General features: G+C 50.5%; 3 long non-coding RNA genes across 15 annotated transcripts; all 3 read right to left on the bottom strand.

Moving 5' to 3' along the window:
- Positions 1-19,811: 19,811 nt before the first annotated feature.
- LOC134525187 (uncharacterized) lies at positions 19,812-33,916 on the bottom strand. 7 transcript variants are annotated; one of them, XR_010073716.1, is made up of 5 exons: positions 33,264-33,916; positions 33,106-33,167; positions 29,927-30,121; positions 26,218-26,304; positions 19,812-25,213 (listed from the first exon to the last, which is right to left on the bottom strand). It is a non-coding gene; the product is annotated as an uncharacterized LOC134525187 (long non-coding RNA). The 7 variants fall into 7 exon arrangements; XR_010073717.1 differs by having other exon boundaries at positions 33,347-33,916; XR_010073718.1 differs by lacking the exon at positions 26,218-26,304 and having other exon boundaries at positions 20,345-25,213; positions 33,264-33,914.
- Positions 33,917-40,963: 7,047 nt separating this feature from the next.
- Positions 40,964-49,820, bottom strand: LOC134525333 (uncharacterized). Of its 6 annotated transcripts, none has more exons than XR_010073752.1 (4): positions 49,652-49,820; positions 46,553-49,033; positions 42,287-44,244; positions 40,964-41,939 (listed from the first exon to the last, which is right to left on the bottom strand). It is a non-coding gene; the product is annotated as an uncharacterized LOC134525333 (long non-coding RNA). The 6 variants fall into 6 exon arrangements; XR_010073750.1 differs by having other exon boundaries at positions 40,965-42,376; positions 42,719-44,244; XR_010073751.1 differs by having other exon boundaries at positions 40,967-42,928; positions 44,026-44,244.
- Positions 49,821-51,276: 1,456 nt separating this feature from the next.
- On the bottom strand, positions 51,277-57,830 carry LOC134525325 (uncharacterized). 2 transcript variants are annotated; one of them, XR_010073747.1, is made up of 4 exons: positions 57,650-57,830; positions 51,915-52,277; positions 51,675-51,811; positions 51,277-51,584 (listed from the first exon to the last, which is right to left on the bottom strand). It is a non-coding gene; the product is annotated as an uncharacterized LOC134525325 (long non-coding RNA). The 2 variants fall into 2 exon arrangements; XR_010073746.1 differs by having other exon boundaries at positions 51,675-52,277.
- Positions 57,831-70,139: the final 12,309 nt, after the last annotated feature.

Raw genomic sequence — 70,139 nt, 5'->3', positions numbered from 1 at the left:
GCTTTCACCCTCTGGGTATCCCCAACCTCTGGGTTCCATTTGCCCACCCCTGACGCTGGCTTTGTGTCTTGGCCAGGCTGAGCGATGCGGCCGATGTGGGACCGTGCAGCTGCGGCTCTGCGGGCTCAGGCTTCCCGAGACAGGGTCCACAAATGTGGCTAATTATTGCGTAATGAATAATACATCTTTGCGGAAATCTCATTTATAAAAATGCTGCATTATATATTTTTTTTTTTTCCCCTCTCTCCTAAGCGGAATGGGTGATGTTCCTCCAACGATGATGTGCAGAGCTCGTGTTTGCTTGTTCTGGCATCTGAGCCTCGCACAGCACAGGGAGGACGGGTTGCTTTGGGGTCCTTCTACGATTCTGTCTCTCCACGATGCCGTGAGTCTGCTCCCTCTCGGGCAGCGCAAAGATGCAGCTCCCAAAGTGGGGGGCTGCCTTTGCAGCCCACCCCTCTACAACAGGGCAAGCAAGAGCCATGTGGTTGCCCTCGGGTTTGATATTGGATTATGGACGTAACGGAGCCCTGACATTTCAACCAAGAGCTGAGACATTTTAAGCCGTGTGCTGGGAAAATTAAGGTCTCTGCACTTTCCAGCATTGGTATGGCACCGAGTAGGAAGCCAGGTGAGATTCATTATGGCCCAAAAGCTGTGTGCAAAACTTCACACTGCCATTTGCAGTTTCCATTTTTAGCCATCTGTCATTCCGAGATGCTTGAATGAGATGAGGGGGGAGAGCAAGAAACGGGAGAGCTAGAGGAATAAACCGTGTGAACGTACACACCTCTCGGGCCTTCTCTATTCCTTTGCAACTCCACCAACTTCACTGAGGACGCATCCGAATGACACGTGTCTGGGTGAGAGCATGGGGCACCAGTCCTTACAGCCCAACCCACGTTCTTGTAGGATAACAAAGAAAACGCTCAAACGAGCCATAGAAGCTCATGTAAGGCCAAAAACGAAGCTAGGCTGGGTATAAAACCAGGATATTTTTGCTTGTGCTTGTTTCTATTCACATTATTACTGTAAAATCCACTTAATTACCGGAGGGAATCTTGCAATAGGCCTTTTGGTGGAATGCAACGTTGTACACAGGGAGTTGCGTTATGAGCAATCTGAAACCTATTACAGAAAAGTTCTTCTTTGCAACAAATAGAGATGGAGGTGGGAACAGCCAGGGCTTTGTGTGACTGTCCTTCTGCTATTCGATGGTCTAATGCTGTCAGAAACTTTGGTGCTACTGTTGAGGAAGCATTAACGTGATTTTTTTTTATTATTTACTTTTTTTATGTTTGCTTCACGGTCTAAATTCTGATGGGTCCTTTGGTCCTGCTGGTGTTCTCCACTCCAGCTTGCTCTTCTGCTGGTTCAGCTTAACTTCATTGTGCCCGTTGCTCTGGCTTTGGCTCTGTGCCTCTCTGGGAAGGTGCGTGATCAGGGGAGGTACCTCCCCAAGGACTAGGAGGTCAACCAAGGTCTTAGGAAGAGGTTTCTCTCTCAAAACGGCTGTCTTGTAGCTGCCAACTCCAAGCATTTCGTGTGGTACTTATTTGGTAACCCTGGAGACCTCTACTTGGGGGATGGAGGCAAAGCAAAGCAATCCTGGTCTTTCCAGAGGTTTTACCACTGTCTCATGAGTTACCTTAGCAAGGAGCGGAGCAGAAAGGTGAGAAATACCTTCCCAGAGCCCCTGCGGGAGCTCTCAGCTGGGCTACGGAGCCTGGATCCCATCCCTTCCCCTTTCCCAGGAGGTCCTCCCGCTGGCCTGGAGCCTGAGCAGCCTTGTGGGTCTGCACAAGACATGAGCCATTTTGTGTCACGCGGTTTTTTTCAGCTGCTGTAACTTGTGTCAGGCTTTTGTCTTGGATGACAAAGGCGGAATGACCCTCCGGAGTCCTCACCTGCTGCTTTCAGAGCGCTTTTCCGTACCTCTGACTTTGGAGTCTCAGCGGCGAGCTGATCTCTTTACCTCTGCGGAGGGATGGGATTTGTGTGGGACAGGGCAAAGTCTAAGAGAAGACACCCTTGGAAAAAATCAGAGCGAAGCCCGGCAGAGCACCCACAGCATCGTGCGAAAGTCAGGCCGGGAGCCTGGTCCAGCCAGGAGGCGAGAGGAGCCCAGATATGAATTGCAAAGCGAATGAAACTTTGATTTTTCTGTCAGCCGGTGTGCTCTGCGCTCCTGGCACCCTGCTGATAAGCTTGTCTTAATGGCGGTGGGATACAAAGCTATATTGACCGCGTTTCCAGGCTGCCTGTCTCAAAGGCAAAAGCGCTGCGTTCCCCAAGTTTTATGCCTTGAAGCTGTCAGGCACCGAGGGGGGAGAGGGGGAAAGCCGTGATGGATTCATTCTTCTCCCTTATCCAGTGGCTACACTGCACCTTCCGCAAATATCAGCATCTTGAAACACTGCGGAGACGGACGGAGGAGAAAGAGCGAGCCCCAGATAAATTGCCAGGGTTCGCAAGGCTTTATGGCAAATGACAACGGCATCTGAAAGGGTCGTTATTTTTCTCCCCCTGCTTGACTCTGCTGTTACGCTTTCTCCTCACCTTCCCTCTGTCCCGTTCCCACTCTTAGTTGTTTGTTATTGCCATTAACAAGTGCTAATTAGTGTCGGAATTCACTTAAGCTTGGTGCTGCAGAAAATCAGCGCGTTTCCTCTGTGTGTTTCCTCCTTCCCTCGGTATCGCTGCCTCCCTCCCCCAAAGCATCTCTCGGGGTCCTGCCCCACCTCGAGGTGCCTTCTCCTGACCCCAGGCGTCTCTGCCATCCGTGGGAGATGCTGTCGGTCAGGGCACAGGCACAAACTGGGAACGGGGCTGTTCGAGGCTGGATCTGGGCAGCAGGAGACAACCGAGAGTTTTCCGAGTGGCAAATCAGGCCGGCTCAGCCACTCGCTTTCAGAAAACAGTCTGCATGGGCTTAAGTACACCCTGTTCGTTCTTTTTGAGTCTTAAAAATTTCAAATAGTCACAGGGCTGAAGGAGAAAATGCTATTACAAAAATAGGTATAAAAGCGGTGATGTCGGGAGCCTTTCAGCGCTGCTGTGAACTGGGGCAGTGACACCGGGAGCGACGGTGGTGAGGGACGCTCTGGGATGAAGCACGCTGTCCCCCGAGGGACTGACGAGGACAGGAGACCAATGCAGTGTTTTGCAGAGCCCCAACAGGAGCTAAAACCCCAGTACAAGCAGGACTGCTGGAGAAGGGACAGCAAAGGGCTACCAAGATACTGAGGGGACTGGAACATCTCTCTGATGAAGAAAGGCTGAGGGATTTGGGTCTCTTCAGTCTGGAATAAAGACGGCTGAGGGGGGATCTTATCAACGCTTCTAAATACTGAAAGGGGGGGTGTCAGGAGGATGGGGCCAGGCTCTTCTCAGTGGTGCCCAGCGACAGGACAAGGGGTAACGGGCACAAACTTGAGCATGGGAAGTTCCACCTAAACATGAGGAGGAACTTCTTTGCTGTGAGGGTGGCAGAGCCCTGGCACAGGCTGCCCAGAGAGGTGGGGGAGTCTCCGTCTCTGGAGACATTCCAACCCCACCTGGAAGTGTTCCTGTGCCACCTGCTGTGGGTGACCCTGCTCTGGCAGGGGGTTGGACGGGATGATCTCCAGAGGGCCCTTCCCACCCCTGCCAGTCTGGGATTCTGTGACCTCCCGTCTCTGCGCCCTGGGAGGGATGGGGAAGGGAAATGCAGAGCTATAAATGCCTCTAAAGCTGCTGCTGGTGCAAACACTGAAGTGCCTTTGCAGGCCTCTCAGGTGAGTTACACAACTGGGGCTGGGTTTGTGTTTTCCAGGGCTGGATCCAGACTTGAAATCCTAAAAGAAATTATTTATTTTGAAGCTTTTGTTTCGCTTGGGGAGATGCGTGCGATGTGTGGTGCTGCGTTTCGGGGAGGGACGCAAGGGCTTGGCGGCTTCTGTACCGCAGCACGCAAACTGCCTAAAGCTTTCGCGTTGCTTTGTTGCTGGAGGAGGAGGGAGATCTGATGGATTAGGGTTTGGGATATCAAATACCCGGGGGGAGAAAAAAAATAACGACAGCAAAACAAAACCAACCCCATGCAACCAAAAAAAAACCCATAACGGGAACGTGAAAAGGACCCAACTCTGCAAAATGCAAAGCCCCTCCCTCTCCTTCAAGCTGCAGCAGGGGAGGTTTAGGCTGGACATTAGGAGAAAATTCTTCCCAGAAAGAGTGGTCAGACACTGGAACAGGCTGCCCAGGGAGGTGGTGGAGTCACCATCCCTGGACGTGTTTAAGAGTTGTTTAGATGTGGGGTTGGGGGATATGGTGTAGGGGAGAACTTTGTAGAGTGGGGTTGATGGTTGGACTTGATGATCCCAAGGGTCTTTTCCAACCTAAGTGATTGTATGATTCTATTCTTTGCTGCATTTCCAGGGCACCAAGCTCTTCTTGTCACTGGGGTTTGTGTTACAGGCAAAAACCCTGCTGAAACCTCGCTTGGGTTTGTTGAAATGCTATCGCTGTCGGAAGGGAGAGGTCGATGGCTTTTCCCGGAGCCCAACTCCACAAAGTCACCAGTGGAAATGGAGAAAACCCAGAAACGTACGGATTATTTTTCCCCCCTCCCAAAAGCAGCTGGCGTACAACAGCCCTGCGGCTGGAGCCGGGAGGAGCTTTGAGGCTTTTGGTTCCTCGGAAATCTTATGGGGCGGTTTGGCATCGCCCAGGGCCATGGAAGGAGCCGGTCCCGGACCCAGATTTGTTGGTGGCTGGTCTGGGTCCATCTTCCCAGCTGCCTGAATCCATCCTTTAAAAACCCAGGAGGCTCTGCAGCAGTTTTTAGATTTTGTGGGCAGGATTTGTGAGTGGGAAGTGTTTTTAATGTGGACTGATTAGTGTGAACTGTGAGTTTTCTCATTGGCTGTGTCCCGTAAATCCCTCTCATGCCTCTTGCTCCTTTTATTTTTTATTTTTTTTAATGGGGGAAAAAAAAAAAAGTGGACTGTAACCCCAGCAAATCTACTTTAACATATGTAAATCCATCTCTGCCGCCTAATTCAGCAAAAAGCTTAAGCTCAAGTTAGAGTGGCTTCAAAATCGGACTTTTTTCTTACTCCCCTCTTACGCTCAGAATTTCCTGACGGGTTTTATTATTAATCGGCACCGAGGACGTGCTGCTCCTTCTAATGCAAATAGCCATAAATACAGCCTGGGAGTGCAGGGGTGCCCCGGGCCGGGCTCGCCCCCGTTGCAGCCAGGGCTGAGCCTTGTGCTTTCGCGCAGAGCAGCGATTCTTCCCCGGCAGCGCCGCGTTCCAGCAGCTCCCGTAAAAACAGGGTACACGAGACCTCCGAGAGGAGCTCCTGGGCCAGCCTGGGCCGGGGCGGGGGGGGGATGTAAAGCCACCAGAACGCATTGGAGTCAATGGAGCTATCCTGATTTACACTAACAGAGCATACAGCCCTTGGCGCATGATGCCAGATGGTAGTTTATAAGCGCAGGAATTGTTTAGGAGCGTGGCTATTACGCCGGTACTAATGAATTACAAATAACTCCTTCAGGAAAGACCCTTTGCTGACTAAGAAACGTGTCCCTGCGATAAACTAACTGTTGAGGTTTAAAGGGTCAGCAATTTTTTAAAAATATATTTTATTCCTAGTAAGTTAAAGGGGCTCGAAAATATCCCACTTGCCTCATTAGCAAATATTACCCAATTTTTCTTTCATAGTGTAGCAAGGGGAAAGAAAAGCGTATAAAATAAACACCTGGCAGGAGTGCATAATCTGCATAAATTCAAGTGGTTATGCTCTTGACAGAAAACCAAACCAAAATGAGACTTTCGAAGCCGGCAAGTTGAGACCTCAGCGACGATTTATTGTCGTGCAGAGAGTGCACGGCTGGGATTTTAAAGAGTAGCCTTGCAGATCCTGCTGCTCCGTTCCCTCTGCACGGACGGGTCGGCTGATGCAACTCCTCCAGCTTTTCTAGGCACAAGTCACAGGCGAAACGGGACCCGGCCCACCTCCACAGGCTGATGCTGAGGAGCAGCATCACGTTGTAGTTGTAGGTCTTCTCCGGGTCGGTGGTCAACAAGGTGGGAGGTTTGGTGCTTGTTGGTCACAGGCGTGCCCCTGGGGTGGAGCAGTCGTGCTACTTCATGTTGGAGGTGAAGTTCATTGTTCTGGGCCCTGCTGATGGGCTGCAATGTGTCTTTTGCTTGTAGAGCCTTGGTATTCTCTTTCCTTGGGTCTTTTGGGGATGACCATCCCCAACTTGTGCCATTTCTCCATCATCATCCAGTACCACAGTGACCAAGCGAGCACATCCATGTGCTGCCTTGGTTTGCTGTGCCAGGCAGGTGTTATGGTAGGACCAACTCTGGAGGGACAGGGCACGTTGTGACATTTTCTCTGCTCTCCCCTGCATCGTAGCCCTGACAGAAGGTTTCTACGATTCCATTCACCCTCTGGCACAAGAACCCTCTAGTTTCCCAAGGAAAATGATTTGCCAAGCTGTTTATGCAAATTGGCATCAAACAACCTCTTGACACAATCTAGCGTGTCTCTGCCTCATTTCAAGCTTTCTTTTGCCTGGCAGGTGGGTGTTGCGGGTTAGGAGAGAACTCGTGCCATCTCACCCCATCCTGTTCTTTAAACTGAGCGATATTTAGCGTCTTCCTACGTCAGTGCCGTACTTTGGATGCCCCATCCCCGGAGGGGTTCAAGGCCAGGTTGTCTTGGAGCAACCTGGGCTGGTGGGAGGTGTCCCTGGCCGTGGCGGGGGGTGGCACTGGATGAGCTTTAAGGTCCTTTTTAACCCGAACCATGCTATGAGACCGTGTCGCATCAGCCCTTACGGTTCCCTGACGGCTTCAGTTTCCCATATTCCCTTACTCTTCCAGTTGGAGGAGGAGGGGAAAAAAAAGGAGAGGGAGAGATGGAGAAAGGTATACAATCGGTGGGAGGTGACAGGAGGCGGGGGAAAAAGAAGAGCTCCTGGAGGAGATGAGCCTGGGGGTAGGTGCCCTGCGCTGGCAGCCCATTCGGAGCACATCCAGATGAGCGACAGCTGGAAGCTGTGCTGGGCCGGTGTGTGAGATAAAATGCTTTTTGCAGGCAAATGGCCAGGCAGGTTGGGACAGAGCTGGGAAACGGTGTCCCCGTTGCAGCTGCTGAGGATCCCCAGGTGCTGCAGGAACCTGCAGGCAAGAGCTTTGCTGCCTCCCTGCACCGGGGCAACTCGACTGAGTTCCCCCCCGAAGGAAATGGAGATCTTTGTTTTTAATATGTGCCTGTCCCTTAGGAAAGGGAAGAGCTGAGGGGGACAACCCTAGGGCAGGCGGGAGAGGAGCCCTCACCATGCGCTCGTGGCTTTCTCCGGGTTGTCTTTCCTGCACAATTACCTGAAAATTAAGCCCGCTCTGAGGCGTTTCGATAGGACGAGGGGAAGAAAAAAGGCAGGGGGTTTGTCGCTAAAAGGAAAGGGCCGGGGGGGGGGGAAGTTTAGTAAATTCTTAACGCTCGATTAAGTTTAGGTGCAAAACAACGTATTTACAACAGAGCTGGTCTCGTCAGAATAATAGAAAATCCATGTTCGCAGGCATAAATTATTGATAAGGGTTAACAGGGCCATATCCATTCAGGATGACGTGCCGTGTTCCTTCTTCCCGTTGTACATCTATTTTTCTGTTTCTTACATTCCCTTTTTCTCACCTTTTAACCCCGGTGTTTTAAACCACCCCCAGCCGTGCCTTTCCTGCTGACAGTTTTGCCCTAGGAATGACTGGTTCATTTTCTCCCCCAAGAAAAGGTACCATTCGAGGCGTCAGAGTGCAAACCCACACGTTAACAACCCAAAACATAACAAATCCGGCAGCCTGATGTATTTCAGACGAAGTCTGGAGACTGCATCTAAGATTACGCATCGAGGTGGAGGTATCTACACCTTCGAAACCGAAGGCAAATAGACTGAGGTTTTTTTAATCTTTCGTCTCCAACCACGTAAGCTGGAAACCAGCATGAAAAGAAAAAGGAGTGCTGAGTTTCTGTCGAAACTGCAGGCTCGGAATTGAATTCTAAAAACCTTCATGGAAAAACTGCAATAACTTTTGGTTTGGGGGTTTTTTTTCAGCAAAAATTAGGAATGATAACATTGAGATCAAGCCCCAGAGGAGCTTATCACTCACTGGGCTTTGGAAATCACCAGAGAGGAAACAACCCTGGAGGATCCTATCCCTGGTTTTATATATTCCCCTACAAATGCCCCATATGATGGAGTCCTTTGGGACTGCAGCCACCTCTGGGCCAACCTTCAGCCACACTGAACGTAACGACACTGTTAGGTCTTTGATTTAGCAGCTTTAGCCCTCATGTTTTCATTCAGCTTCGGTCCATCCTCTAGTTTCCCGGCTACCAATATGAGGATTAGGGCAGGGCAAGATCATGGCATCATAGACTGTGTTAGGTTGGAAGGGACCTCTAAAGGCCACCCAGTCCAACCCCCTGCAGCCAGCAGGGACATCTGTAACTAGAGCAGGTTGCTCAGAGCCTCATCCAGCCTGGCCTTGAATGTCTCCAGGGATGGGGCCTCCACCCCCTCTCTGGGCAACCTGGGCCAGTGTCTCACCAGCCTCAGTGGAAAGAACTTCTTCCTAATGTCTCGTCTAAACCTGCCCTGCTCTGGTTTTAAACTGTTGCCCCTCGTCCTGTCGCTACATCCCTTTGCATGTAGATGACGAGTAAATGGCAACTTCTGGCAAGGATTTCTACTCGGTGATGTGCTTCAGCAGGGGGAAACCAATTCCTCCTTTGCAGCAGACTTCAAAGGACCACGACAAGGTTGGACCCGGGGCATGGAGAGCAGCTGAGCTTGCTGGTCTCTTGAAGACCTAGAGCTGGTCTTTTGGAGACCTAGGTGAGGAAGACGATGTAGACGCACTCACCAGCTCCAGGGTTATTTCCGGGCTCACCCCAGATGGGATGATACGATGAATAGGTCCCAAGACAGCATGACAAACCAAAAGTGATGAGCCGCAGTGCTTATGCGTTAATCCAGGAGTCAGGAGCCATCTGCCTGTGACAACCAGCACGAACCTCTCCTCGCCCAGCACCATTTTGCCGCGATTGTTTTATGTTTCTTTATCTTTCTTCTTCCAGGCAGCAAAAAAAACCCTCATGCTTGCGGCTTCTTCAAGGCAGGGGAGGGAATGAAGGTTGATTTCTTCTCCCCACATCTAAAAAAAATCCATATTTGAACAAAGACTTGGAAAAATTCATATACAGAAGCATCGTCTTGCAATTAATCATAAAAACTAGCATAATGTAGCAATGATTACTTAGCAAGAACAAACACCCACTCTGTTCTATCTTCTTTTTGTCGTGGTTTGGACAATTTTCAAGAGTTAATAGGTAAAGCCTAGTTTTCAATAGCTCAGACTTCCTTTTTTTGTTGGGTTTTTTTTTTTTTCCCTTCTTTTTTTGTAAAAACCGTTCTTTTCTTGATTATTGTATGTCCCAGCAGGTATTAGGCGTTAATGGTTGTTTTCACATCATTTGCTGGGTCCTTATTTGAAAAGAAAAGTAGTTGGGAGCAAATTTGAATGCTCCTGGCCCCAGCGTTAGATGCAAACTCTGAAAGTTCACGGTGCTGTCGAGTGATCGGGTGTGCGGATCAACACCAGCTGCCCCCAGAGAGATGCGTGTAGCTTGTTTGAGTTTGGTGAGGATGGGAGAAGAAAGAAGTGGGGAAACAACGCGGATTTTGGGGGGGGTTTTTTGCCCAACCTGTGAAATTCGGTGCCGCGAGGTGTTACGGTGGGCCCTCGGAGTGTTTCCCCTCTCCCTGAGCTGCTCTGTGGCACGCCGCAAGCTGGCCTTCCTGGATTTTATTCAAAAAAAAAAAAAACCAGACCAACCCACCATTATTCTAGTCAGCAAGCGCTTTGGCTGAAAGGCTGCGCTTTGTTATTATTATTTCGTGTCTGTTGCAGTCCACAAATAATAAATAAAACCTTGGGTAATTTAGCTTTAATTATGCTCCCTGGTTTCATTGCCTTGCCGTGTCCCAGGTGTGCCAGGTCCGTCCCCCTATTTAGCTTCTCTATCATTTCCACCGAAAGGCGCCTCTGATTATTCACCCTTTGTGCTTCGGTGATGTCCAACAGCCCTTTTCTTGTCTCTGCTGCCGGGCTTTGGCTGTGCCTGGCTGCGGTGGCCTTATCCCGGGCTGGAGTGGCCGAGGGGGCTGGAAGCGGGGGGAACAGAGCAGGATTTGGGAGAAATCAAGCAGGGATGCTCAGGGAGTTTGGAACTGACCCTTCCCTTCCCTCCCTGCAGAAGTTGCCGGGTTTTCAGCATCAGAAACGTTCACAGCAAAGACTTGATCTCGGCATCTCTTCCCCTTCAAAAACGGGGAAACATTGAAACGTTTGAAATAACCCTTTTGGACCTTTTTGAAGTGAAAGATATTCTCTCGGGGGGTCAACGTTAATTTCCCTTTAGACGTTTAGCTAGAGAAGAGAAAGCGAGCGGGACGGCCGACATCCAAAGAGCCGCCTCTCGGGCGGTGATACGGGCGCCCCGCGCGCACCCAGCTGCGAGGGAGGGGTTTGGGCTGTTCCATTTTTCGGTTTCTCTATTGATGGTGCCTCTCCCTCCGCAGCGACGATCTTTGCCGATGCGGGGGAGCTAATCTAGCGGGCAAAGCTCCGTGTCGAACCAGAGACGGTGCAAACACCCCCTGTCTCTAGGGGAATCCCTGGAGCAATCGGCGATTGCTCCTTCGGGCCCACATTTGTGAATATTTTGTGCTATTTTAATTTTTTTTCTTAATTATTTTTAACACCTGGGATATATCAGCTGAAGTGAGGACTGCTGCTCGCGGGCATCACTCTTGCTTTTTTTTCGAAGAGAAAGGCTTTGCAGTTTTCCTCCTTGCAGTTAGCCATTTGGATCGCCTCACCCCTTTGGGAAGATTTCCAGGTCCCCTCAACAGAGAGCTCTCTGTCCCCAGCTGTGTCACCTTCCCTTCTTGGCTTTGCGAGCTGCCTTGTCACGAAGGAGCGGGGCTGTCACGGTTGTTCACAGATCAAAATCCACTCTTTGATGTAAGCTGGAGTTTGAGCCATGAACTGCATTGACAATGAGGACCGCGACCTTAAACTGGCACAAGCGACTGCCCAAAACTCAGTGGGGGAATGTGAGCCCAAATCTGATGTCCTTGCAGCAGCCGAAAGCGAGGACGAGCACGCAGACGCTGCAGCGGTGGCAGTTTGTGCATCAGCTGAATAATTGGAAATTTCCATCTAGGCCATGTCTGAGGAAAGATCACGACAGAGATCCCCAAACTGCCGCTTCCTACGGCTTAGACGCGAGGCCCACGCAGTGGATGTGTCCGTCCCACCTCGATGGAGTCGAGCGACGGGAGGGGGACCCTGGGGCTGTTCGTCGCAGGGTCCTTTTGCCGTCGTTGTGCACAGCAGGGAGTTCACGCTGTGGCACGTGGTGGCCGTAAGGCTCAGGCAAGGTGACTTGGCTGAGGCTGGGGCGGCTGACTGCGGGCGGCAGACCCCGTGAGCACCCTTGGCCGTGGGTGGCAGACCCCACGAGCACCCTTGGCCATGTGTGCCAGTCCTGGGCAGAGGTTTGTCCCTCACCGCACGATGGAGGAGGGTTACCAGAGGACGACCTGGCACGGGCACCCGGTCACAGGCTTTGCCCGTGTCTGCCGGGGTCTGTCTTTTTCTGCACCTAAAGGCTCCCAGGCGTATTTTGCACGTGATGGGAAGATCTCAGTGCAAGTTAAGCACCAAAAAACTTTATGGGGCACTTATTCCAAAAAAGAGGTGGGAAACCCCAGCTCCAACCCCACTCCCAGCTGCTTCCTCCCATAGACTCAGAGCAAATACACCTGGAAAGGAATTCTTTGCCCTTTGGTGTCTACCAGGCGGTGGCTGAGAACGGAGCAAAGACCCCAGGATGGCTTCCAGAGCTCCCCTGCATCCGGTTTCCAGTTGCTTGTGCCATTTTCACGTCCATGCCCTCAGCCAGGACCCACCACTGCACCCATTCAGCCTGGATCCACCAAGAAACTGTGAACCTCACCTTGCCCGTGTCCAGGGAGTTGTATTAGGGGGCAAGTGCTGTGGGATAGGAACTGTCTACGGCTGTGCTTCGTTAGCATCGGGCCCCAATACCCCCAATTCCTCCCTGACCCTTCAGGCCCATTGTAAAGAACGGCCTTAGACTGGCAACAGGATGCGCCCAAGCCATGTACTGGGAACCGGTGTGTCCCCCCCTCCATCAGCCCTGTTATTGGTGATTTCAAGGTATTATTATTCCAGCACCTCCATCTAAACAAAATGAGCCTTGAATAAACATAATAGTAAGCTCTGTTGTTCAGCGGTGCGATGCCATGCCTTTAGCAGTCAATTCCCATAGGGAGGCATCCCTTCCCCAGCATGCTGGATATAAACCTTAAATTTACATCTCTAGTTAAATAGCAGCTTCCAAGACTAAGGCTTCAGTCTCTAGTGACAACGAACAGAAACAACTCCCCCATTAAAAATTTCATCTTTTTTTTTTTTTTTTTTTTTCTGATGCGAAACTGTGCTGTGCAGGCATTTTTATAGGTTCCCACAGAGGTGGCCTCGCTGCAGCGTTAAATCTTTGCCGCGTCAGGCCAAAAAGTCACTAGAGATGATGCTTAAACGCCACGTCCATTCCCCTGCCATTAAAAAAAAAAAAAAAAAATAAAAAAAATCCTTCCCTGCTGGATCACGAGTGGGAGATTAAAATCGGCACGTGCCGCGCGTGGAACGGGGAGGCGAGATGGTGGAGGGCAGCAGCCAGCGCGCCTGGGCTCCCTCCCTGCCGCCGTCACCCACCCCCTGCGTCCCCATCACCAAGTCCTTTTGTGTCTACTCCCAGCGTCCGTTTCCCCCCAGTTTTCATCGAAATGATGAATGTGCCAGATCAGGGGCCGTCTCCACGTGGTGCAGGGCACCCACCCCCTGCCGATGCCCAGCACGAGACCAGTAGCACCAGTGTGTTCCATACCCCGCTGTGGCACAGCCCTGCCCGACCTCCCTCCCCTCTCCGTGGGCAGCGTAAAAAAACCACAAAGCGAAAAAGATGTCGTTAAAATAACCCTGCTTATTGCTTAAACACAAGAAAAAAAAAAAAAAAGCATAGTACCGCAGAATTAAAGGCTCTTATCCCACCCTGTAACTCACCTAAGCTTTATGGAGCACATATGGCAGCCCGGCCACCCACTGCTCCGAGATTTCAGCAATCCAGGAGCGCGTGGGGGCGGGGAAGTGAATTAAAGATGAAGTGGCAGCTGGAACGGTGAAGTTCCTGCCTTAAGATCATTTTCGGCGGAGTTCTGTGCATTCGATAATATGTGCCGTGCACATGGTTATTTCCTCGAATTAGATAACAGTAGATAACGCAACGATCCTAATCTCCCCCCGTTGCTTGAAACCTGGCATTACGCATCGGCAACAGAGTCCCGGCTTATCTGCTCTCTGATGGCGTCCTCGGGAGCTCTCACCGGCAGCTCTCTTTATTTAGATGTTGCCAAGATTACCGCGGATGGAAAGGAGCGTCTGCTGGCAACCTGTGTCGCCTGCAAGGTGTGAGGTTGGAGATAGTCGGCCCCGGCGCTGGTGCTGGAGACGAGCTCCTGCCATCTGCAAAAGGCAGATGGACTCGACGGGATTATAAGGAGGAGAGGGACAAGGTAGGGGGACGGCCAGGACTGTATCTCCAAAGAAGGTGCCTGTCGGCGGGGTGAGATTGCCTTCCACCCCTGGCTGACCCCGCAAGAGGATCTGTCTCATGTTCTCTAGGTGAGAGCCACTTGTCCAGGGCCCTCTTCAAACCGCTGAGAAACCACAAGGATTTTTTTTTTTTTTTTTTTTTTTGTAGTCGTTAGTTGGGTTTATTTCTTTCCATTTTTATTTCTTTTCCCCAAATCTCACCTGGGATTCTGGCACCGGGGCAGTGCTGTGGTGGGATTGCATCAAGGACGGGACGTCTTCCCTGTGCCTGTCCCCCTTGGGGTCCCATGACATCCCAGACGATCCCGTCCCATCACGGGGAGCCTTTTGCAGTGCTATAAATGGAAAAGTCGTCATCGGAGGGCACTAATTTTATGCACACCGGGTAAAGGCTTCTTGAGCTCAGGCTGTCAAGACACCCGTAACTCTTCTGCTCCTGCAATAGGTGGGGGCAGGAGGGTGTTAAACGTAAAGGTAAATCCTTTAGGGCGTCTCCTGATGGGAAAACGGGGTTCAGACACGCAGTAGGTCACCAGGTTTGCAGAGACAAAGTCAAACTAGCGCCTCCTTGTCTTTCGGCACAGCAGGGTTGTGCTGGGCAGGCGCCGGAGCTCTGCCCGTCACCGGACCTGGCCAGCCCCTGCCCGGTCTGTCTCCAGGTGAAGAAGGGATGCTCTTCCTCAGGCACAAAGGGTAGCAGCATTCTGGTATTCACGTATACCAAGGAGGGATCTCATCAACGCTTCTAAATACTGAAAGGGTGGGTGTCAGGAGGATGGGGCCAGGCTCTTCTCAGTGGTGCCCAGGGACAGGACAAGGGGTAACGGGCACAAACTGGAACGTGGGAAGTTCCATCTAAACATGAGGAGGAACTTCTTTGCTGTGAGGGTGGCAGAGCCCTGGCACAGGCTGCCCAGAGAGGTGGGGGAGTCTCCGTCTCTGGAGACATTCCCAAGCCTCCTGGAGGCGTTCCTGTGCCACCTGCTGTGGGTGACCCTGCTCTGGCAGGGGGTTGGACGGGATGATCTCCAGAGGTCCCTTCCCATCCCCACCATTCCGTGATTCTGGGATTCTGTGTATCGTTTTTCCCTGCTGGCATTTAATGGGCGTTTTAGTAGCACAAATAGAAAATGCTGCATATTCATCTTCCATGTCACAGGCACTGAGACAGAGAGGAGTGAAGGGAGAAGCGCCTCAGGCTCATTGTACCAATCTTGTCCTCGGCAGCAATCTCAAAGATGAAGAATAACTTAATTACCGCATATCATTTCGCCTCCTTTATTTGCTCTTTGTTGCTCTCCTCCGATGCCCGTGCCCACGCTCTGACACGCGAGGGGCAGGCAGGCAAAACACTGCTTGATTAAAACGCCCAGTGGACTACGGATCCCTGACCCACTGAGAGCTCCCGTGGAGCAGGAGAGGGGAGATAAAATATGGGCTGCACCTAGAAAGATAAAGAAATGAAATCCATTACACTGTCAGGGGTGTTGACTTTGCCCAGCGATGCCGCCGGCCGGTGACGGGCTGGCCGCTCCCGGAGAGCATCTCGGAGAAGAATAAGGGGATGGCGTGTACCTCTGTCTTGCTCAATTGGCTTTGGGAAGAGTGTGGGCGCACGCGTCATTTGAATGAAAAAAAAAAAAAAAAGAAAAAGCCAGACCGAAGGCAGGAAGAGTGGGTTTTCCCACTCCCGACTCAAATATGGGAACCGGGATTGCTCTGTGTGGGTTTTTGTTTTGAGCCACGTGGCACGAGTACTTGGCAGTTCCATCCCAGGGGATGCATGAGGTACAGAGTGTGAACAAAAAAAGATGCCCCCAGGGACCTGGGGACAAGGGGAGACTCCGAGTAAAGCAGTGTTTATGGCCTTGGAGACCAAGAACTAGCCACAAAGCTCAGCTCCGCGTGTTCTCTGTCACACACAGGGCAGACGGGGACACAAATAAAATCGGATATTCCCTGCTTTGCCCTGAACAAGGATCCTGAGTCCTTCTGCTCGATCGCCCTGACTTCGAGTGCTGCAAACCTGCACAGAAATGCCGCGTTGTTTTTCCCAAAGTGCTCCGGAAGGTCCCAGCCGGGCAGGGGGATGCGGGCAGCCGGGAGATGCCAGGGCAACGTAGGTGAAAAACTGTTTTCTCTGACTTTCTCCGTCATTTCCGAGATAGGGACGTGACCTGGGAGGCTCAGCAGCTCAAGCGCGCTTGTTTTCACAGGGTGGAGAGCACCAGAGGCAATTAACATGTTTAAAATAACTTCACAGAACCCTGCTGCAAGTTTGCAAGGCCGGGAAGAAGCCGAAATCCTCTGTGGAGCCCCATCTGCGTGGCCACAGAGGGACTCTCAGGGAAAGGCTTTCAATGGTCTGGAGCATAGAGCCATCTACCAAATCCAAATATCCCCCTTTTCTTCCACAACATGTCATGGAGCTCCAGAGCTCCAGCAGCTCTGGAGCCCTCAGCACAAGAAGGACACGGAGCTGTCAGAGCGGGGCCAGAGGAGGGACACGAAGATGATCCGAGGGCTGGAGCCCCTCTGCTGTGAGGACAGGCTGAGAGCTGGGAGGGTTCACCCTGGAGAAGAGAAGGCTCCGGGGAGACCTTCCAGCCCCTTCCAGTCCCTAAAGGGGCTCCGGGAAAGCTGGGGAGGGACTCTGGAGCAGGGAGGGGAGCCATGGGACGAGGGGGAACGGTTTAAACTGAGAGAGGGGAGATTTAGATGAGATGAGAGGAAGAAATTCTTGGCTGTGAGGGGGGTGAGCCCCTGGCCCAGGTTGCCCAGAGAAGCTGTGGCTGCCCCATCCCTGGAGGGGTTCAAGGCCAGGTTGGACGGGGCTTGGAGCAACCTGGGCTGGTGGGAGGTGTCCCTGCCCAGGGCAGGGGGTGGCACTGGCTGGGCTTTAAGGTCCCTTCCAACCTAAACCATTCTGTGATTCTATGATTTTCTTTCTGCCTTCACAGTGATACAGTTGCTGTATTAATTCTCCTAGGAAAGTGCAAGGGAGCGAGCTCTCTGCTGCCAGGTACCAGCGCGTTAAAGGCGGCAGCAAACCCAGCAGAGCTCATTTATGCTTTTTGTCCGTGCCGTCCCCTCTGAGCATCCGGGTTGGTTTAGGTAAGTGTTTCATTGCATTTTGAACACGCGGGTAATGAAACCTTATCTTCATAGTTTCGTGGTAAAAAAGAAACGGAGCTGTGCCAAATATACCCTCAGTGAAGAGTCACTGCAGCCAAGGCTCTTAGCAATAAACGTTAAACAGGACAACTATATGAGGTCCTTGTCTGCAGTAATTTGATCAGAAGTATGAGGTCTCGGAGAAATATCGGTCTCATTTTGTAGAGTAACGCGGAGCTAAACAAAGCAAACAGGTAGAGAAGGCTGAATTTAGTGATGCAAGGATGATGGAAGAGGGGGCATTGTGGCTTCCTTGGGAACCTGAGGACTTGCAGAGTCTCGGGTGGGGAGCAGGGAATGTGGAAAGAGATTAAATAAATCTGCGAGCGGGCTGCCCCCGGAGAGCTGCCGTCACAGCGGCTGGGTCTGGAGGAGGCTCCTGGTGCTGCGCCGGAGCGTCGAGCCCTGCTGGGGACAAGGGGTGGGCAGAGGATGCCCAGGGAACCCACGAGCTCCTGCACGAGCGATGGGACCCTGCTCAGCCCCCTAAGTGGCACATGCTGTAGAAAGGCTCCAGGCCCAGCACCTCATCAACAATCGCCGCAAACGGGGAACAAGGAAACCAACCCTTGTGCCAAAAGATTGGTAAGACACAACGGAGTGTGGCGTTACGTCGTAGCTGGGGATGGAAAGTGTCTTATATTGGTCACTTGAGAGAGAGGGGGAGGAAAGGGAAAGAAAGGGAAAGGGAAAGAAGGGAAAAGGGGAAGGGAAGGGAAGGGAAGGGAAGGGAAGGGAAGGGAAGGGAAGGGAAGGGAAGGGAAGGAAAAGGGGAAGGGAAGGGAAGGGAAAAGGGGAAGGGAAGGGAAAAGGGGAAGTGGAAGGAAGGCAGGGAAAGGGAAAGGAAGGGAAGGGAAGGGAAGGGAAGGGGAAAAGGGGAAGGGAAGGGAAGGGAAAAGGGGAAGTGGAAGGAAGGCGGGGAAAGGGAAAGGAAGGGAAGGGAAGGGAAGGGAAGGGAAGGGAAGGGAAGGGAAGGGAAGGGAAGGGAAGGGAAGGGAAGGGAAGGGAAGGGAAGGGAAGGGAAGGGAAGGGAAGGGAATGTTTTCATTCTCTCTACAAGTGTGAGTTTGTGGGATGGGGAAAAGAACAGCCCCCCCACGTACTGCAAGCTCAGATGTGGGTGTTTAATTCTGCTGAGACCTCACTAGGGGGGACTGGGAGATCATTTAACCCGTTCCAAGCTGCAGCTCGTGTTGCAGTTCTATATGCATGCTTGCACAGCAGGAAGGCTCTAATGATTAATTAATGCTAGCACCGTGTTTGCAAACTGTCGTGGCAAAAGCTCTGGCTATAGAATTTGCACAATGGTATCAACATGCAGCAGGGTTTGTTGGGTTTTTTTTTTGCCAGGCAGACTCATTTCAGACAAACAAACCCACGAAGCATTGTTCTGACTTGCCCTACAGAAAATAAAAATAGTGCTCTGCCTCTATGCCACATGTGAAAAATGGCATCTGGATAATTTAAAGTGTTCTTTGGAAGCATCTGGAAATATATTTAAAAGCTTTGTAAGAAGGGTAGTAAATGTCACGTTGGATTTTATGCAGCAGAAGACACGCACCCTGCAATCGGTGTAACTTGCTTTCTTGAACTCAAAGTGACTGCGCTGTCTTCCAAACACCCAACCTGCCTCCCTGGGCTCTGTCACAGCTCAGGACACTGAGGACCAAGATCTGCTTTATTTATCCCCTTCCCTTCCAGAAGAAAGAAAAAAAAAGAAAAGGAACAAAAAGCCCCTGTTGCTCACAAACAAATCCTGTGCAGAAGTTAGTATTTTAGCAGTTCTTTTGGGGGAGGACACCTTAGGAGCTGCATGGAAGTCGGCAAACACCAATTTTTCACTGCAAATGCTCCTGCGTCCAGAGATGCTCAGGCCGTTTGAGCGCCCGGGCCGGCCCCTTCGCAAGAGGTTAGTTAATGCAATCCAGGCTCTCCACTCCTGCACCTCATCCAGCACACGTTATTAAAAGACAGCTTCCAGGAAGGCATTTAATCTTGGTCTGAAGTCTTTCAGGACATGAAGAATGCCCTGCTTCCCCAAGTCATTTGTTCCACTTTCTCTCTTTTAATTTAACAGCCAGGCAATCTGGTGACCGCCGGCCCCGCGGGAGGGTTGCGCTGGGGCTGGCCGGGGAGCAGAGGGAGCCCCGGGAACAGGAGCAGGCACTGTTGGATGGGCATCCTCATCCCCTGCTGTCATGGCCACGTTGCTCACCCTACGAGCCGGCTGGTTTCAAGGCAGAGCAGGCGATTTTGCAGGAGGGACCCCGTCCGAGGAGCAGCACAAGGGCATGTGGCGTTGCTCATTTGATGACAAACTTTGAACCACAGAATGGTTTGGGTTGGAAGGGACCTTAAAGCCCAGCCAGTGCCAGCGCCTGCCCTGGGCAGGGACACCTCCCACCAGCCCAGGTTGCTCCAAGCCCCGTCCAACCTGGCCTTGAACCCCTCCAGGGATGGGGCAGCCACAGCTTCTCTGGGCACCCTGGGCCAGGGGCTCACCGCCCTCACAGCAAACAATTTCTGCCTCAGATCTCATCTAAATCTCCCCTCTTTCAAACCCCTTAACGGTTTGAAGCCGTTATCCTGTGTCCTATCATTAGCACTCCCTGATCCAGAGTCCCTCCCCAGCTTTCCTGGAGCCCCTTTAGGGACTGGAAGGGGCTGGAAGGTCTCCCCGGAGCCTTCTCTTCTCCAGGCTGAACCCCCCCAGCTCTCTCAGCCTGTCCCCACAGCAGAGGGGCTCCAGCCCTCCCAGCATCTTCGTGTCCCTCCTCTGGCCCCGCTCCAACAGCTCCGTGTCCTTCTTGTGCTGAGGGCTCCAGAGCTGGACGCAGGACTCCAGGTGGGGTCTCACCAGAGCGGAGCAGAGGGGCAGATTCGCCCCCCTCGCCCCCCTGCCCACGCTTCTTCTGATGCAGCCCAGGGTGTGGTTGGCTTTCTGGGCTGCAAGTGCGCATTGCCGGCTCGTGTTGAGCTTCTCACGCACCAGCACCCCCAAGTCCTTCTCCTCAGGGCTCCTCTCAAGCCATTCTCCGCCCAACCTGTATTTGTGCCTGGGGTTGCCGTGACCCAGGTGCAGGACCTTGCGCTTGGCCTGGTTGAACCTCATGAGGTTGGCATGGGCCCACCTCTCCAGCCTGTCCAGGTCCCTCTGGATGGCATCCCTTCCCTCCAGCCTGTCGACCGTGCCACACGGCTTGGTGTCGGATGGTCGACACGCTGGAGGGAAGGGATGCCACGGCCAGGTGGAATTATAGCTCGCTGGCTAAGAGACCACGTCTGGCTGTCCCCCTGCCCGGGGCTGCACATTGCTTTCCCCATGTTTCCCTTCCTCTTCCGCAGCTTGTCTTGCTGCTGTTAGATCCTGCGTCGAGGGGGTTTTTAATCCGCATAAAACAACAAGCAAATGTAAAATATTATGATATGATGAATATGATTTTATATTGTAGTTACCTCTAGGCATTCACTTTCTTATTTCATTGTGATTGTTATAGTTCTTTTATTCCTTTCATAAAGAAAAAACACTTAATGTGAAAATAAAAGGAGTCACGAAGATTTGGGTGAATTGCAGTGCTCAAGGCTTTCCTCCACGTGTGCTTAAAGATACGTATGAACTTTAATGCAAGAGCCTGCGGAAGAAACACCTCATCTAAATCCCATCACAGGCAGCAGGAGTTTGATCACAGAGCAGAAGGCAGCGGAGTGGCTTCAGGTGGGGAAAGGAGGAGACATCCTTACCCTCACGATTTGGGACAAACTGGAAATATCTGTCCAGCCTGGGACATCCAAAAGGTCCAAGCCCGTTTGCAGGTGGGGGCTTCTCCTCCAAAATCCACTCTCGCTACAAACCAGCCCGGGATGCTGGTGCGACCAGCACGGTCGGAGATGCTGCTGCAGTCTGTAGCCATCCCTGCAGCCTTTGTGTCCCCTGGTGTAAAATCAGAGAGATGTGATTAAAGGCGGTGCTAGAGGGCTGAGCTGGGCCCTGAGGTTTCAATCGGAGAGCGGCGTTAATCGGCCAGGAGCAGCCTGAGCTCATCCACTCTTACACGGTCACAAGAGGCTCCATCAGGCCTCTTCCACAGATTTCGCTCTCTTGGTTGAAAAACCCTTTAGGCTTTAGTGCTGTGATTGCTGATGTATTTTAAGCCTTTTAGATACTGTCTGTGGATAACTAAAGGCTCGGGCCGTTTAAAGGGTCCTTTAGAGCCAACTTGCGATACGGAGGGTGGACACACAGGGGATGGTCGACAGAGGCTGGAAAAGGCTGAAAACTTCCCAGCGGGTGTTTTTTTTCCCCAGCTGGGAGCGTGCTGGTTTGAGATCCTTGCCGAAGGTCCTCCTGCCCCTACGCACGTTGTTTTCTCTGCGCCAAAAGACTACAAGGTCCCTTTTTGCTCCGTGCATCCTTCCGAATAAGAGGACAAAGAATCTGAAAAAGAAGAAAAGCCGCTTCCCTGTGTAAGCTTGGAGTAGGAGTCGGTCTTTGTGGGGGGCTGTAAGAATACCGGTGCGACTGCCTCGCAGCGTCCTCGCAGCGGCCCAGCTCGTAGGGGAGCAATTGCCATCCGCGGCTTGCGAATCTCCCCGAGCCCCATCCACTGAGCAGCCCTCGCCCACGGAGCAGCGGGGGGACAACTGAAACCTGCCCAGGGAACAACGCCAACTCCGGCTGTGCCTTCAGCCTGCGAGGGGTTGTCAACGAGAGGATACCAGGAACCGGATGAGAACAGACTGTTGTCCCCTCTAAGCGCCTAGGCTCGTTTGCGCCGCAGCACAGGGCTGGCCACCGATACAGCAGGGAGCAGGACGGCCGTGGACGCCCCCTCTTCCCCTTCACTGCACCGGTAAATAGGTATCACGGAGCAGATGTGCCCAGCCAGCTGGCCATGGAGACTTCATAATAATGCCTCATGTTTTGGTTAATGGCCTCTTTGGGGGATGTTCTTTGAAAGGACCACGTGGCTCTAGGGGCGTCTCCAAGGAGCGCAGGGACCAGCCCCTCTCCAGATGTAAGAGCCAGAGAACCTGCCCTGGAGGGAACAGGGCAGTGCTGCTCCTTTTTAGTCCAAGCCTTTCTGTGCACAGGAGATCAGATTTGTTTCAGAGCTGAGCTGGAGCTCTTGGCACAAACACTTCAACCAGAAAACTTGGGTGGTTTGGTTTTTGTTTTTTTTTTCCCAAAAGCTACTTAGCAGAAAAAGTTCTGGGAGTTGAGGAGTTCACGCTGAGAACCAGCGCAGCCAGCTCGCGGTGATCAGTAACAGGGTCCGTAAATCCTCCTGGAATTTATGTTCCTCATCTGCACCCTTCAGACCTGTCCCCAACCAAACAAGTGCCCCAAACACCGGGAGACAATGCTTCCAGAAAAGTATCTATGAGGGCTTTTTTCGTCCTGCGTGGAGCAGGGCATTGCCCACAGATACTCCTCTGCTGGGTATTTGCAGCTGGGACGCAGAGAGAGCCTGGGCCTTGAGAGCGCGGCTCTGGAGCGCAGGGATGCGCCTGGGGAGGAGTCTGCAGTTTCAAAACTTCTAAGAGACCGTCACAGGCAATAATAAGCCTAACACAAAGCCAATTACCAACTATTTTTAGAAAGCCTTTGACAGCATCCCCTCTTCTAACCCGGGGATATTTATTCATTATATTCTAAATCAGCTCACTTACCCTGAGGTTGATTCACATGTCACGGGCGCGTAATGTTATCAGCCCGGCATCAGCAATGGCACTTACCATGCCAGCCCTCGTGACGGCGTTATTGACTGCCGCGGGTTGCAGACAGGTCACGGGCTATCAATATTAGCAGCGCCTGTAGTGACAATTAAGCACGAAGTGTGCACTGGGCAGGATGGCCCAAGTTTTGGAAATACTTCAGCAAAGTATCGATAGCAATAAATCCGCGTGTGCCTGATACAGCGGGAGCCACCTGGTTGGAAAACAGCTTGTCCTGTGCGTAAAGGGAGCATCGAAGTGCGAAAAAGACGGTCAGCCGGGATGTGCTTAATGAGCGGGGCGCGAAGGGGCTGTTGCTTCGTCGCTGGGCGCGTGCGTTCGTGTACACTGGTTACCGAGTGGAACGGCCTTGGTTTATCTCCGCTTTGCAGAATTGGAAACAGGCAGGGGAGGAACCGGCAGTGGAAAATCAGGCTCTTCATCAGCACCAAGCGTTGCCTCTCCCAGTCATCTTCGCTCCTCGCCTTGCTCGTGCCTGCCTTGCTTGGGCCAGGACTCGCTGACAAAGGCCTGGAGAGGCGCACAGAGCCGTCTATGACCTCCTCCAAACTGAATTTACTCTTGATTTTTAAAAGCTTTGAGGCCCAGGGCCAAATTCAGAGATGATGCTCTATGTGGCATAAAGTTAAGACTCCCCTTTCTCTCTCTCCCCACTTAGAGGCTATTTTAGGCTGGGAGTCGTTTAAACTCGCACCTTTTCTTTGGTGCATAAATTACACTTATTTAGATTGCTTTATGCATCAGCAGAGAGGGGGTAAGAAGCGCCCAGGGAGCCTTAGCAAACCTGAGAGGCTCTAAATCATGCTGCGTTAGACAGAACCACCAGATTTGCCCTGTGGCATCCCAGGTTGCTGTGAGCAACTGAAATGCCCAAGAGGTGACATGGATGTGGTTATCTCCCACCTCCTGCTTTTCCAACCCGTACAAATAGTCCACGATGTCCTGGCCAGACTCACAGAGTCTCTGGGAGTTTGTCCCTGGGTTTGGTGAGGATAGAGCTGGGGCTGCCGTCTGTTGGGTTGTTGGAGGGCTCCTGCCAAGGGAAGCGTGAAGATGGCACCAGGGCTGTACCATCACGCAGCTACCAGGGGCTTCACAAATATCACAAAAAAGGGGAGAGGGAGCTGCCGGGTGTGTGAACCAGTCTGGGATGTCTTTCTGCTGGAGGAGAACGTCTCTAGATATGGCAGATGGTACGAGCAGTGCCAAGAAGGTGTTACTAGCTCAGGAGTCATTAGCATGGGCTTCTACTCAACAAAAACCACTCTACTCAACAAAAACCACAAAGCACAAACCAGACCGGCAGCTCCGGTGACCAGGGTTGCAATGCAGTTTTGCGGTGGCCCATAGATGCCAACAAGACAATCAGCGCTCAGACACTGGTTACGGTGAGCAGGGGAATCCAATGCGAGGCTGGGAAATGAGACAAGGTCTCGGCATAAATGCATGTAAGCACCGTCAGAATTATGGTGGGAATGGAAATGGGGATGTGTGTTTGTCCTGGTTTGAGGTAAAACAGAACCAACTTTCTGTTCAGTAATTTTCCTTCTTAGCTAGGCCTCTTCTAACTCTCTGAAATTAGCAGCATGTTGTGCCGAAAACAGTTCGTTCTCAGAGTGATAAGACCAATGTTTACAGATAGTGCCAAGGAATGGCACGCAGAGAGGCTCTGGCTGATACTTCTTGCTATAACAACCAAGGTCAGCTCACTTTGTTACTTGCCCCCTTGGAGGGTCGGAAGCGGAGAAGCGTAGAGGGGTCCCACCTGCAGGGAAGAGGGGACAGGACAGGGGACCCCGAACTGACCACCAGGGTATTCCATCCCATCTGCCCCATGCTCAGTATAAAAGCTGAGGGGTCAAAGGGTCAACTCTCTTTATTCGGTGGTTGATGTCTGAGGAGGCCCCTGTCTGTTCATCTGCCTTGGATCCCGATACGAGCATTCCTGACTCCAACTCTGGAATCCAGTTCCCACCCGTCGCTGAGTCCAGGCTGGGACTTCCCCAGTGCCTGCCGGTGACGTCATCCTGGGAGCTTGATATGGTTTTGTATGTATCGTGTCCATTTCATTATTTTCTTTTTGTTTTATTATTAATATGTCATTAAAGTAGTTTAGTTCCTTCTAAACTCATAAATCTCTTTATCTCTCCTCCTTCTCTCCTTGTGCGAGAGGTGGGGGGGAGCATCTGTCACCGGCCATTGGCCAATTTGGCCAAAACCACAACAGCGTTGGATGTGCTCCTCGGAGCTCGGCGGGCAACCGCAGGCAGGAGAAGGCAGCTTTGGGAACACGTTGCTGCAACCCTTTGCGGCGCAGACACCCGCGCGCTGAACTCGCTGTTGTACCTGGCTCACGGTATATCAGGGTGGAAACGCTTGTTAATTAAGGGTGCGCCAGCGTGTCACGCTTCTGCTGTAGCTCGGCAGCGATGTTACAGATGTGGCTTCCCAGCACAGCTGTGTTTTCTCCTGTGCTCTTCTCTAGCAGTCTGACAGCTCCGATCCTGCCCTTGAACAGTCCCAGTGAGTTTCTCAGTCCTGGAAAATACCTTTAGTTTTAAGGGTACGGGATTTTTGCCAGAAGAGACATCATGTTATTGTTATGGCTAGGCCCAAGCTATGCAGCAGATATATCAGGGATGAGCTTTTTTTTCAGACTTTAGTTCCCACAGGCTCTTCTCCCACTGGGTAGGAGATGAGAGGGGCTGAGGTGGGTCACCCTGTGCTGGAGCACTCACCCCAGACCTTTCCATGCTTTGCCCTTGCCAACAAAGCTCGTCATGACCTTGGGCAAGCTAATTAACCTTTCCACCCCGGCCAGCAAAAAAAAAAGGAACAAATGACGTGTGATACCCTTTAGTTTAAGGATCTGTAACCCTGTTTTCCCACCTGGGTGCCCAAGTTACATGCTCCATCTCTCCAACCCAGTTAAGTATTAACCTCTCCTTTGGAGAGGGCAACTGCCCACAAGTAGATCTAGAAATCCACAGTCCTACATGGATTTCTAAGAAGTCCACAGCCCTGGACACAATGAGCTCAGGCCATGACCCAGCAGGACCCTAACCACCCTCTCGTCCTGCCATTCTCTAGCTACGGAGGGATTTACATTCAAATTCCGATTTCATGGCATGTTGTAGGGCAGCAACGCTGTGTGCCCACAGCTGATGCCAATCTTGGTGTGGTTTGGTGGGTTCCCATGGGCTCACACCACCCGAAACAGGGTGAGAAGGTTCCCGTCCCCTCCTGCCCACGCTGGAGTTACCTGCGCTGTGGGCCTGACTGACATGGAAACAAATGTTAAGGTAGATGTCAAGGTACTTTTGCAAAAAGGAGGTGGATTAGGCTTAAAGTTGCAGCGAAAGCAAAACCAATATGGCTTTTAATGCAGGACACATGTCTGCTAAGAAGCCTGGAGCTGATTCCAAGCTAAAACCTCCTTTAAAACCCCCTTGTGTTGTGTTCGCTTCTAATTTGCGGTAGCTAGCTAAAAAGCAGTTAGCTGAGCCAAATTAATTAATTCTGCCCCTTAATGTGCATCTTACCTTAAGGTGAAGACAAAGGCCCGCTCCAAAGGTCTAACTGGGTCCTTTCCAAGGCTAAATCCTTATTTATTTGGGCCTGCAGGAAAGCTGGGGAGGGACTCTGGAGCAGGGAGGGGAGCCATGGGATGAGGGGGAAGGGTTTTACACCGCAAGAGGGGAGATTTAGATGAGATATTGGGAAGAAATTCTTGGCTGTGAGGGCGGTGAGCCCCTGGCCCAGGTTGCCCAGAGAAGCTGTGGCTGCCCCATCCCTGGAGGGGTTCAAGGCCAGGTTGGCCAGGGCTTGGAGCAACCTGGGCTGGTGGGAGGTGTCCCTGCCCAGGGCAGGGGGGTGGAACTAGAGGATCTTTAAGGTTGTTTCCGACCCAAACCATTCTGTGATTATTCACCCTGGTTACAGCTCCGGGGGTTTGACCCTGGGATCAGGATTTGCAGCCTACCCTGTGTCTGGGCTTGTTTAATTCAATGTGACAATTCCCAGGCACTCCAATGGACTTTGGATCGAGCCACATGACTGCCGAAAGTGCTGCATCAATTCTTTTCTAACTGTACCCAAGTTTTAATGTTTAATATTTAAACATGAAAGTTCCTTTTGAGACGTTTAAAGCGGAATTATTAACAGCCCCATGTAGAACTGACAGGTTAACAGTGCGACAATTAAAAAGAAAGGTTAAATACATTTTCTTTTCAGACCAACTGCTGTTGCTTAAGACTAATAAATCCACCAGGAGATGGTTTTTACAGAGTGTGAGGGGCTGTGTGTCAGCTTTTATAGGCTTGAGTTTTTCAGAAATCACCACACTTCTCTTTCCAGGCAGCTACAGGTTTCAGTCTATATTTAGCAAATGGGGCTTCTTCCAAAGAGTTGTGTGAATCAAGTCAGAAAGAGGAAAAAAGAAAAAAAAAAAAAAAAAAAAAGTTGGAATATCAAAAAAGCAAAACCTACCGGCTGTGGGATTTGCTCACAGTTTGCTTCGCTTTTTTAATTTATCATTATTCTCTGTTGTCATGATGGCTTTGAAAACGGAAGTGCTGGAAAACAGCAGAAATTCTGCCCTCGGTTCTCTAAGGGATCAATTTGAGTGCTAAAATCCTATTTCTCCTTTGGAAAATAGCTGTGCTGGCAGGCTGGCGGGACCCAGCTCCCGGCACAGCAGGGGCATCCTGGGGGGCAGCTGGACGCCAGCTGGGACATCCAGGCTGCTCGATGGCACCCGAGCCCCTCCCGGGTGTTTGTAGCCAAAGTCTGGATTTTTCGGAAAGATATTTTCCATATATTTGTATGTGTCTAATCACATAAATGTTAACTTAATTATGTTTTTCATGCGCAGGGTCAGAGAAAAATAGATTAAAGGGTAGCTCTTTAATCACCTAGAGCGAGGTGGCCCTGCTTGAGCAGGGGCTGGGACCAGAAGACCTCCGGAGGTCCCTTCCAGCCCCAACGGCTCAACGGTCCTGTGAAAGGAGGAGTTAGAGATGTTCATCGGGATAAATCCACCCATGACTATCGAACACGAGAGTCAAGAACAACCTTTGTCTCTCTGCAAACACTTGGCACTGTAGTTGCTGCAAGGTAGCCAGAAAGACCAAGGAGGCGGGGGATCTGGCCGCCCTCTTCCCTACACCCTTCCTCCCAGGCGTCTTCTTCTGGCCACTCTCAGACAACGCAGGACTCAAGTCTGACTCACTATTACCTCTCTTACAATTATATCACTCTTCCAGCTTCTTTTTTCAAGCTGCGGGAGTCCTTCCTTGCCTTTGATGGACATTGATTTGGCCCCAAATTTGCAACCGTGAAAGGTCACGTGGCTTACAGGTATTGAGGAATATTTACTCGCTCTGTGCTTTTAGCAGGTTAAAAAAAATACTAACTGGTGTTTTAAATGAGTTACCGACAGCAGCAGCGGATGTTACAGATTATTATAAGCACATCAGTGGAAGGTATTATAAGATGGCTATAAGCCATGGATATAATCAACCTGGTTTTGATTTATTGGACTCTATAGCAACCCATATAAATTGATTAGCCATTTATTAAAATGGCTATTAATCATGGATTATCTCTTTGCACAAATTTAGAAAACTACCTTGGTTACAACCAGGCTGGAAGATGGAGAAGTCCTGCGTTAAAACTCTGGGGAGACAGCCAGGTTGCTTTTCGGGCTTGATCTTCTTAGATTTCTCCCTCTTCCTCCCTTCTTTCGGGCCATGCAAATACGTCTCGGTCTGCCAGCTCTGCCCACGAGGTCCCAGTGGCTGCCGGGAGCTTTCTGTCCTGCACAGACACCCCACGGCACGGGCACAAGGCAGCCCTCCCCGGTCAGCCTCGTACCACCCAGGTACGCGATAGCTCAGCCGTGGCAGGCTCCTAACGACCGTTGGTCATTAAACCAACTCTGGAGCTGCTGATGCTTCAGAAGCCAAGAACAGAGGGTCCCCTTTTTATCGTTCCTATTTTATATTTTTTTTAAAGGTCAGTCTGACAGCATTATGGTGGACTTGGGGATATTCTGCTCTCTGCCTCGCCTCTCTCCTATCTGTCAGCCACACGCTCTGGTGTCATCTTTTCCGCACGCAATAGATCTTAACGCACCAGCCTGTACTGAGCTTCCTCCCTTCCCCGCATCCCCCATGAATATATAACCACCAAATGTGATAGGAAGAAATTACTATTGTAATAAAACTGGTTCATTACATCCTTCTAGTCAGAGGCGTTTAATGAGCACCAGGGCTGCCTAATGCCGTTATGTTCCCTTTGAGCCAGATGCAAACGTAATATGTTTCATCGTATCGTTTCATTTACTCTTTGGAGCTGTGGAAGGCAGCGGGCAGGTCCTTCGTGCCACGGGCACCAGTGGATTAGCCAAGCCATTAAGAAACGCCTTGACCCTCTGCAGCAGTGGCTCGGGCGTAGTACGATGGCAATTGGATTTCCAGTGTGGAGCTGCTGCATATCCAGATGGGTCCGAGCATCCAAAGAGCCGGGCTGGTCTGCAATATCAATGGCTACTGGGATGCTCTGGCTCAGCAGAGATCAGGACCTTCAGAGGGAGGGTTTCTCCCATCCTAAAGCAGGTGGTTAAGCTGGAGCGTAGGCAGGGACAACGTAGGTGGACCTACAGCACCACTGGGAATTGCACATCTAACTTTACGAGCACCGTAAAAACTGACCAAGGCTTTCATTTGCTGTGGTTTGACTAAGAAGATCTTCCCCGCTTTCGGGAGTTTTTGCATTGTGTTCTTAAGCAGGGCGTAGTAGATACAGCGACTTGCAATTTACTTACAGAAAGCCTCTCCAAAAGCCAGACATTAAGATGGAGACTCTTCATTGAATTCAGATCAGGATGGATTCAACTGCTTTGGCAGATGAAAACGCTGGCCGAGTTCCAAAAATTACATTTGTTTTGAATTTTCAAAATTAATTTTTCACATTACATTCGCTATGGCATTCGCCATTTAGAGTTTGACCTTCTTGAAGAAAGCAAAGCAAACAACATTTCAAACAGGATTAATAACACCAATAGGAGCAACTCTCTTCACCTGGAAGGGCGAGTAACTACATGTCGGATACGATGTCAAAATCTGGGACTTGATCTCCCTTTTTCTTTTCTGTCTTTTCCAGTTTGATTCAAAGCAACTTAACCTCTGAGCACCTTGGTCCTATCCCAACCCCTCCAAGAACCCAACTGAAATGCACTTGTGATTTCACCTTGGGAAGCAACGCTGCCAACGCACATCGCATCCACGGTGTCCTGAGCATCCCGTAGCTCTGGCAGGTCCTATGAGTCACCCACCACCCCTGGGCTTCTGCTCTTGCTCTCATGACGACTTCTTGGTTGGCGTGGGACAGCCGCTAATTATGAGCTAATTCGGGATGGCATGGTGTTTCCAGAGTCCTGTGCACCTGGAGAAGACGGTTTTTTGGGTTTTTTTCTCCAAAAGCCACTGGCAGTCACAGGTGTTCAGCCCACCTCCGCAGATCGCAGCCCCGAGCCCCCGGCCCAGGCTGTGTTAGTTCAACAGCCCCGTGGAGGGCGATCGCAGCCATCTGCCCCAAATCCCTCCGGCACATTTCAGCAGAGCGGGGTTTTCTTCACAAGCGTGTTATGCCTCACTATTTCCTGTTGTTTTCACCCAGCTTGTTTATGGCAAAACAGACCCTTGAGATACGGTCCTTTTGTCCGGGAAAGCTTTAATGATCTCAGACTCATTGTGCTGGCATCAGTTTAATTCCAGCTGCTCTGAGCTGGCAAACTGGTGGGAAGAGACGTGTTTATGGCATCTCTGGCTATTTTGCTGGGGTGCGCAGTGCTGTGCTAACACAGACTTACAGGGCCTTGCAGAGCCATCAATTAAAAGCACTTTGTCAAGGCATCACCGATCATCTCGCAGCCGCGAGAGGGGTGAGCCTTGGGAAAAGAAACCCCGCTTTGCGTGGGGCTCGTTTCTTTGGAGGTGCCAGCATTTCCAGGCTGGGATCTGGAGCATCTCCCTGCAAAAATCCCTTTTGGCGCTGGATTTTACGGCAGCTTTTTCACCTCCGAGCCCTGGTGGCTTTGCCTGGCAGACTAGTCCTCCTCGCTGAGAGTGCAGCATCATTTCCCGTACCCCAGCTGCTCCGGGGGCTTTGGGCAGCCGTACAACCCAGTCGTCTCAAGCAATGCCTGGAGCTGTAATGGGGGCTGGATGGGGATTGCATGCAGCTGTGTGGTTGCTTGCCCATCATTTAGCTGAGAGCATGTACCATGGCACGAAAAGAGGGAAAACAAAACACATCCTGGCCAATTCCAACCAGTTTGCCCCTGTGAGCCACACGTGCCAAACCTTGGCTGCTGCCGAGCTCCTCAGAAGGCTTGTCCACGCAGGGACTCTCTGGAAAATTCATGCGAATTAAGCAAAAGCCTGAATTTCCAGTGGATCTGCTGAACTGCTTTAAACCCCAATGTGAATTATGCTAAATGGAATTAAGACTACATTAATTTTAAGAACGCTCCCATGGGTGTTTGAAGAACGCCTCAATCATCATGGATATCTCTCTGCAGGCAAACCTGGGGTGGGGGGAGACTTGGGGGGTGTGTGGGGGGGTGCAGGCGCCCACTGCTCATTGCAAAATGTAGGAGTCCTCCGGGCAAAAAGGATGACATTTTCCCACCTTGAAAAGCTGTAAGGGAAGAAGAAAGCCCGGTCGCTCTGGACAGCGGGCCATGCCCAAGGTTTAAGTCTGGACTAACGAATTCTGGGAGGTTTCTCCCCAAAGCTCCCGGGAGTTGAGCACGCTGGGTCCGTTCCTCGCCCTGCAGGAAGCAGCATGGCCCTATCGCAGCCTCTGGGGAAGGGCAACGCAGGGGATTTGCCACGAGAACTCCCTTCCCTAGTCCTAATCTGTCGCTTTAAGTACAGCGGGCAACCAAATCCGACAGCTGTTTCGGTTTACCCCGGCACAGACGTCTCCACGTGAAACACTCGGGGCTTTTAAGCCCTGTTTATGCCCCAAAGTGAAAGCAGCGTTAACTCCCTGAGCGCAGAAAAGAGCCTCGCTGCCAGAAATGCACTTACGTGGGGAAAAGGAAGAGCCTGTGTTACCAGAAACAACTTTCTGCCTTCCAACTAGATCCACGCTTGCCGTTGAGCCGATACGACTCATAAGCAGTTAATATGCAGTCCCCTCAGCACGAGGAATAACAAAGCCCTGTTTCCCTAAGATCTGCATTTCATGCTTGACTGCGAGCTCCCGTCAAATATGTCCCTGCCATCCCAATGGCTTTTTCTTAATTCTCTCCCCCGGTGTGGAGTCTTTGATGTCTGATACGGTAGAAGCCCACGCTGCGGCGTGTCGTTCGGAGAAGAAATGCTGATTGGGAGCGTTTATCGGTTTTCGCTCCTCTACCTGACCACTGTTTTCACAGTACGTATAAAAACTTAATTGTCTGTGAGACTCCTTCCCTTCCCCATCAATTCTGCTTCAAACTGCCAATGGGTTCAAAAATTATTAAGGTCAGAATAAACATGCAGAAACGCACGCGCATTCATTACGTGATCATATGAGCTTCATTTCCTCAGGCAAGCAGGCTAAAAATATCCCACATGCCCAGAAGAGGTAATTATTATACCGGTATAAAACCTCTGTAGGGTCGTGCTGGTTTCCTCCACTCTCTCCGCGGTTTGAAGCGGTGTCTTGACACATCCAGCGTGCCTCTGCCCGCCCCACCATCCCACGCACCTCCCACAGCCAGCAAGCATCTTCCACCCAGAAAAGGGGAAAACGCTGAATTATTAATTTTCCATTTGCATAGAGCGCAATCCTACGGCACCCTGCCAGGGATGGGCAAGGATGCGCCGAGCCCCGGAGGTGGCCCGGGGAGATGTCCTCTTATATCATCTCCTCACCCCACCCTGGAACAAAACGCTTGTGTCAGGCTGGGTTTTGAAAGCAAAGCGCTCTAATGATGACAGACAGTTCCAGATCATCGCCTGCAAAGCCGCCTCCCGGAGAGCTGGAGCTTCTCACCGGGCCACCAAGAGGCTTTCCAAGCGATTGGCACGAAGCAAACGCGACGCCAACCCATGGGCAGCCGGAGCTTGGTTGTTCCCTTCGTCCCCCAGCCCTCCCCGCTGTGCTCGCCCCTCGGCAGGGTAGGGGGTCTCCCATCAAATGAAGAGAAGTGCCATCAAAGCACTGCTAAATTCAGCTGACCTTTCTTTTCAAGGAGAGAAAATCACGCGATAGTTAGACCTAGACTCCTGTGACTACTTAAAAATATATATGATCATTGTGGAGGAAAGCCCATAAGCATGGTCTAAGTGTCTCCCTTCCCAAAAAGTCACACAAAAGAATTAATTAAATTAGTCCAAAAATTATTTTTAACCAAAGTAAGATGCTTCACTTACGTTTTTGGAGCGTTGAGGCTTTCCTGTCCCTTTTGCCATGCAGTCAGGAGCGAGAACGGGAGCTAACAAGAAAAGTGACACCTTCATCGCACACACCTCCTTTGCAGACCGAAGACTTACCTCTGCCCGGTGACCCTGACGAAGCGTTTGAAACCCACCTCCTGCTTGAATGGAGTCACTTCTTTCACCAGAGGGCTTTGTGCTCCAGCTGAAGGATCTCTTGGGACACAGTCCTCCTTACCTTTTCTAGGTCCTAGAGCGATACATTTTCCATCAGCGGCCAAATCAAACTTGCAATTTGGAGCTGCCGCAACATAGGTAATTAAGCTGGGTGTTTAATGCCGTTTCCTCTTAGGTAGTCCAACAAAGAGTGATTAATCCTTTCTGATGAACCACGTTCCCTTAACATCTGTCTCTTGGGCACTGACATTTAAACACATCGCTGGCTGGCTGCACGAGGAACTTTTCCAGTTGCCTGAAGGGAACAGGTTAGGGAGTCTTTTCTTTCAGCAGGGCACATTCACAAGTCAACTAAAGCAAATGATAAAAAAAATTAAAAATCTAGAGCATAGCTATGGAAGAGATTAAAATTGGACAGGTTGATTATAACCTGTCATAGTTACAAGCTAATGAAATTCCATCCACAGGGCACGAAGGGGCCCCAACCTCCCTGAGACGAGTTCTGAGGCCCTTCATCTGAACTCTAAACTTTGATCATCTGCTGATGAGTTTCTGCTGAGCTCCCGTCAGCCGAAGACAGGCTCATTTCCATGCGCCGGCGCGGCGCCGGCCGGGAGAACTGAACTGTTGACAAGTGAACCGGGAGGCGAAGGTCGGTGCGACAGATGCGGTGGGTCGGTGCCGGACGTGCGATTTCGGGAGCGGTACAGCCACGTTAGTGATGCAGGTCGGAGCTCGGTTTTAGCCGCCCTTTGCATTTTACTGAGCTGTGCAAGTTCAGTGCCTCGGGGGAACCTCTCCCATGGCTCTGGAAACCCACCGTGTCAGAAAAGCTTTCTTAAGCCTCGCAGGGAACAATTTAGGGAATATAAGGCTCAAACTCTGATCTTTTTCCAGGGAATTTCCGTAAATTACGTTATTTCTGAATCTCTTCCTCTAAGAATGAAGGCTCGAAGGGGTCCTCTGCTTTCATCTTTTGCTTGGCAAGGGATTTTTTGCAAGTCAGCCTTTCAGATAGCTGGATCAGTTTATGTGACCATACAGTTTAACGCAAAAGAGGATCCTTGTATATGTGTGTTTAGTGAGGGCAGTGTGTTACGTTTTGAAAAAGGTGAAAGCTGGGTCCATCCCAAGGAACCCTAAGACCAGCCAAGCTCTGTGCCCCTCAGATCCTCTTCAGTCAAGGAGAGCTTTTCATCCCAAAGTGAATTTAATCCCATTCCTCTCCCACACCTCGCAGTAGTCACCTCAACAAGAGGAGAAGCACTCAGAGGCCAAGAGACTTCCTCCTGACAATCACTAGTGACACCACAGCGTCAGTCCTTCCATTTACGATGCTACGCAGTCCCACTGCGGATACAAGACAGTTCCCTTAGTGCCTTTCCCAGCATCCCTTAGTTTCTCCTTTAAATGTTTGGGAGCGATAATTTATGTGCAGAATGCAAGAACTAATTAGTGCGTCTCTTGCTTTCTGAGAGGGAGCGAAAACCATAGCGAATGACATTCCAGCAAAAATGGGGTCAGCTCGGATTAAACTCTCTTCCCATTTATCTTTGGTCTTTAGCATTAAATTTACCATACATATTACAAACAAATTTTAATTTTCCACAGCATTGGGCAATATCTTTTCCTTAAAGCCTAGAAGAACATTCATTAGCATCCTCTCCCTCCAGTTCAGTATGACTGTCTCCTCATTTGCACATAAATGTGAAGTTTGCTGCCTGGGCAAGCTTGCCTGAATGACATCAAAGTTCCTGTATCCATACGCAACACACACATATACACAAAGAAAACTCTCACCCACACTCACGTGCCTACCCTTTGCTATTCTTGTTTCGAGATAGTGCCCAAAAACACTTGAAGGAAGATGCTACCGGGAACACCACAGCATGAGGAGGCACCTCTAGAAATAGAAGTGCATGCAGAAGTTGAACTTCCTATCTAATCGAAGTAGACTTCCCACCTGAAAGTTATGCCTTAAAGTTAAGCTGCTCCGTAATAGGCAATAGCATGAAAAGATATTTCCAAAGGGCAATTCCTCCCATCTGAGCAGATGGCGTGATCATGAAGGGCAGCCCAGTGGTGAGGGATCTACTGTCTGCGAGGAGTCCCCAGTGTTCAACAACCTCTCAGTCCCCAACTGCCCAAAGATCACTTCCAGCCAGTCACTTAGACCTAAAATCCACAAGGAATACCCCTAAGTCGTATTCCATGGACGGCAAAGGCATTCATCTTACCCAGCTTTAGATATTTTTAAGGTAGAGGGCGGTCCTACCTTGATAGTCAGTGGCCACACTGGCACACCATTCATATGGGCTGGTTTAGGTAACCACAACTGGCTGAGATGGTCCACACCTGGGAAGCGCTGCTTTCTCCCCAAGAACTAAAGGACCCTGACAGCCATCTCCTATGGAGACAGCGATACGGTGGACTTCCGATGAACTGAGAGGAATTTCATGCCCATCCCCCGACGAAGTACTACATTTTTAATAGATGAATATTGGCCTCTGTATCGCTGCACCTCGGCGTGGGGATGTGGGTCGCAGTGAAGCGTTCCCCATCTGTATGAGGCAGATAAATAGCACTCACCTATCCCCAGGCTTGCTACGGGGATGAATACATCACAGAGAGCTAGATGCTCCGATACTATGGTAATCGGGTGCTATCTCAGCACACCAGAGAGATAAGAGCCTACAAAGTACAGATGGCATTTCAGCTACAAATCCCTGGCCCAGTGGGCAGAGGCAAACTGTGTAAAATGAAGCTGCCAGCGAGATTCATGTAACCCTCCATGTTTGAGTCAGTTTTCAGACTTTTTTTGTGTGCTGTAATACCACTCCAGGCAGCATCACCCCGCTGTAGTGAAGGGACGGCAGCTATGACGCCGAGGGTGATTTTTCCGAAAGGCTAAACCAGCTGTAGCTGTTCCAGCCAACGCTGACATTTAGCAATGTCTTGACCCTCCCAATAGCTTCCAAATGTTTCTTCTCCTGACTTCAGCGATACTAAAGCAAAGAGGAAAACGACAGCAGCTTCTTACCTGGAGCTACCAGGGTGCCAAGTCTTTCCCAGGGGATTGCAATAAACTCCACCAGCCGTGACCCGCCTGTGCAGGAGAGAACAGGGGGTCAGCATCTCTCCTCCTAATTTCATTCCCAGGCCTCCTGTACATGGGTAGTGAAAAGAGGTCTCAACATCGGGTGCCAAATGCCCTGATCCTTCCCTTGTAGAAGTGAGACCGGAGCACAGAAAAATGATTAGAGGGCTAGATGGTGCTGCAGATTTGGAAAGAGAGAAGCCTGGGAGGAGATAGCAGATGAGATAAGCAGCGGCGTGGAGAGCTGATGGAGAGAGAGGGAGTGTGCTTTTCCTTTACTAGCTCACTCTTTTAAATATTGATCTGGAAGCTTTCTTGGATCCGTATCAGTGAGCTCTGATTTACGTTCCCCTCTCTGCCTGCCTGTGTTCTTTTCCCAGTGGAAACTCAAAGGGCTTGTACCTACAAATACCCATTTTCCACTTGGCCAGCTCGCTGGCAAATGCGAGCACCGCTGCATGCCAGCTGTGCACAGATGTCCACGGGCTTTGCCATCTGCAAAGCATGGGATGATGCTTTCTCCTCGCGTGGCACTGCAATTGGAGCAGGTGGAGGACAGGCAGGGAGCACTTCTGGTACCCTTACAGCGAGATTTTATTTATAGAATCATAGAGTTGTTAGGGTTGGAAGGGACCTTAAAGATCATCTAGTTCCAACCCCCCTGCCATGGGCAGGGACACCTCCCACTGGATCAGGTTGCTCAGAGCCCCATCCAGCCTGGCCTTAAAAACTTCCAGGGATGGGGCTTCCACCCCATCTCTGGGCAACCTGTTCCAGTGTCTCACCACCATCACGGTGAAGAACTTCTTCCTAACGTCCCGTCTGAATCGACCCATCTCTCGTTTTAATCTGTTCCCTCTAGTCCTACCATTACCCGACATCCTAAAAAGTCCCTCCCCAGCTTTCCTGTAGCCCCCCTTAAGATACTGGTAGGCCACTATGAGGTCTCCTCGGAGCCTTCTTTTCTCCAGACTGAACAACCCCAACTCTCTCAGTCTGTCCTCATAGGAGAGGTGCTCCAGCCCTCGGATCATCCTCGTGGCCCTTCTCTGGACACACTCCAGCACATCCATATCCCTCTCGTAGTAGGGGCTCCAGAACTGGAGGCAGGACTCCAGGTGGGGTCTCACGAGAGTGGAGCAGAGGGGGAGAATCACCTCCCTCGCCCTGCTGTCCACGCTTCTCCCGATGCAGACCAGGATACGACTGGCTTTCTGGGCTGCTCGTGCACGCTGACGGCTCACGTTGAGCCTCTCGTCCACCAGCCCCCCCAAGTCCTTTTCTTCAGGGCTGCTCTATTTATTTTAATTTTCTTCACCCACTGTCCTTTGCTCTTTCTCTGGCTTGTGGTTCAACCCAAGGAATGTTGTTTAACTTCCTCATGTGCCATTTTTGCAGGCCTACGTGAACTTGAGGAATTGGATATTTCTTACGACTTCAAAGCCAGGTTTAATGACTGTAAAGGGCAGCGCAGCTGTGGCACTCCAGGTACAAGACGTCCTGTCTCAGGGATTGTCAGGGAATAATAAAAGCATACATGGCAGAGATGTGTTGCAAGTCACCTGCCCTGTAAATAAACGTGCCTGCTGCTCTCAGAATTGACTTCTCTTCGTTGTACTCAGAACGATTCTCTGAATTTAAACGCTTTCATATCTGAAGGGAGGGGGCAGGGGAGAAAAAAAAAAAAAACAAAAACGTTCCCTGAAGATAAAAAGTGTAATAGTCTATTTTATTTTCCACTTTCCACATCAATAATGAAAAGTTATCCTCCGGGGACAGCTCGCAACATGCTCGACTCTACCTCTTACACATCAGCAGCACCAAGTGTCCCTCGACGTCGAGGCTGTGATACAAAGGGCCGGGCCGATCAGAGCTGGGGCAAGGAGGGGAGGCTGGGGCAAGGCAGAGCCTGCGTCCAGCCCGAGGCTACCTGAGCTCCCCGCTGACAAGTGCTGCTACCGCCGAGGTCATGCCTTGAAGCCACGTCTACAAAAGCAAATGGAGGCAGAGCGGCTCTGTTAAGATACCCTACCAAAAAAAAAAAAAAAAAAAAAGGCATAAAAATCCAGCAGAAGCTGTCAAACAAGGGAACATTTCTTTTTAAGCCAAAAAATAAATAATATATAACTCAGGCTTCCTGCTGCTTGCTGATACTAGAGTTGGCCAGGAGCTCAAATGCCTTAAGGAGATGGGCTCTGTTCACTTGATTTCCTCCCCTGATTACTCCTTTTATCCCTCTGTTTTCCTCTTTCATACCAGCTTCTCCCCCAGCTCTCAGTCTGTGGTGACATTATACCCTTCTAAAAATAAAATGACCATCCCCCCGCTCCAGTTGGACCAGCACCAACTTGGCTATTGCTCGAGTTTCTCCTAAACAACTGTTTAGGAGACAATATCTTCAATTTGCCTCTTAGACTGGGAGCATTAAATGTCAGGGAGCAGGACAAAGATGTGATGGGCTAAGCCAAGGTCATGCAGGGACTCTGTTACCTCTAAGGACCAAGGTCCTCCTCTACAAGTGAAGATCAATTAATTCACAAGGCCATTAAGTCCACCTTGACAGCAGGTGACCCCTCTAAGCATCTTCAAGCTTTATTTCCTCTAGTTGTGTAATGATTGGCGCCAAAATGGTTTCTTCCAGAAAGGGTGGTGCCCACCTGCCCAGTGTCACCATCCAGACCAGGGAACAGCAACGGCACCGCTCTTGGCCTTGGCCAAACCGGGACGTGCCACTTGGTTTGGAAGAGTCCAACTTTGGGATTTGCAGTCCACACCACAGCCTGCCCTGTGGTCTCCTTTTTGTCCCCCAGTTGATATTTTTCAGCCCGATGGGTCTCAGGAGCACGGCGACACGCCATCAGCAGCCCTGTGCTGCTTGCTAAATGCCAGTAAATTCGCCTGAAAAAGCAGGCAATCATTCCGAGCAGCTTAATCTTTGGCTGCTTAAATTAAGATCTTTTACAAGGGCTTTATTTTCAAGGAAAGAGTGATCAGCTTGTCCTGAAAATGAGATTCTTTTAAAGTGTTTCATCTGCATTACCCGCTTTTGACAAGTTTGACATGATGGAAGTCCTGTTTGAGCGCATACTTAGAGGGTTTGGTGTAAATTCTGGGCAGGCTTCTCAGGGAACGGATCTTCAAGTTACTCCACAGTCATTTACAGACGGTGACCCACTGCTTGCCTTCTGCAAGCAAATAAAACCTGAATTTGTTTTTCAATTCCCATCCCTGTGTTTTTCTCTGCAATCGAGTGCTGCTTTTTTTTTATGGATACATTTAATGCCTCAGTGTAAAATATAGCGTTCTAAAGCAGAAGTAAGTGATGACTTCGCATGTATCCCTCAGAGTCACCAACCAGCCAAGAAGCTGTCACGCTGGTCGAGCCAATATGGCACTTGCTTGGGACCTGCTGGCCATGAAAGCAATCGCATCTTATTTTATCAGGGTGAGAGGGAAAGTTGATACTTTTGTGTTCAAGAAGGAAGTAACAAAAATAATAATAGCTATCTGTGGTGAATAACAATAATGGACACCCCACAAACAGCCTATCAGGAAACGCCAGCCAGGTGGAAAATGCAAGTAACAAGCATTTTACATATTCCAATTTGTTCTTCTATTTTCCTCTGTTTAATAAGGGAGAGAAAGCACTCTGCGTGTGGAATGGAAAAGAGAAACCAGGCAGCAACGGCGCCTTTCCCATTGCGCACCGCTAACAGGTCTGTGATGGATGGAGCTCCTCCCGTGTCCCAGCAGGCATGACAGTAACTGTCACCAATCACAAGTAAAACTGAAGTAATTAATAGGGGGGGAACCACCATCTTTCATTCTCATGCAGCTGGCTCCTATTTAAATAACAAGAATCTTGATTTCTTGCTTGACTTGGGCTGGGCTTGGTTGCACCTGAGGTAATCCTAGCGCAGAGATGGAGGACCTCCTTCAGGCAAAGCTTAACCACAGAGACACCGGGTCCTCGAGTGGAAAGCTGGGGACTGCTCCTCAGCAATCACTATTGCCACAGCCAGGACCCTCACTGCATCCTGGATCCATAAATTATCTGTGTTTTCTTCCTTCCTTCCTTCCTTCCTTCCTTCCTTCCTTCCTTCCTTCCTTCCTTCCTTCCTTCCTTCCTTCCTTCCTTCCTTCCTTCCTTCCTTCCTTCCTTCCTTCCTTCCTTCCTCCCTCCCTTCCTCCCTCCCTTCCTTCCTCCCTTCCTCCCTTCCTCCCTCCCTTCCTCCCTCCCTTCCTCCCTTCCTTCCTTCCTTCCTGTCTTTCTTTCTTTCTTTATCTTCCTTCCCTCCTTCCTTCCTTTCTCTCTTTCTTTCTTTCCTTTTTCTTTCTTTTTGTCTTTCTTTCCCTTCCTTTCTTTCTTTCCCTTCCTTCCTTCCTTCCTTCCTTCCTTCCTTCCTTCCTTCCTTCCTTCCTTCCTTCCTTCCTTCCTTCCTTCCTTCCTTCCTTCCTTCCTTCCTCCTTCCTTCTTTCTTTTTCTTTCTTTTTCTTTCTTTTTCTTTCTTTTTCTTTCTTTTTCTTTCTTTTTCTTTCTTTTTCTTTCTTTTTCTTTCCTTCCTTCCTTCCTCCCTTCCTTCCTCCCTCCCTTCCTTCCTTTTTCTCCTGAAGGAAATGAAAGCTGCAGCAACAAGCTCAAAATGTTGGCATTATTTATTATACCTAGGGACGGGGGTAGAGCTTCTTTTATTGCAGCGTAAGAAACACACATCAGCAGATTCGATGCAAATCCCTGGCACGCCAAAAGCTGCACCCAGACCACTGTCCCCAGAAAAGCCGGTCCAGGGGAGGACATGCTGCAAGAAATGGGATGGCAGATCTGGAGGTGGAGGGAGGAGGGAGGGAAGGAACGAGTCAAGAAGCCCAAGTGCTGTGCCCCTGCCAGTCCCGTCATGTTGCTGAGATATCACCATGCTCCAACCCATGGTGGGCCTCACCCAACGTGTTTCTGGCCTCCAGAACGCCAGCCAAGGTGCGGTGTCCAGCTCTGAGCCCCGCGCAGGACGATGGGGCGTAAAGAGCCTTCCCCTGTGCAGGAGTGAGAAAGTTGCAATAGATCACCCTGGAGTGAAGGGAACTGCAGGAGAGTTGAGAAAGCAAGAGCGTAGCGCTGCCTGCTCCAGCACCGAATCCCTCTCCCCAGCGATTGCATCGAGAACTAGAAGTCTATCACTTCAGCCTAATGGAGCATCATCAACTTACCTCAATGAGGCACTTAATCGAAAGAGCATTTATACCACTTGGATTGCCAGCCGCACTTTATGACAGCTCTTTGCGCAAGAGATGTCATTGTGCATTTACTCCTTTGTTAGACTAGATTGGAGTTATCAGCGGTTGACTAAACCCTGCCATTCGCAGGAGCACCCTGCATACGTTTGCAGGACAGAAAGAAACAGAACAGAAAAAAAGAGAGAGCTGGTAGGGACAGGCATGACTTTGGCGATGAGGAGAGATGCAACAAAGCCATTCTCCAGCAAGACAAGGTGATTTGGGCCGTATCTCTAGCTAGTGTAACCCCCGCGGTGGGCTGCATTCACACCATCATCGGTGGTATCTGTGTTTAAGCAAAAAATAAGTAATTCAGAGCAAAAAATAAGTAATTCAGTGTAGTTACCATACACAATAGTGCAGTGAACAGACATATCTATATATAATTTTCTGATTTTGGCCCTTGTTTCTTGCTACGGGCTGTACAACAAGCTGTGGTTGACAGCTCTTTATAGTAGGTTTCTAATGTCCCCATCAGTCTCTTGGCCTGTACCAGTAGTAAGCGTCCCATCCACCTGCAGTGCTGCAGTAGAATATCTGAACACAGCACCACACGAGCTCGCACCAACCTAAGAAACATCCCCCATACAACACAGGCTGCCATTCAAAATAAGGTATAAATAATTTACTTACAAGTACAAACAAGGGGAAGGAAAAAAACAGTCATAGTTGGAGAGAGACAGCTACAGGGTGCAAGAAGGTATGAGTCCGTTCTGCCAGTTCCTGTAAGGAAACAATTAAAAAAAGAAAAATAGAAGTAATAATTGGTCATCCTTCCTGAAAGCAGGCTGAGACATATCCCGAGTTGGAGGAAGAAAATTCAGAGTGAAACATTCTGAAGAGAAAGAAGTTGGATTCCGAAAAAGTGGTGGAGATCCTGCTGAGTTTAGGGGAAGAGAAGGCAGTTACTTTATTTGCCTAAAATTTATACCTGTCGTAGCTACTGGATTACACCTAGGCAAACTCAGAGCGAGTGCTGAAAAGATATCGCGTTTGTATACAAGGCTGAATAAGCATTGCTTAATCCCTTGGCAAACCCAATCTACACAGCAGACTTGGACTCACCCTGAGGCTTTACCTCCCTTCGTGGTGCAGCGTCAGATCAGATGTCTCTCCAGACCGCCCTGCACCCAAACGCCCCCGGGAGCCAGGATCCGTCCCACCAGCATCAGCGAAAAAAAGAGGCACCTTCGAACAGCAAATCACCCAGCGATGTAGGATGGGGTGAAGTAACCCTCTAGAGAGGCCTCTCCCTCTGGTCGCCATTGTGTGAGTCTAGATGGCAGTTTTGGACAAGCACGTGCAAATTTAGACGGCAAAAATTAAATGCAACAGACAGTCTGCATGAGTGTTTGCTTCAGGGCTTACAGCCTCCAGGAGCCTGGCTAAGACGGTGAGCAAAGTCAACCGAGGAGCCTCCACCTTGGGACCAGACCTCCGTTGAGCGTCAGTGCTCATCTCTCTTAGAATCACAGAATGGTTCAGGTTGGAAGGGACCTTAAAGATCATCTCGTTCCAACCCCCTGCCCTGGGCAGGGACACCTCCCACCAGCCCAGGTTGCTCCAAGCCCCGTCCAACCTGGCCTTGAACCCTTCCAGGGATGGGGCAGCCACAGCTTCTCTGGGCAACCTGGGCCAGGGGCTCACCGCCCTCACAGCAAACAATTTCTTCCCAATATCTCAATCTCCCCTCGTTCAGTGTAAAACCATTACCCCTTGCTCTATGGCACCCCTTTTAGCCTGGGGAAAGGTCTAAACCCAGGCAGAGAATGCGGATCCCGTTTCCGTAGCGTGGTGGTGAGGGAGGGATGGATGGGGGACGCGTGCCTGGTGGCCCAGGGAAAAACTGGTGGGAAGACAGCAGTTTTCACACTAACCCGCAGGGGGTTTATTTGCCTCTGTTGAAATCCAGTGTGTAATTAACTGATCTCTGATAACATTTGCCTTGTCAGGAGAGAATTCAGATCTTATCTTGTCTGACAGCAGCGTTTATGGTGCTAATGCCGGGAAAGAAAGGGGGAAGCTGTAATTGTCGAAACCCTATTTAATTTGAGGATTCTGTTATCTTGTCACACGGGCTGAGATTTCACTAATAGATTCTGACTCCGGGAAAATTATATGCTCAAATAGATGGGATTTTAACAGACGAGATCCCATTGATATTTATGTGAAAATACAGTAAGCTGCATTGAACGTTTAGAAATGTGGCTTTGCTTAGAAAAACTGCTAAAGCCAAGGGTGGCCAAAGGATCCTACAGGAGCATCCCAGGACATGAACGGAGGGTCACCGAAGAAGATGGAGAGTGGTACAGGGAGTTTTGATGGGTCCGAGGGAGCCTTTGCCCCCCTGAATCCATGAGCACAGGACTTACTGCCACAGACTAGAGAGCGATGAGCTTTAACCGGAGCTCACGTAAGCCCTCATGCAAAGTTTCCAAGATATCAGCTATGACTTGGTCATCCTGGCCAAGGCCTCACCATACTTTTGGTTGAGTCACGGATTCTTTTTGCAGTTTTTAAAAATCGTTTGCCGTCGCCGTGCCTTCTCCTGGAAACCCTCTCCTCTGGTGCGCAAAGGGAATTTTCTCACCCTAAAACGAGGATAAAATTGTGAAAACGTGCCCTGCCAGGGGAGAATGAGAGACGAGAAATAAAGCCAACTGCCAACCACGTCCCATCGGTGGTGGTGCAGTGTCTGCTCCCAGCAGATGGTGAACACAGACCGAGGCCACCACTGTCACCCACCACAGGCTGGAGAGTTGTCCCTCAGAGGAGGGGGCCTGTGGGGAGGCACTTGCAACCACCATGAATATGTGAATCCCATCTACCACCTGCATGTCCACCCCCAAGCTCAGCTGCTTCCCCATCCCCATGGCCCCTCGCTACAGGAGGGACATTGAGGTGTTGGAGCGTGTCCAGAGAAGGGCTACAAAGCTGGTGAGGGGCCTGGAGGACAAACCTTATGAGGAACGACTGAGGGAGCTGGGGTTGTTTAGCCTGGAGAAGAGGAGGCTGAGGGGAGACCTTATCAGCCTCTACAACTACCTGAAAGGAGGTTGTAGAGAGATGGGGGCTGACCTCTTCTCCCTGGTGACAAGTGATAGGACGAGGGGAAACGGGTTCAAGTTACGTCAGGGGAGGTTTAGATTAGATATTAGGAGACATTTTTTCACTGAAAGGGTTATTAAACATTGGAATAGGCTGCCCAGGGAGGTGGTGGATTCACCATCTCTGGAGGTGTTTAAAAAAAGGGTAGATGGGGCACTGAGGGACATGGTTTAGAAGTGGCTCTTGTCAGGGTAGGCTAAAGGTTGGACTCGATGATCTTAAAGGTCCCTTCCAACCTCAACAATTCTATGATTCTATGATTCTATGATTCTATGGCACATCAGCAGAGCAAGAGGTGGTTGCATGGAGGGGCAACGGCCACCACCACCAGACTCAACGTCACCTCCTGCTTTGACCAGAGCAGGTATGATGGATCCCTGATGTGGATCTAGCTTGGGTTTATAGGCAAAGTCATCTGCCTGGAAGAACAAATGCCCACAGAGTATCTACAATATCCTTTACAACCATGTTAGATGATGGATGATCAATTATTTCTATTTATGACAAAAATCATAAACTCCGGATTACAGAAACCCACTGCATCTTCATCAAGACTATTGATTAGCTTGCAGCTTGCTAACAACCGTTCTTAGGAGACCCCCCCGCTCCCTTCAGGCCAGCCTGACTCCAGCACAAATCTTGCGGAAACAAGATTATTTGGGCGCGTCGTCTGTGTGTGTGCATGTGCAAGGCTTTGAAAGACCCTGCTTGCACTTGAAAAAAATATTTGCCTGGAAACCAAACTAGTGATAAAGCTGCCTGTGCTTGCTATCAGCCGGGAGCATGAAGCAGATGTCTGCTCCATAGCACTGAAATACTCGGGTCCAATAGCGTAATCCAGCCATGCTGGATTTACCCAACATTTTTATCTGCCTTGCTGGTTTTTTCCCCCCCTCCTCTGTGTAAGATAAGAGGAACGCTAAAAAATAAATAAATAAATAAAAATGCACAAATAGCCTTGTTAGTAGATATTGGAGGTGTTTCATCATTATTTATTTATTTATAGCTGATTAATTCTTATCGGTGATGCCAGCTGCCAGCCAGACAAATGTGACACCCCATTAACACCCGATTCCCCAGGACTGTTTTTTTGGTGAGGCACCCGTTTGGTTTGGCTCAGGTCCCCGAGGTCCTGGCTATCTTGTTTCCCCAGGAGCGCTCCCAAGCAAGGATGCTGAGGGACCTGCCCAGACTCCCCTTCCCTCTCTCCTGTTTCCCCTGGAGAAGGCAGAAGGTTGAAATCTCCCTGCTCTTGGGCAGCAAACAGGGATGTGAGAGCATGTTCTGTGATTCTTTTTTCTGCTGTGGCATCTCTGAGTAAGGGCTTTGCAGAAGCGACGGGGGACATGAGGGACCCAGCTCTGACAAAGCCTGACCGGGACTGGCTGGAGCCCAGCCCAAAAGCTGCGCTTGGCTGAATTTCAGCCAGAGCTTCCCACCAAAGCTGTGGCCTCGTGATTGAGTTTTGGATGTTTTTCCAACCCGAAAGGCCCCTGGGGACCAGGAGTGCTAGAGAAAAGGAGGGGACAGATGCTGCCACAGCACTCGGTGCTTCCCAAAAGTCCTTCTCCACCTTTCTGAGCTCAGTGCTAAGCCGTTTTTAAGTCATTTCTCCCCGCAGCAGCCTGGGGAGAGGGAAGGGTGCTCTTAAGCACCTGTGCTGAGAGGGAGAACACATTCTGCGTATGGCTTACTGGTAAGCGGCTGCTGGTAAGGTCAGCCCAGTGTCTGAGGACAGATCGTGAAGGGAAGAAGCAGATGGGGACAAAAGGAGACGTTTTGATTAAATACCTGTGTTTCTGAAACATTTACATCCAGCCAGATTGATCTGTTTTTCCAATTGCCATCACAAAAGCGCTGTAAAGCCCCGGGTCCGTACGAGCATCACGTCACATACTCCTGTCTCAGCAGAAGCCCGACCGTCTGCTCCCAGCCCGGATCGGATGGCACGGCTGCTCCCGGTCGGGCGGACATGGGAGAATCCGGGATCAGGGAACATGACGGCGTATGGTAACAAGGCTGGAACGGGCAGGGGTTCACACCCCAAATCCTGGGATCAGCACTACAGAGTCTCCAGTGAGACGGGTCTCTGACTGCAGGCGACAGTCTCCAGTTCTTCCCCTTGCTTTACCCAGGGGGACACTGAGCTCCGTAAGTCACACCAGCAGTCCGCACTCCCCGTTCATCGCTGCAGCTCATCTCCTGGTCCCCTGCTCAAGCAAAGAGACAACTGTGCCCCTCTTGCCGGGGCAACCACAGAGGTGAAGCAGGTGCCAAGGTCTTATCTGTCCACCAAGGTGCTCCTCTGGCCATCCCAGAGGTGCCATGTGTGACATTGCCTTTAGCAACGGGGACATTGGCACAGCTGGAAAGCGCTGCAGGGCCACTGCTGCTTTCACCTCCCGGTTGCTTGCGACAGTGGAGACGCTGGTGCAGAGAGGGTGATACGGGAACGTGGATGGCAGAGAGAGAGTTCGTTTTGCAGAGCAAGCCCCACGTGCTGCGTTGCTCCTACAAGTAATAACTTTCCCCTCCTGCCACCATCCCTTTTGGAGATGGCGGGCACCTCTGTGAATAACAGCAGGAAGAACTGGCAGGGAGGGAGGGAGGATGCAGTCCCGGCTAGGAATTGGAAAGCTGTTGGGACAAGCTCTGCAGTGGTTACAGACCTTGGTTTGATTTTTTTTTTTTTTTCGCCTCTCTGACTCTGTTTAGAAATGGCAGCTAATGGAAAACAGCTCTGGGGCCTCTCTTTAATTAGCAGTTTGGACTGATTTTTCCTTTGTAAGCGTAGCCCAGTTTCTCCTAGAAGAAGAAGGGAGTGGAGCTCAGGTCTGGGAAGCGGACGGGGTCCTGCAAAGGGCAGCTCGCTCAGAGCACTCGTGCTATGCCTCACACTGGCGGCTCCCGTTAGGAATTGCTCCCTGCTACCTCCCCACCCTCTTGGAGGGTGCCAAGAGGACAGCGAAGGATGGTGCCGGGCTGTTCTGCCGGACAGCCAGCCTTTAGGAAAACAGCAGCAGAGATTTCTCAAGGACTTTGTGCCATTTGCGCCAGATTTGATCAGGCTGCTGTCTAATCTCAGACAGCTGCTTTCGGGCACAGGCTTGCCAAACATAACCGGAGCACGCAGGGGCTCCAGGCTGGACCAACAGCGCAGCAAGAACATCTGACCTTCCAGGACACCAGATCCTGGCTGGGGGTCCCGCTCTGAGACTGTGCCACAAGACTTCCCTCCTCGCAGTCATCCCATGAGGAACTTGGCAGCCCTGGAGATACCAGTTAGCAATGGGCTCTTACGGTTTGCTGGCCTTGAGGAACCTGGGCATAAAGTACCATCCCAAAACCACAGGCAAATCCCGTTCTGTGCATGAGGATGTTGGGCTGACATGGACCTCAGGTTAAGTTATAAATATTATTTTTCTAATTCCCTATATGTCAATGGGTACCTAATTCCCTTAGCCAGCTCCGAAAATCCCAAAGTCCATAACTCAGCATGTTTACGCATTGTTCCTATTCCCCAGCAAATCCATCTGACTCCAAAAATTAGGTTTCAACATTCACTTTCTGCCGTGCTGAATCAGTCCTATTTCTTACGCTTCCACTTCTCTGGGTCTCTAATTAGAAGACAAATATTCGTCGTCTTCACCTAGTTGCTGTGAAGCTTAACACCTTCGTGTTTGTTTGCAAAGTGCTTTCAGATGCTTGCTTGAAACGTGTTTTAAAAGTTCAGCTTAATCTGTGTTATGATTCTTACATCCAGAGCCTTACAGATGGTGGTTAGAAATGAGATTTCTCTCGGCGCGGTGTAAGCATTTTCATAGCCCGGAGCCCCTCTGTGCTGACATACCGCTAATGCTGCTGGTAAACTCTCTCTAGAGACAATGTGGGGGGGCTGAATTTTCATATGGTCCCCCAAAAGCCTAGGGCATCTTTTTCACAGCCTGCTGTGAAAGTGGGGCTGCTTTGCTACAACTTCCCCTCCTACCTCTGCTCCACCGGGCATGTGCCCGTCCTCGCTGGCTTGCCAAGAGTGCTGGTGGATGGAAGTGCTGCTGGATGGATGGGTGGGTGGATGGATGGATGGATGGATGGATGGATGGATGGAGGCTTGAGATGATGCTGCTTTTGAAGGAGGCAGGTAGTCCTTGTAGGTAGGGCATCTCCAGACTCAGCTCCTTTTTTCCTGCTTTCCTTCCCACTTTGATCTTTCTGTGGCTCAAGGAAAGAAGTTATGATGCTTCCCTTCAATGGGGTAATACCTTGGAAACGCTGAAAAACAAGAAAAGAAAAAAAAAAGAAGTATTTCTGCAAACCCTTGTTGACACATTATTCGCAGGAGGCATCCATTTAAGCCACTGGCAAGTCAACAGGACTTGGGCTCCTTGGCTATCCAGCCCCTGGGACAAGGCAGTGCAGCAGCCTGAGCGGGACTCAGTGGGACATATGGCCAGGAAGCTGATAGAACAGAATCATAGAATAGAGTCATGGAATCATAGAATCATTATGGTTGGAAGAGACCTTTAAGATCATCAGGTCCAACCGTTAACCCAACACTGCCAAAGCCACCACTACCCCATGTCCCTCAGCACCACGTCTGCCTGGGTTTTCAATACCTCCAGGGATGGCGACTGCACCACTGCCCTGGGCAGCCTCTTCCAACGCTTGACAACCCTTTCCGTGAAGAAATTTCTCTAAATATCCACCCTAAACCTCCCCTGGCGCAACTCGAGGCCGTTCCCTCTTGTCCCATCGCCTGTTCCCTGGGAGAAGAGCCCGACCCCCCCTGGCTGCCCCCTCCTTTCAGGGAGCTGTAGAGAGCGAGAAGGTCTCCCCTCGGCCTCCTCTTCTCCAGGCTGAACACCCCCAGCTCCCTCAGCCGCTCCTCACCAGACTTGTGCTCCAGACCCCTCACCAGCCCCGTTGCCCTTCTCAGCACCTCAGTGTCCTTCTTGGGGCCCAAATCCAGGGAAGGGGAAGAAATGGGAGAGACCTCCTATGTCCTGCTCTCAGCAGTGCGAGGAGAGCCAGGCAACTAAATTGTGCGTGCTGTCTGCAGATTTTGTGAGTGACTTGTGCGTCATGGAGCAAGTTTTAAATAGCCTTGGGCACAGCAGTTATTTCCTTTATTGGTCCGTGGAAATCAGGTTCAGGACGGAGGTAGCCCGAACTGGTAAAGGGAAGGGAACAGTGATTCACAGACAACTTAAGCAAGAGGAGCTTCCCTTTTCATTGGAAACATGTCAACGTTTTGGCACAATATCCTGCTTGAAAACAAATAAGATGTCAACCGAAAGCCAAGGATTTTTTGTTTTCCCAATGAAATATTGAAATTTGCAGCAGGAAGCAGGCAGAGCTCATGGGAAAAAAATAAATAATAATTAAAAAAAAAAAAAAAAAACAAAAAACAAACCCACTCTGTCAAAAGCTTAACAAATTCCAGCCTTGGTAGGGAAACCTCCAGAGCACAGTCCCCTCTCCAAAGGCCATAAACCATGTCTGTGCCTGGCCGTGGAGCTGCCCTGCGCTCCAGAGGAGCAGCTGGAATCCTAGAATGGTTTGGGTTGGAAGGGACCTGAAAGACCATCTCGTTCCACCCCACCACCCTGGGCAGGGACACCTCCCACCAGCCCAGGTTGCTCCAAGCTCCCTCCAACCTGGCCTTGAACCCCTCCAGGGATGGGGCATCCGGAGGAGGATGCCCAGAGCTGGATCTCGGGGGCTCGCTGGGCACAAAAGCCTCCCCGCCGCCTCAATGGCTGTGTCGCAGCAGGCAGGCAAGGGTTCATGGGCAAACCTTGTAGGAGGTTGTAAGTCGTATGTCTTCAGGCTGACTGTTCATGGCTTTTTTTCCTTGGGGAAGAAAAGCCTGTTAAGAGAGTTCCTTCTAATTCCAGTGAGACAAAAATTATGTTAAACTCCCAGGAAAATCTATTTTGCTCCATTTTCAGCTGCTTGCTTTTTACCAGTTCTCTCTCTAATGGAATTAGCGAGATACTTTTGAAGAGCACAGAGCCTTATCTTAACCTTTGCTCTCTTTTTGGAAATGATTTAGTGCAGTTCTCTTATCTGGACAGAATTAAAGTCCTGACAATGTGTTTTTCCACCGCTATCCGTTCTTCCCCACCCCCTCCAAAAATGCCGCAGACTTTAAATCATTAGGGGAGGGGGAGGGGAAAAAAAAAAGAAAAACCACTTTGATTTTGAAAGCAGAAGTTATTCCCAAGGAAAGCTGATTGGTAAAATATTGTCGTTTTGTGAAGGGCGGGGTGGGGGTGGAAAGTTAACGCGCCTTCCACGGGTGGCTGGCAAAGAAACGTGGAAGGAAACAAAAGCTGCTCATGGGGCAGATCTGCTGGAAAGCCGGAAAAATGGCCTGAACTGCAGATTAACTGTGTTTGGTTTGTGTTGGGCATTGTCTCGCCTGCTGGCCGTGGGGGCTGATGAGGCCTTTGCTAAACGCACGGCGCTATTTGCTTAGCTGTGCTGTTGTTTCTCTACGTCCTTCCACTTAAATGCCTCCGTTTTGTAACTTTTCATTGAGTGGTTGGTTTTGTTGGGGTTTTTTTTTTTTGCTGCGTGGCTTTAGCGCAGTCGGCATTGCTGCGGAGGCAGTGTTGGCTCATGAATAAAGCACCACATCCCAGCAGAAATGGAGATACGCACCTCTTCCCTTTCCTGTTTGTCTCCCTTATCTGATGGATGGGCTCTGTTATTGTGCGGGACTTCCATCCTGAACTGCAACCCTCTCTGCTGCTGGAGAGAGCGACGGAGATTTCTGCGGGCGTTTCTCACCTCTTCTCACTGCGGGGCTCAGAAATACCTGAAAGCATTTGATTTGCAGAGTTTAAGGACCTCTCCGCTCCCCGCCCCAGCCCTTACCTGCAGCGTGAGCTCAGCCACATCACCTCACCTTTCCCCATTTCTTTTCCCGCACCGTCTTTTGGCTCCCCAGTTGGGTAATGGGGCGCTCTGGACTGGCACGCATCACCTCTCCCATCTCACATGGCTGGAGCAGAGGACGAGGGGGGTTATCACGACGTGAGGCAGCTGTGACGAGGACACAGCAATGGGAACACGCCTGGGGACTCAGGCAGTGCCAGCAAGGTGCTGCAGAGCATCCCTCTGGCCAGGGCAGCCTCCAAGCCCGTACCTGTGATGGCACCATGGGGACCACGTCGGGGATGCTTGGGGAGATGCTGGGTGTTGGTCCCCGCCACGCAGCTCCCACACAGCTCCTTCCAAGCCAGGCTGTGGTGTCCTCCCAGGTGAAGGGTGGGCTGCGTTCACAGGTCACTGGGCATCTCCTTGGAGCCTCGGGAGCGGGCTTGGGCTCAGCTCACAGCAAAACTGATTTTCACATGAATTGAGGCTTTGTTTCCCACACCAGGAACGCTCTCGGCAGCTCTACCGAGCACCGCCACGGCCTGCCCTCCACTTCTCTCAGAAAAACCCTTCTGGCTGGCAGCAGAGCCTGGCACCATCAGGACAAGAAGCAGAGGCTTTGCTCTTCCAGCTGAAAAACAACCAACCAAGAGTTAATCCCATGCATTTACCAAACATTTGAAGAACAAGACTTATGGAGAGGGGGTGACTACAAGTATCCTGCACGCACAGCCCATCGGGTACTCATTGCTTCGCCCAAAGTCCTTGTCCTCCCCATTTCTTGTCCTGATCCTTCACAGTTCCTTGCAGAGAGCATCACTGGCTGACCCTGCTCTGGCAGGGGGTTGGACTAGATGATCTCCAAAGGTCCTTTCCAACCCCTGCCATTATGGGATTCTGTGATTTCTGGGTATTTTTGTACAACACTTAGCACAGAGGGGAACTGTGGTCAGTGACGGAGGTGTCACCACAATTTATGTAATAAACACTAATGCAAGGAGGGTGGCTGCTGAGAGGGTCACCTTGAGATCTGACCCAGGCAGCACAGCCGTGGCCAGGTCAGTAAAGCTCACGTGCAAAATGCGTGTGAAAACGGCCAGGAGAGTTAAATACCAGATGTCAGGAGATGCTTGATGGAGTCGTTAGCGAAGGCAGTGAAGTGGGCAGCGCTTGGGGGAATTAATGAAATCGCTCAGCCCTAACGCCAGGAAGGGGGGAAGAGGGACGGCGCCTGGGAAGGGATGACGTGAGATTTGGGAAGAGACGAGGAGTCAATGAGGTGGAGAGGTGCGGAGAGGCGGCGGTGGAGGTTTCTGCTGTAATAGCAAGAAGGTGGTGTGGGAGAGGGGGCCAGGACCCGGCCACGGCCCAGGGGGTGCGAGGGGTGATTTGAAACGCGATGGCCTGAAACAGAGAGATGGAATTCAGGCTCACCTCGAGGGCGGCGGGGCAGCAAGGAGAAGCCTTCGGGGCATGGCAAAGAAGCTAAACTTCAGAGAAGTGAAAAGATAAAAAAAAAAAAAGAAAAAAGGCCATATTCTGAGCAAGCAAGACCCGTTGCATTCGGTTGTTAAATGTGCTTCAACTCGGGATGACTGACCAAGGTTTCTGTGCAGGCTGTGGATTACGGGGGGGTTTTTTTAAAGAACACGTCTTCACACACACCCAAAAACCAGGAAGAAAAGTTGGAAGCTTTTTCCTCGAACAACCCCAGCAATTTGAATGATGACGGAAAGACAAAGGGCACAAATCCAGGTGGTAAATCAGCCCAGAAAGAGCAGCAGAGTGCCCCAGACCTGTTCTCCTCGTCCTCCATTAAGCACTTTTATAGCCCAGGCTGGGGGCAGGTGAATTTGCATTTAAACTTTCCTTCTCCCTCCGAGGTGGCGCTTTCTACCTTACGCTTCTTTGAATCGGGAGATGCAGAATTGCCAAAGGAAACTAAAATAAAATAAAATGTCATCTTTTTTATTTAATATTTAACTGCTGCTTAGACTCCTCCAAGAAAAGACCCTGATATTACTGTTTGGATTGAATTATGATGGCTCCGCCTGCAAGTTATATATTGCTGGTGCTCCATTATTCATTAATCGCAGCTTTTCCTGTCAAGATCAACATGTACTTCTCAGCTGGTGCCTTGACTGCGTAATGCCTCAGATAGGGAGGGAATGTAAAAAAGATGCCTCTTAATTGTTTGGGGATTTCAGACATGGCTTTTAAAATGTCAGTGACGGTTCCTGAAAGATGGCATCCTTTTCCCTACGAGCTCTAGATTGCCAACAGATGTTAACAGCCCCCGGCTCCACCCGATACTTTATGAACTATGGAGAAAGTAAACAATATCAGGATACAGGCAGCAAGGTCTGCTTGTAAATTCATTCCTGTGGAGCGGCAAAAAAACCCCCAAACCCAGGGATTCGGTGCAGCCTGCAACACTGCTCACCGTGCCAAGGTTGAAAAAGATGTTGGGCTTTCAAAGAATGATGAAGCTGCCATCAGATGGGGAGGTTTAGGGGGAAGGAAATCAATTTAAGGCATTTTCCAGGCTGCTTTGTTCTGCTGCAGCTCAGGGGTGAGCACTCCTGGGTCAAATCCTCCCTCTCCACCAAACATGACCAGGGTGAGCCGCTCGGCATCTCTGCACTGGGGCATGAAGGTGTTGGAGATCCGACACAACTCACACTGGTGTTCAACAGTGAAGAGGAGGGAGGAGAGCAGGGTACCTGTGCCCGTGGTCAGAGCAGCTCATGGCTTCACCCATGCAGCTGGACTTGGAGGTTGGTGTGGGATCCCAGGGCTTCCCACCCAGGCTGTTCTTGGGCAGCGCGCCGATGTCTGCGTGTCTGTCAATCATAGAATCACAGAATGGTTTGGGTTGGAAGGGACCTTAAAGATCATCTCGTTCCACCCCCCTGCCCTGGGCAGGGACACCTCCCACCAGCCCAGGTTGCTCCAAGCCCCGTCCAACCTGGCCTTGAACCCCTCCAGGGATGGGGCAGCCACAGCTTCTCTGGGCAACCTGGGCCAGGGGCTCACCGCCCTCAGAGCGAAAAATTTCTTCAGGACGTGCCACGAGCCGAGAGCTGCTCAGAGGAGACATCCCACCCACCAGCCCTTCTCTAAGCTGCTGCCCACAGCGTCAACGTGTTGAGAAATGGTCTTTTCCTCTGCTTTCTGCAAGCAGGGCACTCTTCAGGGCATAACGTGGTGCAGCCAAGGAGGAAAAGCTAAGGGTTTCAGCCGAGCTGGAGCCACTTAATAACTTGTATTGAGGATGGAGAACTGTGAGAGCCCCCAAAAGCCGCACCAGGGCGTGGGTCTGCAGCCTGCAGCACCCTCGGTGAGTGCACGCTGTCTCCGTGCGTGAGCGCTGCCTGCCTTGGGAAGAGCCGTGCCCGGAGCTCGTCTGCGTGGCCATGGCGCTACGAGGCACACGAGCTGCTCCATCCTCTGCCCCTCCGCCGGCTTTGCCGTCCCGGCAGGCGGCAGTGGGAGGGCAGGGCTTAGCTGCGCCCCCTCCCTGAAGGAAAACATAAAGTCCCCAAATGTCCCTCGGACATCGAGGCTGTTTCCGCAGTCACTGAACATGTTTATTATAGGGCAGACGGGAATCTAGTATTCAATGGCAGCCCCGTGCTCCCCTCACTTGTCCTTCAGTTTAATGGGATACAGGCATAAATCATAGATCTGATACTGCACATGGGCTCTGGCTATATTTTTTTTATAAAGAACATTTGCTCTGATTTATAGAGCACTGGGTTTTGAATTAGTCTAGCTTGAAAACTGAATCAAATCTTTCCATCAAGTCTGTTTTTTTGCATTATGAATGGCTTAGCTGTTTAGTAATGGAATGCCAATCAGCCGTTGCTTCCCTCCATAGGCAATGCTGAGAAGATCATTGCGGAACATAGACTCTGTGATTAACTGAAATGAACTGTAAAATTGTATTTTGTTTAAAGCTTTTTCTTTTGCTGGGAGATTCCTGAGGGGGTTGTGGAGTCACCTCGCGGGTGGCGTGAGGGGGGTTACAGGAGGAGTGGGGCAGGGAGGGAAGATACATCCTGAACCGGCCACCTTATCTCTGCCAGAGTTTTCTCATGTGTAAAACAAGGATGAGCATTTCCGAAGTTGCAGGGATGCCTTAGCAGTCAGGACCAGATATGAGATTTGGCCTGCGTTCTTCTGCAGAGGGGTAATAGCTTTTTTCCTCACTTTCCTCCTGCTGTCCCTGCTTGGGGAGGGTGAACGGCGGGGGCACGGCACTCCCGGCACGTAGCCTGCCGGAGCCAGCCGTCAGCTCGGCAAGCCCGTATTCCCTCATAAACCTCAGCTGCACTTGGAGCTGCTCTCTGGCTTGGCGAGGAGAAAAAGATGCAACCCAGACCTGTGTGCTCACAGGCCCGCATGGGGCTGACCGGCTCCTCGACGCGGCTGTGGGTGCCTGGGGACAGGCACAACTTAGAGGATGAGCCAAAAAATCATAGAATCGTAGAATAGAATCATAGACTGTGTTGGGTTGGAAGGGACCTCTAAAGGCCACCCAGTCCAACCCCCTGCAGTCAGCAGGGACATCTGTAACTAGAGCAGGTTGCTCAGAGCCTCATCCAGCCTGGCCTTGAATGTCTCCAGGGATGGGGCCTCCACCCCCTCTCTGGGCAACCTGGGCCAGTGTCTCACCAGCCTCAGTGGAAAGAACTTCTTCCCAATGGCTGATCTAACCCTGCCCTGGTCTAGTTTAAACCATTGCCCCTCGTCCTGTCGCTCCATGCCCTTGCAAACAGCCCCTCCCCAGCTTTCCTGGAGCCCCCTCAGAGACTGTAAGGGGCTGGAAGGTCTCCCCGGAGCCTTCTCTTCTCCAGGCTGAACCCCCCCAGCTCTCTCAGCCTGTCCTCACAGCAGAGGGGCTCCAGCCCTCGGATCATGTGTTGTGTGGTTACTACTCCCCACCAGGACTCTCAAAGCCTGGCTTGATAAAGAGGAGTCTCCCACGGGTACGAGCACTGAGTCCGAGCTGACCCAAGACCCTCAGCCAACAGGATCTACACCACCCTCAGAGCTTCACCGGGGCTCCAGTAGCCACTGGGCAAGTCACATCCCACCCCAGCACAGAAGATGCCAAGTGCTCCAAAACACGTTGCCCCCCCGAGTCAACGGGGCTGTTTTTAATTACCCTCCCCAACCAAAGTGCGCGCCTTCTTGCTCGTCACAATTTGTCAAACTTCAGTTTTAATGAACCTTTCTCCACCGAAGGCCCTTGACACCAAGGTGACAGAGCTCTCCACCTTCAACTCATATTTTTGCTTTGTCACATACACAGGAGCATAAAAATAAGCTGGTTTTCAGTCAAACAGCCCAAGGTTCTTCAAAACTTTCACATTCAACCGGAGTGAATTATTCAGTGAATTATTGTGCTGTATTTAATGAGTTCCAGTTTGATTCGACTAAGTATAACTTTACAAACATGTTCGCTCTGCTCCCATCCATCTCAATAGCAGCTTTGAGATATTCCTTTAAAGTCACGTTTAGAGGCTTTAGGTTTGGTCTCATTAGCACCGTAATGATTTTACTAAAGAGCTCACATGCGAAACCCCCTCCCGCAGAACACATAAGCGAAATCACTTTAAATGGGCTAAAATAAATAACTTTCTGGAGCTTTCGTACGCGGCTCCGGAAGATCTGAGCGGATATATACTTGAATGGTTAAATGAAATCCATGTTTCTGTATAAAAAAAACTGATGTAGTTCCGCGTGAGAGGATGTCAGGCCAGACAAAGGGGCATGCGTACGGGCTGGCAACGGGGAGGAAAGGGCTCCCTCTCATCTCAGCTACTCTCCTGTAAATTTGGGCGTTCCACCTGATGTTCTGGGTGCCTTGGCTCCCGCTCCCACCTTCCGTTCGGCAGGGTTTGCGCGGCGCGTTGGAGGCTCACCTCCCCACCCCCACGTCCGGGCAGAAAAACAGTGATTCGGAAAAATCAGGAGAGGAAAAAAACCAATAGTTACGTGACTATCCGGCTCCCAGCTGGCTGGTTTCCTGCAGATTCGTGTCTCGCGGGTGACTGTGAGTTTCGGTTGAGACTTTTCATGTCACTGAGGCTCCTCTGTCTCCCTCCCCACCAGCCTGTGCCGCAGCTCTGGCGTCTGATGGAGTACGCGATGGTGCTGCGAGCTTCACACAGGTCACTTGTGGGGACTTTCTCCTCTGCTATAGACAGGAGATGGCAGGAACATCATGAACCTCTATTCCTCTGTCAAATTTACTCAAAATTAGCCAATACATTCAAACGTTAGGGAGGTGGTAGAAAACACAGATACACACACGCACGTACAGACGGCGTGTTGTTTCTTTTGAGCTTAACCTCCTTAAGAAAATACACTGAACATCTGCAGAAAGTTTCCCTCTTTACAAAGTCATAGCTGCGTGTAGGGTCTCACCGGGAAGACCATGTTGGTGGCCAACTGACAGGCGGAGCGGCAACGAGTGGACCGCCCCTGCCTCAGTTTCCCTTCTGCAGGGTAGGGACGGGGATGCTAACCCCCCCTTTTTTTTTTTAAAAAAAAAAAAAAAAATCATTTTGAGACTGACATATGGAAGAGCTTCCTAAGAGCAAAGCACTCAGTATTAATTCACCGGTGGCCGATTTTATACCTGGGAACAATATGTGTTTGATTGTGCCGGTGCCAGTAGATTGCATTTCATAAGGGTGTCCCTGGAAGGTGCCAGAGCTTGGATCTTTCTCAGTGGGAGCAACCATGAGCTGTGATGTATCGCTTCACTCTGGAAACATTTAGAGCATGCTCCTCGCAGTGGGCATCTGCAAAGCAGCTTCTTAAGCTTTTATCACAGCAGGGTAATATTGACAACCAATGAACTTTCCCTTTCCGTAGCAGTTAGAGAGGGATAGGTATTAAAATCCTCCACCCCCTCGGCTCCCCGTTGACTTTCATCCGTGCTAAGCAACTGGCTTCTCATGGGGTTATGTCTTGCCAGGAGAAAGGTTTTCAGCAGGGCATTGTCCCGGAGGAAAGCAGATGGAGGGACGCAGCAAACCAGCCCCAGGCATCCCAGCCACTGCAGCCTGGGGACGGTGCCCACGGATCTCCCTAAAGCTGGGAAAATCACCTGCGGCGGCAGGGTGAAAGCCAAGAACCCCGTTGCATCACCCGGCCACCACCTTACACCCAAGAATCCTATTGCAGCACCCACCTTACACCCTGCCCAAAGTGGGGGGTGCCAGGGTGGGTCCACCCGACTGCGTGGGGCTGTGCTGATTTACACAGCCCGGGGCGCAAAACTGCCGGAGGGAGATGAGTAAGGGGCCACAAAGGCTCGGCACTGGGACGTGGGAAGGAAGAGGCTAAAAAAGTGGAATAAAAGAAATTCAAGCGCACATGGTATGGCATAGAATCACAGAATGGTTTGGGTTGGAAGGGACCTTAAAGATCGTCAAATTCCATAGCACAGGCAGGGACACCTCCCACCAGCCCAGGTTGCTCCAAGCCTCGTCCAACCTGGCCTTGAACCCCTCCAGGGATGGGGCAGCCACAGCTTCTCTGGGCAACCTGGGCCAGGGGCTCACCGCCCTCACAGCCAAGAATTTCTTCCCAAGATCTCATCTAAATCTCCCCCCTTGCAGTGTAAAACCATTCCCCCTCGTCCCATGGCTCCCCTCCCTGCTCCAGAGTCCCTCCCCAGCTTTCCTGGAGCTCCTTGAGGAACTGGAAGGGGCTCGACGGTCTCCCAGAGTCTTCTTTTCTCCCTTCAATACTTTGCCTCCGCTCCTGTCTGCCTCTTCCTCTCTGTCTCGTCTCTTTGCTCATCACTTCAGCCAAAGGTCATTAAATCAATGAGCAGATTTCCTGGTATCCAACCTTTTGGGGTCGGGATCTTTTAATACAAGGGAGGGACTGTGCCCCGGCATACGAGCGCGGCATCCAGCACATTGCCGTATTTATTATCATGATCGTTATTATTGAAATATCACTCACGATTCCTTTATCGATTTTGGCACACAAAGCGGGGATTCAAATCTGTGTTAAAATAACAGCTCCACTGCAGCGCTCGGTATTGATGGACGCGGAGCAATAACACTTACTGGAATGAAAGGCTCGGGGTGCTGCGGGGCGCCACGGCAGCGCTGCGGTGGTGAAGCGTCATCATTTTGGACTATGCTGCGCTGCACGGTTTTGGGAAGGGATCTGGAAGAGAAAAGGTGCGATAGAGCTGATGTGGCAGTGAGTGGTCACAATTTTGGATTAAGCAACATTGCACGGTTTGGGGAAAGGGTCTGGAAGAGGAGAGGACCAAGAGTTGGAGGGATGTCCCAAGTGGGATGCCCGCTGGAGATGCACGGCGTAGCGCTCAGCTCCTAAACATCCCTACGTTTGCATCCTTCTCCCGAAAAAATTGGAGAACCTCCCTGCTTAAAAGCTCCTGGCTCACCGTTCCCAAGGCAGCGCGTGGCTTGCCTGCTTTCCAAAAGCTGGTGAGCGAGCTGTTGCTCTCGCCGACGAGCACGCATCTTCGGGGCCAGCTCCTGGAGCCGCCTCCTTGGGGTGGCCGCAGAGATTTCGGGGGCAGAGCAGGACCTCGTGTGCGGGCACGCAGGAGGACCGGGATGCACAGACACCAGCTGTCCGGTTTGATTCATGCTGCAATTTCACAGGCTCTGAAATACGGTGTTATTTGTATGGAAAAAGCCGATGCAGTGACTTTCCCAATAACTTTCTGTTGAATGATCCTGCATTCAGGCCTGAGGAAAGGGGACATTAGCAGCTGGCAAGGCAAAAAAAAAAAAAAAAAAAAAAAAAAAAGATATTTTAAATTTTTTATTTTATTTTTTTCCCCTCCTCTGAAATGAATTACCTCCGAAGGCAGAGCCCGAGCGAGCAGGGAGGAGCAGCGAGGTGATCAGCAGCCCTGGGCATGGCCAGGGCAGAGCTGCGGCCTCGCAGGGCACGAGGGCAGGACGGGCATCGCTGCTCCAAAGACACTGTGCCCTCTCTCCTTTCCATCCTCCACATGCATCTTTTGGGGGTGGATATAACCTCTCTCTCTCCCCGCTATCCTCAACTCTTTCTCTCTCTACTTAGGTTTCCAGCTATTTATCTGCTTGCATCGACGAGATTAGATAAAGATTTAGGTGTAAGGACGGATGGAGATGGATTGGGAGAAAGCTACCCAACCATCCATCTGTTCCTCCACCTATCCATCTCGCTTCTTAAATCCTGATACATTTCCCATCATAGGGAGCGAGCTCTCCCCCTAGATGAAGACTGAGGATAGATAGATGGATGGCTAAGTAGATCTTCATTTAATCTATCCATCTATCTATCCTCCCAGACTGACCTATCAGCCCATCTCGCCTCCTAATTTTTTCTCTGCCTGTCTACGCTCAGAAACCCTGATCCATCCAGCCCCTAGTTAAGGATTTACTACAGCTTCTCTCCTCGAAGAGCAAAAGTGTTTGACCCTTTTCATTACCCATAAAATTACTTGCCTTGCTCCTTGTTTTTGCTCTGGTTTTAATGGAGAGAAGCAGAGCCTGAAAGCTAGCAAATACCCAGGCGCTCTCCCCAATTAAAGATCGGGTTAATCATCGCCAGGAAGACAAGAGCAGCATTCCTGCAGCCGGGCAGGGCGCACGAGGGACCCCAGCCCAAAAGATCATATTAAAAAAAAAACCCTGTAGCTCCCCTAGAACGAGTGGTTCACATCCATTTGGGTGGCAGCCCCTCCGCCGGGCAGTTTCCCCCTGGAGGGGTGAAGATTTGGTTCTGCAACTTCTTGACGTGGGTCTGATTAAACACCCTGCTTCCACCCGCGCTCTCTCTCGCTCTCTCTCACGCCGCGCCAGGTAATTTATGACGACTCGCAACACGCTATTGTAAATGTTCCCTATTGCCCTGGCAGCACTCTTCCCTCCCCGCTCCACCGTTCCGCCCCCCCCCAAAGAGAAATGAGCTCAGCTAGCGACAGTCACTGCTGCCCTGGAAAAGGTTCCAGCGAGACTATATCACACCTTAAAAACCAAGAAAATTAAAGGAGGAAGAGAAAAATATTGACCTGGAGGCCAATTAAGTCCTCAGCACAAGGAGGAAGCTGGGACTTTAGAAAATATCTATTTGGTAAAAATGGAGTTTTGCACCGAGGAGCCTGTATCAACCCCCCCCCGCCCCCCTTTCTGCCTGCCTCCGGGACATTTTCCTCTTTGTTCATGTTTCAGCCTTGATATTTGCAAAATAAAAGAAATTTCTGGTTCGAAATGATTCTGCGTTTTTCACAATGTCGAGCTGATTATCGTGAAATTAATTATTACAAACATAAAGTTAACACGGCAGAACTGGAAACAAAAAACCTCCCCAGAATTGCCAAGGGAGTTATTTGCGCAGATCAAAAGCAATTTACTCTGCCAAGCTTTCATATTCCACGCGGTATTTGAGAGCTCCTCTTTCTATCCCAGCGCGGCTGGCAGAGGAGGTTTTGGTTGAACTCAAAACATTTGGCAGGACCGGAAAGTTTTTCCTCCCCCGGTTTAAGTGTCAGGATCATTATTTCAAGGCGGGGGGGACGGGGGGGGTCCCAGCGAGCCAGGGAGCACGACTCAGGGGCAGCCCCAAGAAAGCGCCCGGGATGAGGCACGTTCCCATGTGCACGTCTAATATCAATATTAGGACCGGGAGCTGAGGGTGAGCGCCCTCGGGTGCAATATTTGTTGGGAATCGTCAGCAAAAACACCCGGGAAGTCTGGAAGGGCGTCGGGGACGGCAGGGCAGGGAGAGGGCAGCTGCCTGTCTGCAGATTTCCCCTTCCCAGGCAGTTTGTCCTTCATTTCCTGAGCTTCAAATTCACTTGGACACATGTTCTGAATTTAGAAACAAGCACATTCGGTGGAATTCATATTTTATGAGGCTCCTTTTAGGGGTATATTGTAAAAGAAATGACTAAATCTGATTTTTTCGTTCTTTCCATCCTCTTAAAACGAGCTAACGAGCGTCAGGAAACATAAAAGGACCTTGCTTAGGCTGCGCCATCAACCAGGAGGTTCAAGAGCCTGTGAACATCCCAGAATTTACTATATGCCAATGAGACATTAAGGGTTAGAGGGTGGCTTTTCTTCCCAGGGCAGTCCAGGAGAGCTTCACCGTTATCACCCTGAGCCAGGTTTGGGGGGGAATCGAGTTCAATCTTATAGACCTGGGGACCCAGAAGTGTGCTCCACCCCTGCTGTGTGGTGCCGGAGATGGGTTTTCCACCTTCCACTTTATTTTTCGTTTAATCTCACAAATGGCACACACAGAATTACATCCCCAAAAAGGCTGAGGCTGTAAAGTCCAGCACTTAGACCTTTGACAGCTCAAATCTGCCATTTTAATATTTGTAGATATAGAGATATATGCGCATATATACACTTAAGCTGTCCACTTAGCGTTGACAAAATGTCACGGCCTTACCTTTTCGGGAGTGACTCCTGATGTTTCGGCTGCCCAGGCGGATAAAGCGGAGACCCGACACAGATGGGCTGCGGCTGCAGAAAGGCGCAAGCGCCGCTGGTTTCCCCCAACAGCTTCTCCCTAGACTTGGGGGGGGGTGGGGGGTGTCCTCAAAGCCACAGCTCCCCTTCAAAAATAAAGGCAATATTTGTGTGCTTGGCGATGTCTGCATTCGTGACTACATTGTATGGGTTTGGGGGGGTTGCTTTGGACTGGCCCCAGCCCTATCTCATGCCCTGGACATGGCTGGGATGCTCCCAGAGCACACCTTCCCATCCAGGGGCGTTGGGCAGGATCCAGTCCGTGCTCTCCAGGATGGCTCCAGGGTACGAACCGGAACTCAGCCAGTGGGGACAAGAAGGAGGATCCCTTCACAGGCACATTTTGATTGCGGCTAAGACGCTAATAGAGATGTCCCGTGAGCGCCGAGTCGCCATCCCTCACCCCCAGCCAAAGCTCGCAGGTTTGGGAATTCGAGTGTGCAAAGTTTCTTTCCACCCTCCCTAATCTATAAATCATCCCCCAGCCATTTGTTTTGGGGAAATATATAGTTCCTGCCACAACCGCTGTGAGATAAAGCATTTAAAGTGTTACAACATGTGGCTAATCCCTTTAATAGATCTCTTGCTATTAATTTCAGTACTTGCTTTGGCTTTGCCAGGCCCTGTCATTATTCCTGGGGATTATGTCTTCAAGGTGGCCTATCTGCTTTATCCAAATACTTTTCATATTTCAAACTCCGGAGTGCACTTAGCATTCAGCACGAACCAGCCAAACACCTTGCCGAGCCGCTGAACTAGCGAGGCATAAATCTGCCACCCGTCTCGCGGCGAAACAAATGGCTGCAAGTGAAAAGGAAGAGGGCTCCGTACCGTATCATTTAGCAGCCATGATCTCCAGCGCCGCTGCAGATAGGTACAATTTGCTCGTTCATTGACTAGCGGGAAGGCGCACTTTCTCAGCAGCCTTGCAGGACAGTTCGGAAAAAGAGTAACGTTGACCTGAGAGCTGCCAGAACCAAACTGGTCCCATTTGCGCCCTTATGACTGACCTGCTTGGGCATATTGAAGGTCAAGTGGCAAAGTTTCCTTTCTGTTCTAATCACAGATGGATTTTTAAGAGACAACAGAGAGCAACCGAGGAGCCTCTGTGTCCTTCCCAGAAGTTAACGGGCCTTGACGCCTCTCAACCTGGTGCTGAGAGACATCAGAGCTTCAAGGATGAGTTGCCAGTTGGCGTCTCCCCATAGCCCTCATGGGTCCCTGGCCACCAGTGAGCTGCATTTGCAACCCAGCATCTTTCATCCGCGCAGAACGTGCCGCAGGGAAAAGCCACGCTGCTCAATGACCGTGCCTCCCAGGTGAGGATGAATTTATGGCGATGAATTCACAGCGATGAATTCTTCCATCCCGGCTTGAACTTGTGCCCAGCAAAGGTGAGCACGGCCTGAGGAAAGGACAAATGAAAGAATCCAGCGAGGATGTCAGGAACGCGACCTCCTGATAGCACATCGCAACCTCTTTTGAAAGCGCCACGCGCGCTACCAACCTGATGCATCCAGCAAAAAAGCTGCGCGGCACCAATTCACAGGCGGCTCAGCTCGGGAATATTGGGACAAGCAGAGAGACTGAGCCCTGGACCCGCTTTTCGAGTCCCTCGTCCCTCACACCCTGCCTTTTGTTGGGGTGCCAAAGCCCATCGGGAGATGCTGCACCTCCTTGGCTGGCGTTCATTTCTGGTCAGTAGTGGCCATTAGTATTCAGGCCAAAGACCTCGCAGCATTATACAGTTCAATATTTTCTGCCCCTGTAACAAAGGCAATCCATTTCACATGCAGAACGCGGGAGTGCAACCTTTTGTTACTCGAGTTTCTTAAATTTTTATCTCAAAAAATCAATGAAGGAATTGGAATTCCACATCTCATTTTATGGTCAGGAGAGAAAGAGGGAGAGCACAAGGGAAAATGATGAAAGAGGGGAAAAAGGGAAAAACCAAACACCCCTGCTCATCCAGATACGCTCATAAATTCTTGAACAATTTAATTACTGTGCATTTTGTGCTTTGGTTTTAAAGCTTTGAGTGAGGGTTGGGGGTTTTTTGTTGTATTTCTTTTCCCCCCACAGAGTCCCTAGAACTGCTTGTCTTTTGTAGTTGATCTTCTTGCAGAAAGAAATTATTCTCCATCCAATTAATCTAATTAGAATGTAATCAAGTTGTAGAGATCTGTGCAGCAGTGTGAGTGATTAGGAAAAATTACCTTTCCGCAAAGAGTTTAAATTTAATTTTAGTTCCATAATCTAAAGCCCAAATAAAGGAGAATGTAATTTGCACTGCAATACTTCGTGCCACGCTGCCTGTTTCCTGGGTAGAAAAGCAGATTTCAGCCACATCCACAACAAACCACCCTCGTGTTTCGCAGCTCGACCCGCGTAAAAACAACCACCGTTTCCGTTTTCCAGAAGGAAATGGGAAGGCGCGCTCTGCTCGCGATCGGGGCGATGGGCGGTTGAGAGCAGAGCTGGGTTTTTAGTGCTCCAGTCGAGCGTTTAACCCTTTAGACCGTGGCCCAGAGATGCTGCCAGCTGGTGGGTCGCCAGCACCAGGATGCTTTTGCCAACCGTGACCATCCCCGTAGCTTCGGAGTGAGAGGGAGTGAAACCCTGCAGCAAGGAAGAGTCCACAGGAATTTTCGTATTGTCTACATTCCCTCTCCGAATCAAGAATAAAAATGAAAGACCTCAAATTGATCTGTGCAATGAAATATTTTCAGAACACTTGCTTTCCCTCACATCTGGAGGTTTCCAGGGCCATGAATAGCTCAGGAAATAGGAAAGAATTAAACAGGCATTTTTTGGTAATTTTCTAAATTATTCCTTTGGCTTTCAGCCTTCCCGTTTCCACTCGGCTGGGACATTTCGCTGCAGACACAGCTTTTCTTTCCCTCTGGGAAAGGTTTCGGGGGTGGGAGGTGTACAACCGCCCTCGGCTCATCAGCGCATCAGCAAAGCTGAGACAAAAAGCGTTACATTAGGCTGCATTAAATCCCACTGAAGCCGGCGACCAGAATAGCTGCCTTTCACGCTAGACAGCTGTGAGCCATTACCAGCACCTGGATCTCAAAAGCCACCCACCCTTTAGAGACCTGGCCCACCCGAAATCTTGCATCAGGCCCCTCTGCTCTATCCCGCTAGGCAGATAAAAAACCATCCCTCCAAAATTCAACTGTCTTCCAGGGACGTTTGGTCTGAAAAATCATACCTCTGCTGAGCTCGGGTCAGGTTCTTAGTCAAGATCTCCGCTGAACTTCTGACCTTCATCCTTGAAACCCCATTCCCGTGTTCACCAGTCAAAAACCCAGCAACAGAAATGGTTTTGTGCTGGTCGACACGGACAGACAGATACTTGCATACATATATACTCACGTGCACAGCCTAAAAGGTTAATGACGGCAATTTTGCAAGGGCGCGGAGCGACAGGACGAGGGGCAATGGTTTAAACTAGAGCAGGGCAGGGTTAGATCAGCCATTGGGAAGAAGTTCTTTCCACTGAGGCTGGTGAGACACTGGCCCAGGTTGCCCAGAGAGGGGGTGGAGGCCCCATCCCTGGAGACATTCAAGGCCAGCCTGGATGAGGCTCTGAGCGACCTGATCTAGTTGAAGATGTCCCTGCTGACTGCAGGGGGTTGGACTAGATGGCCTTTAGAGGTCCCTTCCAACCCAACACAGTCTATGGTTCCATGATTTTTAATACACCCCATGGGAAGTTCCTACTGCCCTTAAGCCAAGATCTGAGGCCAAGAGGTGGAGACGAAGTCAGCACCCTGTTAGTTACAGAAATATCCAGCCAAGAGTCATTCCAATTGCCCGGCCAGGGCAAAGCAGAAAAAAAAAGGGGAGGGGGGGGCGTAAATATGATTTTGTTGTTATAATTCTCAAATTTATGAATTCTAGACCTTTTTTAGCATCGCCTACACTAAAACAAGCACTTGCCAAACTTTTCTTCTTTTTGCAGTATTCTGAAGCATTTTAAGGGTGACTTTAGGGTGGGAGGAGTAGGGTGACTGCCCAGTTGCTTCCCCTTCATGTGACACTGATCCCCCCCCACAAGCCCCGGCTGTAGTAACAGCGATGGCGATGAGGATGTCGTCCCCTTAGAACGCCCCCATTGAGCAAGACATGACCACTCACCGTAGCCCTTGGGTGAAGGGAGGGGGTGAAGGAAAAGGGAAAAAGAGACAGTGGGAAGGACAGTGAGAGAGAGAGAAAGAAAAATGAATTGTTTAAAACTTCTATTACTCTTCATTACCTTCTGCTTTATGTAAGTTCCAAGGTTCATTTACCAGCTGTAAGTAGCCCGGTGCCTTTGTGTGTAAGAGTTGTCATGCCTATCGCTCCCATTAATGTACTGCGTGAAACTAAAGGTACCTCGGCCGGTGCCGCGAAGCCAAATCAATGTAACTAATGTACCTCATGCAACAAATCCGTAATTGTCCGTTGTTGGACCAGATGGATGGGCTTTCCAGTGTTTGTTGAGAACCGGGACAGAGAGGGAGATCGCTGCCGGTGGGAGCTGGAGGCGACGCTTCCCCTGAAGATCAGAAGATTGCTTCAAAACCTTTCCTTTCTTTGGCGAGACATGGCGAGGTGATGTTTTTTTTTTTTAAGATTAAAACGTGCTTTTTTTGCAAAGAATCCTCAGGATTCCTTTAAAATCTGCTGTCTCCCTGCACAGACCCACTGGCTGGATTTGGCCAGGACAGCCAACACCTCGGTTCTGTATCAAAACAGCAGTGAAGTGAGACAACATGGTCTGAACACAGAGGAACATTCGTATTTTACCTGAGGGAATATAATTTTTTAATGTCTTTTTCCGGGTACATATTTGTAGGCTTGCTCATGCCCTGAGCTCCATTCCCACAGGAGGCAGCTTGCAGGGTTTTCCCTTTGGGCCTCTCTTAAAAAAAAAAAAAAAAAAAAAAAGAAGAAAGGACATTTTTTAAAAGAAAATATGGTGTAGCTGGATATTCAGGTGTGGAAAGGAGGGTGGGAGCCGCCAGCAGTGATGGGACAGCCTGGATTACACACAGAGCCTGGGTTTTCTGGGTTTGAAAGTTGCGAAATGAGGTCTTCATCCTGCCAGGAGGCCCCCAGGGTTGGTGAGGTCTCAGGCTCGCTCCCCAGGTACCTGTACTCCAGTTACAGCCTTCATGGAAATGAAATGAATTTTCTTGCTTGCAGTCATCAAAATATATCTATAGCTAGATAGGATTACTCATGTCTTGAAATACAGTATAAATATTTTGGATTGTCGTTCATTAAACCTGTGTTTCTGTAGAGTTCCCTGGGAATAGGCTTGGTCTGTGGGTTCCTGAGGTCTCCTTTTGAGGAAAAGTCTGACTTTTTCATGTTTCTTGCCTGTTTTACTGCAGACCCCTCCAAAGAAAGGCTCTGAAGAACCTCTGTGTCATGGTGTCCTTCCCTCCCAGGCCGGGGAGCCGTTCTACATGTGCATCTCACTCCCGTGGGCTCTTTTGGAAATCCTAACACCATAGCAGCAGCTCTCATCTAATTCATGGCCCCTGCATTATAGCTGGCCATATATAGTTATGTTATAGAATCACAGAATGGTTTGGCTTGGAAGGGACCTTAAAGCCCACCCAGTGCCACCCCCTGCCCGGGGCAGGGACACCTCCCACCAGCCCAGGTTGCTCCAAGCCCCGTCCAACCTGGCCTTGAACCCCTCCAGGGATGGGGCAGCCACAGCTTCTCTGGGCAACCTGGGCCAGGGGCTCACCGCCCTCACAGCCAAGAATTTCTGCCTCGGATCTCATCTGAATCTCCCCTCTTTCAGTGTAAAACCATTCCCCCTCAAAAAAAAATAAAGTCTTTCCAAGTCCATTGGTTGGTCTATAACGTTCCTGGATGAGCCTGTTTTGTGCTGAGAAGGACACAGCAAATCTGGTCTCTGCCCCAAAAGCCTTGAAACCTAAATACACGAGAAGTTCAGAGAGGGAAGGAGAAATAAGCTCTGAGGGGGACGGTGATTTATCCAAGGGCACCCAACAAATCAATGGCAAAGGATTTTCCAGCCCCCACAGAATTCCCTCACAGCACACAAAAATGTTTTCTTGTAATGCAAAAAAATCCTCTTTTCTATATTTAGCTGCAGAATTACTCCTGCAACACGTTAGTTCTCCAGGCTCCTTGGACAAAATAATGTTATTAGACCGAATGCCAGTGAAGGCAAAGATGATTTGACATTTCATTGAAAATTGCACCCAGGACTATTAAGGAAGGGGAACTTATTTGGATGCGCTGCAGGCACAAACTCTTCAGATTTACACTTTTCAGTCAGAGCTGCCTGCCACCCTTCTGCAAAATCGGAGGAGAATTTCATACTTTTTCCCCCCTCTCTCTCTCTTTACACTGAGACAAATCTCCAGGAAAATTCATTACGCGGTTTAAGTGATGGGATTTATCATTCCATTCAGCTTCTCCAACTCGGAGCTCTCCTAGCTGTCACATCAGCAAGGCAATTCTAATTTGTTTCTTTCATATTTCCCCCATGAAGTTCGCCTCTGAATGACGGGAAGAAAATAGAGACGAGAGCCCAGCATGGCTCGGGGCTATACATAGCGCCGTGGGATGACTTTCTGCCAGCTGCTTCGCTGGAGCCTTCGTAAAGGGTAGACACTCCAGTCCAGTTCATGGCGACCTAAGGCAAACCCCATAGCAGGGCTCCGTCACAGCATTGGTGAAAATCAGAAGCCCAGATGGTCTATCACCTACCATGGAGGAGGCTTCTCACCTCCAAAGGAGGTCTGATGGCTCAGCTGGTCCTTGCGTGTGTTGCGTTTCTCCAAGATCTTCCCATAGCCGGAGAACTTCTTCCCATCCAGTGTCTCCTCCCTGCAAAGCACAAGGGTGAGAGTAGAGCCCTTCCCTTCTCTGTGTAATGAGAAATCTCTGCTGGGCACTCGGCATCAGCAGGAGGTCACCGT

The sequence above is a fragment of the Chroicocephalus ridibundus genome, chromosome 19 (genome assembly GCF_963924245.1).
Source record: "Chroicocephalus ridibundus chromosome 19, bChrRid1.1, whole genome shotgun sequence".
NCBI lineage: Eukaryota > Metazoa > Chordata > Aves > Charadriiformes > Laridae > Chroicocephalus > Chroicocephalus ridibundus.
This window is presented reverse-complemented; position numbering and strand designations above follow the sequence as displayed.